A 59993-nucleotide genomic window follows, 5' to 3' on the forward strand; every position below is an offset into this window, starting at 1 on the left:
GTTTGTCTGTATATTTCTTATTAAAATTATTATTGATTTTTTTTTTTATGTGCTTTACTTTTTTTTTCTTTTTTTTTTTTCTTTTTTTTCTTTTTTTTTTTCTTTTTTTTTTAAAAAAAAAAAAAAAAGTTAACCTGTGTGTATTTCCTTCCCTTGACAATTAAATACTTTTTTATTGCAGGTAGTCAAACAGTGATCTGTCTCTATTGCACCGTAGCAGTTTTACCAATGTTCTAATGATCTTTCCAATGGACTGGAGTACTGCCCCTGCTCACTGGCACTCTCTAAAAGCTTGTGCCTGCTGTAGAATCATAGAATCACTAGAGCTGGAAAAGATCTTCAAGGTCATCTAGTCCAAAAGTCAGCCCATCCTCACCATTCTCAGTGACCACTGAGAACAGTGACACTGAGAACTGGGACACCCTCAGTGCCACATCTACATGGCTCTTGAACATCCCTAGGAAAAGAGACACCCCTCCACCTCCATCAGGCAGCCTGTTCCAATGCATCGCTGCTCTTCCAGATAATAATTTTTTCCTAATATTCAGCCTTAACCTCTCCTGACACAACTAAAAGCCATTACCCCTCATTCTATTGCTGTTACCTGGGAGAAGACACCAACCCTTACCTCAATCTCCTTTCAGCAATTATTACGAACTGCTTTGGTGTGTATATCACTGCAAGATTAGGGTCCAAGACATATTCTTATCTTTTTTGGGTTTCACAAGGAGCATAGGGTTCCTCCAGCCAGGATCGCCTTTGATGTTTGTGCTGGTACACAGCACCGCAGTCTCACTCCATCAGGGTTTGGTTCTAGAGAAGTTGCTGGTGGTGGTTGGTTCCTGGTCAGCAGTGGAAGCTGCATCTCCTTTCTGGTGAAGTCACAGCAATTCTTAATAGGAACTTGTCATCAAAACAATTTAAGAAGGAAATTCTAAAAACATTTTGTTCTTTGTAATTTGGCTGGCAGCCGTCTGCTAAGGAAAGCCACAGCAAGCTATCGGTCCCTGCCAGCAGTGAGACAGAGAGGCTGAACAGCAGCAGCCTTTGTCTTTCCTGGGCTGTCACTCAGATCTTTTTTGGAAACATCTTTTTTCCCATGCTCTTTGATATTTTGCCAGACTTCTGCAATTAAATAAAACACTTTTTTTTTTTTTTTCTTTTTCCCCCCTCATGCAATGATGAAGACTGGTGGCTCTTTTGCCGATCTATCTCTCAGCTGCTAGCCAGGCAACAAATTAAAAATTCTCCGATGTTTGTGACCACAAATTAAATCTGAATGCGCAACAGCTGCTGAAGCTTTCTGTCTGTTTCTAAACTTGTCAGATACAGCCCATCTCTGCTGCTGGAGCTTTGCAAGGTGACGGGTTAAGTGAAAAATACTTTGTGTTTTCTTTTTCCCTTGCTAATTAAGCTGCTTTGATTTTGAAGGCAATTGGGCTTACTGAGGATGCACATTTACTGACTTGAGTTACTGGCCTTATTGGGCTACCATTCTGTTCTTTTGGGCCCAAACTTGGCAGAAGGCAAAGGAGATAGAAAATCACTTTCTCAGATGCAGTTTCCTTTTAATTTTGTTGCAAAGACCAATTTCAGAAATGGTTTGTTGCCTTCTCAATAGGAAACAGTACCTCAAATGTATACCCTTTCCTAAACACGAGAAGTCATCAGCCTATCAAATGTTTTTGTTGGGTTTTGTTGCAAATACTCAGGTATAAAGTTACTGTACCATTGTTCCTTTTGTTATCGGGCTGAATTATTCAATACTATCAGCCACTGCCCTTCTTCTAAGAAGAACTCTTTCCCCATTAATTATTAAAAGATGCACCTCCATGTTGTTAATTAATGCCAGTACTTCTTACTAAGGGACACAGCTCTTACAGTACTGCCTAGTACAAGATTACTTCTTCAGATCCAAGTAGGCATCCAGCCATATCCTCTGCAGCTTGTTTTGTACCCACTTGGGGCAGTTATAAAATCTGCAGGGCATATCACATCTGGTACAGGTCATCACAGGCTTCAATTAAGTAAATAGAGCTGTGACAAATGAATGTAGCCCGAGCCTGGGTTTTTTCCTCCCTTCACCTCTCTGGTTCTGTTCACAAGTTATAGAACAAACTTGGAACAGCATGCTTAGATTTAGCATACAACTTGCTGTTCCATCACTGAGCAGTGCTAAGTGCTGTCACTTCTGGTGGTGGTCAGAAGTACATCACTACTGCTGCTCCTATTAGGCTGAAACTTTGTTCGCATTCTGGCTCTGGCCAGAACTAGACTGTCTTAATTTTTTTTAAACGGATAATTTCACATTGTTAGTTTCAAAAGGGCTCTTCTGCAGCTGGGGAAGAATCTTTCCTTTGTAGAAAACTTCTACTTGATTTTTATCTTTTTAAAGCTTAGTATTTAAACAGCTGCTCCAAATGAGAACTCCGAGTATTTGTCTCTCCAGCCTTTTTCTCTATAGGGGACAAATATTGCACTCCAATGCTACAATAATCCAGAGCTGCCTGAAACAAGCAAGAGCAGAGTTTGTCCTTTCCTGCTCTTCCCCCACGTTTCTGATGCCTATTCTCCACTTCCTTGCACTCTCTTTGTTCTCCTGCCCTTCTTTGCTGCCTTTCAATGCCACTGGCAACAGGAGGAGCAACAAGCAGTGTGAATTGGCTGTTCTTTCATGGGAAACTGCAATAGGGGATTGTGCACCACACACTTGCGATGCTGCAATCCTCACAGATGGGACAAAAAGTAGTGCTCCCGGAGAGGGGGGGGGAGGGATTCTGCAGTGCTACCAGGGCTCGATGCCAGCACACTTCTTGCAGTTCAGCAGAGCTTCAAACAGAGATGCTTTGGTAGTTCACTGTCTGTTTCTATTACAGACTGTGGTAATTTCAGGGAGGCTTCCTGCTTGGGGCCTTCTGCGGAAACTCAGTGAGAACTGAGCCCTTAGGGAAAAACCTTTTCTGTTTCTACTGCAATCCCATGTTCTTGTTACTGCTTTATTTTATTTACTATGTGCGTGAAATCTTAAGATCTGTGTCACTTCTGAGGTACACCTATGAAATGCAGAGGCACAAGAGTGTCTTAAAGTACATACCATTGACTTAAAACACGGCGACCCTTTCTCTTGCTCCCTGCTATTACGGAGCACCTAAAACATTACAAGTGAAACATTGTTTGCAGAAATTGATTTTTATTGCTTTATTTTCCCCAGGTTTACAATGAGTACTTGACAGCACTGAGTGGTTCCTTTCTTTATTTGTCTCGCAGTCATTTTTATTCCCCTGTTGTTTGTATAAAGTCTCTCATGCACATCAAAACCAGGGAGGGGAAAAGCTGGGTAAAGTGAGCCAGGTGTTTGCTGGAGTAGGAATGTCACATGTGATATCTGTACCGTAATTAGTATCAGTTAGCATTCAGTTTGACTTTCTCTTCTAAAATGTGTAAACAAAGGGCCAGCAATAGTAGGAAAAAAGCACATAGAAAACACATAGTGAGTCTAAATGATATCAGTTGTGCTGCAAGACAGTCAGGCTTGTTAAAAACCATTGCTAATTCCACTGGGATTTTTAAGGAACATGAAATACCCCTTGAGCAATTTTTTTCTTTTTTTTTTTTCCACTGTGTTTGCCAAAGTATTTCTGTTTGCTTTGTTGTGTGGTTTCTTCTTGTTTTATTTTTATTTGTTCAGCCTAACATCAGTCTTTGGGGTTCCTTTGAAGGACTACAGGATGACTGCAGCTGATAATGTTACAAACAGTAATATCACATTTGTCAACATGATGATGCAGTATCTTGAAAATTTCCCATATTCCTTTCATACACACAAAGTGGTTCCATAGGATTGTTTTTAAGGCTTTCTGCATCAGCCCTAAGAGGAAGCCAAGCATCTGCAGTCTAAGTTGTATTCCTAATATTTACTGTATGCAGCTGATATCTTAAATTGTTAGTTTTAAGGTGCACACACGATCAAGGGGATGAGCTTCCAGCTAGCTTATCATGGGATATGCAAAGGGCTTATCCTGCCTTGGCAGCTGGCCATGACAGCACGTCCCTGTGCTTGGCACATAACTGTAGTTTGTGGGTAAGTGGCGCCTGTGCTATGGTCAACAAAAGCCTGCAAAGGAAAATGATGTGTATAATCTGTGTGAGTTCAATTGTGCCTCACCATGGAAAGCAGCAGGTCCCTGTGCCTGGCCATTTCTCATCACTGTTAAAGGATATTTGAGTCATCTTGGTCACCTGAACCACCTCAATTATTCAGTCACGTCAATTAGTCACCTTGGTTTCCAGTAAAGCACCAGGAAGAATATATGGAATCAATAAAGCATGCACTTAAAATGTTGTCTGCAGCAAAACAATTCTAAAGAGCTGAATCCAGTGCCAGTGTCCGGTGTCCACATCCTAGATATTTACTGTACTGTTTTGCAAGGAATTCACTGTACCACAATAGGCATTGGCATGCAGTCCTGAGTTTCTTCCTGGAATAAAACCAGTTTCCTGGCAGAACTACAGTACTTATGCCATTCCACCCCAACCTCAAGGCAGCCCTTTCTGGCACCAGGCAGGGAAGGACCACATAGGCAAGGCTTGCATGTTGGAGGAACCTTTGCTGGGTGGGAATGCCAGGGACAGACACACAAGGTGTTGCAGAGGTGCTGGCAGTGATGGGCATTACAAGCCAGAGGCAAGGGAAGCTCAAATCTAGCATATAAAATGAAATAGCTTTTTGGAATGGAAAATTCTTCTCTGAAGATAAAAAGCTCTTTGGGACCCTTATTTATTTATTTTTAGTGAAACACTGTAGACGGAGAAAGGGAAATTAGGACAGGAAAATATGCCACTGTAGTACAGTGGTTAGAGCAACCCACAACTAGGTCAGAAATCAGCTCCTCCTAAAGCACAGAGATGTAGCAGGTACTGGGTTTAGTAATTCTGGCAAGCAGTTACAAATGACAAACAATGAAATAACAGTTCAGTCTCCTTCGACTGACAGATGCTAGGTGTATTCTTCAAGAAACTGTCTGACCAAAATCACAATGGCACAAAGCTCTTGAGTTAAGCCTGGACAGTTAAATCACTGTTAGAAGCTCCTTAGACTGGAATCTTTTTGCAAGAGAAATAGTGACAGGCAGGCATGAAGCCATTGTATGGGACTGAGCCGCTGGGTGTCCACTTGCTGTCTAAGCCTCTCTTTAAAATTCCATGATCTGCCACGCAGTGGGTGAAAATAACATTTGAGTGTAATGATAGCACGTCTGCTTGTTAATTCAGCTGATACCCATTTCTTTTGAATTGTCCCATGAATGGAGCTTTCCAGACAAAAGATGGACTTGGTGAAGTTTGTCCCTGTTATGCTTCTAGACAGGTGAGATTTGAAGGAAAGGAAAAAAGAAAGAAAGGAATAACTCCAGGACTCTGATTTTAAAGGGAACGTGTGTTTCAGAGGTCAGCCTTCTGAAAGTATTAAAAGAGGCAAATACTCATTTAATGGATTTATAAACAGTCCTTGGGATTTTCTGAAGCTCTTATCTTAATTGTAAGAATTGCCATTTTCTGCACATTTAAAATTCTTTCTGAATTAAGATGATAGAGGATTAGGATAAGGGTAGTTTGTTACTGCTAATGTATTAAAGAAACAAGTAACCAGAGGCTGAAAATAGTGGTGTAACGGCATTTGGAAGAGTAACACTTCAAAGGCATGAATAAGCTCATTCCTTCTGTCTGACGTCAGAATTCAGGGACATCCCAGAACAGGCTGATCTCAGTTCAGTGGGGAAGGAAAAAAGGCAGAATTCTACACACAGGCAGCTGAATGCTCTAATGCCTCCTGCAGCCAAATCAGAAATTTCTTATGCCCTTAAGCATAAGGTATTTGTGCACCTCTCTGCAGGTGCAGGCTTGCTGCAGAGGCTCCCTCTTGGAGACAGTGCTCTTTGCGCTCAGCACCAGCAGGAGGTGGGGGGAATCATTGGGAACAGCGTGGTGTGCTGGCACCAGATCCCTGTGACATTCTGTTCTTCAGGTTGGAGATAAAACCAGCAAACTTCGGTGATAAACATAAGACAAGACCTCCAAGGTTAATGAGACAAGTGATTGCCTAGGACTAACAGGAGGATGGAAGCAGTGGGGAGTATTAGCAGTTTTCAAATTAATCGCAGTTTTTATTGGTTTTATGTTGCGTCTGCTGCAGGTTCTCATAATCATCACATCCTAAAGATTTCCACTTTATCCGGTTCAGGTGGAAAACATCACCACTTGATTTGGTTTGAAGAGGAAAATGAGTACCATGCACTGTGTGCCTTCACAGGTGATTCCCTGGGAGCATTCCCAGAAAGCTTTAAGTAATCAAGCATCATACGCTAAGGAGCAGAAATCTAAAATGTTTTGGGGGAAATGGAAAAGCAGGAAGGCCTGAGCAAAAGGTTTTGTGCTACGTGAGCAGATGGATGGGGAGAAAAGTTTGCATCTCAAATGAAAATTCCAGCATATACACTTGATGTGAGCTGTGTAAGTGCTTGTTACTGGGTCTGTCTGTTGGCTGTGTCCCTGACCATGCTTGTTGCTGTGCCTGCCACAAAACCATGAGAAAAACCAGTTGGAAAGGACCCCATAGATCGTCACATTCAAACTGCTGCTCAAAGTAGGGATAACTCTTAAGATGAAACACTGTGACAGGCCTTCTCTAGGCCAGGGTCATAACTTAAAGGTGTAGACAATAAAAAAAACCAATTTGAAAGCTTAGTCTAAGAAATGTATGTATTTGGTTTTGGGAAAAAAAAGCAGCCATTGCACTTCAGCTTCACTTCATTCTTTCAGCTGCTCTGCGTCATGCTCCAGATAAGCAAGTTCATTCCAAAACACACCCAACTGATTTTTAATTTCTCAAGGGCACAAGCTGCCAACGAATGCTGTGTTTTTCCCGAGCACAAGGCCATTTGCTTAATAATATTCAGTGAATATATGTTTTGTTTTTCTTTATTCAGGGTCATGACAAGCTGAGAAATACTAGAAAGGGAGAAGGCAGGCAATGCACAAGAAGATGTGCAGCCCTATATACATCATGCATCCTGAAGGCAGAGCAGCCCTTTTTTTTTTTTCCCCTATGCCTTCATGTGCTGATATTTTCTTTGACTTTCTGCTCATCGCTTGTGAGAGAATGGAGTTGCTTGGCCCAAACAGCAATCACCAGATGAAAGAAATTCACAGAGAGAGTAGAAAGACTGAATGAGAAATCATAGTGTACCCGTGTTCTGTTTCCTTTGTAATTTCTGCAAGGCACAGTCAACATGCTCACCCGGCTCCATTACCTTGGCTTACTTACATTAAAGTTACTGCTCTCACACTGTGATGACGTGAGAATCTCTCAGAAACAGGAAAAAAACAGCATAGTTGTGAACAAAATCTTGAAAATATGAGCAGCAAATGGCTCAGAATTCAGAAGGTAAATTTAAAGAATCCAATTTCCTTCATAACATCAGTCTTAAGCTAGTGACATTACTCATTTAGACACTTGATGTACATTTTGAAGCAATTAGTACAGTAATAAATACTTGGTCTCTGCCCCTTGCAGTTCATCTTTCTTTAAAATACCTCCTTAATAGAGCCACTGAGCTTCTTTTCTTGCAAAGAGGAATTGCTAATAAGCTGAACACAGTACTTTTAATTATGCATAAGGAGCATATAGAAAAAAGCAACGGCTGTTTCCTCTTGTTAGCCAAACAATCTGCTGCTGCCAGCCAGTTCTGCTTAATATCCACCATCATCTGTGCGCAAGCTGGGAAGCAGTTCCATCATCTGGCCTTCTCTCTTGAAAGTACTGAATGAGTATCTGGCTCTTATAGACACACGGTAACAAGAATGCTCAGTATGGTCATCTGTTAGCACAGCTTTCAGTGGTCTTCTTGCAAGCAGATGAGGTTAATAGTGTGCTAAGTGCCTAGAAACTACCAAAGAGAAGAAAACACCTCTTACAATTTGCTACTTGGAGCATCTGCTGACACCCAGAGTTTGTGGATGAAACTGCAAGGTCTTGCACTTATTTCATACTCACTTCTTCATTGTTGAGATGCTTCTCAGTAGTGTACAATGTGTACCTCTGCACATTACAGGCTAACATAGCAGGGAAAGACAGCTGCTGAGCAGTGAGTCAGCATAATTAGAGGTTCAGTAACTTCCCCCAAACTGGAAGGAGTTTCTGCATCCTGGAGGAATACATGGTTTCCTATCATTCCCATTTCATGGGGTAGAATAAGTATCATTGAGAATTCCAGGATCTCTCTGTGTTTCTGATATTGTAAGTGATTTCTTGAGAGAGCAGCAAGCATGAATTTTATCATACAAACAAAATCACATTTAAATGTAACCTACAGTACAGTTCAGACACTCCCGCTGTTGGAGAACTTCAACTGGAAGGCTGTTCCTCTGCTGTCACTCAGTCCTTCACGTCTGTGGTGCTTCTGTGCTTTCCCTGAGTTTACTTTTAGAGAAACTGAATTTGTTCTTCACGATTCTTCCCTCGACACGGGACAAAGCTGTACTTTTTTTTCCCTCTGAGGATTAGTATTCCCAAGAAGGCCAGGCTTTTCCTCTGTGCCTTTTTCATGTTCAAAGTCAGTTGTTTTGCAGCATCAGCACCACCCTGTGTTCCTTTTCAGTCAGTAGCCTGAAAGCTGTCAGTGGATACAGATCTCTTCTGGGCTCTGTGGAAACCATCTGCATTCTGGGCTCACGAGAACCAGTTGCTGCAGCACTTCTTTATTAGAGAAATTCACACACCTTTCATTTATCCATGCTGATCTTTCTTGCTCATGTCTGATTCTTGCCTTTCCTCTGTTCTATTTAAATTTAGAAGTGCACAAAGCTGATTTTGAACCCAGGCAGAGCATAAACAAGTGCTGTTTGCTTTTCTAGGCTTTCAGGGGAGGACTGTGTTATTTAGGCTTAAATGAATCACTCAGGCTTGTGCCAGTAACATTTGATCTGTATCCTGCCCTTAGAACTCTTCAGCTAAAGGAGCACCATCAGCTGCTGTTTCAGGATGGATTCTCTAAAGAAAAAAGATTTCAGGTACAGTGACAGCCACCAAGTCATCACATAGATACAATAACACATGTTACATAAATCACTTACAAAAATAATAGAACTACCCACACAAACAAAGCTAAGGAAACATGTAAGGGAAACTGAATCTGAATATGGACAAAAGAAGTTGAAAGCTGAAACAAAAGGAAATAAACAGATAAACTTACTGTAACAGGACTCTGTGGCGTGACTATAAAAGCAGCATGTGAGTGAACCTATGTAGTGAAGAAGGGACAGCCCATGACCTCGATTTACACAGCTATTTCAAATTATTCTTCTTTCTGTGTCCTATGCTGCTCTCAGGAGTAACGCTGGGTGCTCCTCTCTCTCACTTGGCAGTGTTTCCCGGAGTTGTCTTTTCCCTTGAGAAGACACAGCCCTATTTGGGATCTCTAGAGGCTACATCCGTACAAATCTGACCACTGAGGGTATTTTTGTGTTTGACACAGATTTTCCAAGCAAGGGACAAAGTGTGCCAACAGATGTGGTCCATGTGCTCAGCTTCCCCTGGGCCCTGCCAGGGGCTGTGTGCATGCTACAGGGACACCAAGGGGAGGCCAAGGCAGTGCTCCTGCCTCAGTCCTCCCAGCAGCTGGCAGAGCCAGAATCTGGGCTGAGGGACAACATGCTCCAAGTCTTTTTGGAAATGTGGGCCAACCTGTAAGGGTGAGTTACAAGAGTTACCATAGGTGAGAAGTGATCTGACTGGGGGCAAAGGATGCTTCATATTTGATTTGTTCTTCTATGGTTGATCTTATTTTATTTTGTTTGAAGGGACAGAGGCCGTATCCTTGGATACATCAACATTACTGCTTTATAATTCTTTCTGCTAAAATGTATGGTTGTCAGCATTATGCAAATATCTCAGCAATAATTAGTAATGATATGGAGAAAATTATGTTAGCCTGTCAGAAAGCTTCATTAGGGAAAAATAAATAGAAACATCTCAGGCAGCTGATATACTGAAGGAGTGCAACACAAATGTATATTATCACTACAAAGTAGGCATGGTGTTGTCATTTACTTGTTCTGGGTTGTTTTAATTTTATTTATTTTTGCATATGCTCAAAAATCAGAGAATGTCAGAGAAATAAACCAGGTTTATTTTTCCCGCAGCAGATCCTCTGTTTGCAGTTTCTTTGCAGCCCCATAGGCTGAATTGTGCCAGGTGGTATGAAAGCAATTTCTCAAGTCCTGTAATGCCACCAATTGAAGTGCAGGTGTGGAGTGCAGGATGCAGGGGCAGTTGTTAATGTTGAACTGTTAAATGAGATACTTAGGTGGAGGTGAATGAGCTTTTGGCACCCAGAAGCCATGTGAGTGACAGATTCAAATACCAAAATGCTGCTGTGAGCCTACGGTGTGTCAGATCAGTGGCCGCAAAGCCAGCCTCTTTCTTCCTGCTGACTGGGAGATGGTGGAGGAATCTGGGGCAGACAGCAGGGCTTCTGCCTAGGTGCAGACACATCCCGTATACTGAATATGGAGTAAGCATTTTTAAGAATTGTATATTTTATTTATCTTTCAAAGTAATGTTCAAAAATAGTTCCCCATTTTCAAGTATTTCGACCAGACGATTAATGGTCAGGGCATTAATCAGAAATAAGTTACAATTCAGAGTATCTATTGACTGAACACATGCGACCCTTCACAAATATCTCCTGGATTCATAAACTGTTAAATATTAACAGTGTAGCAGGCCATTATTTCTATGTATAGCCAGTGGATTAACATGCATTACCTCAATTGCAAGCTGCACTTTTTTTTTTTTTAAACAGTACTAGCAAGGTGGGGGAGGAGCCCACTCTGTGTAAGGCTGTGGTGCAGTTACACAGAAGCAGATATACTGTATCAATGACTCCCAGATCTCTAAGAAGGGCTTTAACTGAGAAGACCACAAAACTTGACTCATTGAGTGCAGGTAGAATACATTCCCTCTCCTGAAGAGCACTTGTATGCTGGAAGATTGTTTTAAAGCACTACCAATGGCTTTTGCTTTTGTACGTCAGTATAGTCTCAGAAGAGAGGACCAGGAGAGGGGAATCACCTTCAAACTCAACAATCTCAATTTTAAAGTGCATTCTATTGCAATTTATTGCTGAGTAAAAGAGGTACTTACAATTCTGGTTCCACTGACATTTCAAAATTAAATGCTGTGTTACGTGAAACACATTTTCTATAAAGTTATTTTCATATTAACTTCAAATTTGAATAATATATTTAATGAGGACTTCTCTAGAATTACTAGACAACTTCTCCCTAGCAGAGAAATACTACCTAAGGTTTGTGTTGAAGAACTGCTTAGCACTGGGATTTTTAAAATTGAGATTTGGACTCTGTGAAGGCTCTTATATAGGGATGCTTCACCTGAGAAGTTGCAGCACCACCTCTGCCCAGATCCTGTTTCAGGCTTTTTGCAAAGCCCAATCATCACACGTATTTGTACTGAAATTCAGCCCGATGGTAGTAGTTCTGTTTGTAGTTGCACCTTCCTAGCTGACCTTCCAGCATATGTTCTAAATACAATTTAAAAATATGCAAGTCCACAGGTAAACTTATCTCAGACATTAAGTTGGGAAAACCGCTGAAAAATAGAAATACAGCCCAGAAAAATTACAGCCCAGAAACATACGCTTTGTTGGGGGTGGACAACTGAAAGGAGCTTCCAGTAGCTAAGCTTTAGGCATAGACATGAACACTGGAGATAAGGGGTGCTGAGATCCGTAAGGCTGAGAACTTGACAACTCCATCTGACACAGGCCCTTTCTGACCCCAGTGAAGTCTATGCTGACTGCTAGTGTAGTGCTGCAGATGGCTCCTCCCTCAGTCTGAAACACAGGCCTCAAAATGACCAGTGGTGCCATCCTGGAAGTACCCATTTATCTCTGACCCAATCACAAAGAGATGGAAAGAATCACATCCCACAGCTGTGATGGGTGCCTGGCTTCTACGAACAAAGCTTCAGTGAAGCACACCCTGCTGAGTGCAGTGGAGAACTTTGTCTGTGTCTGCTGTACACTGGAGGCACAGATGCATTCACAACTAGCCAAACTGCCAGAAAGCAACATTTGCTAGCAATGTTTTTCCTTTCCAGCAGATGGCTCAGGCAGCGTACAGCCAAGCACGTTGCAGCAGCCCGTAGTGACCTCACCCACAGGTGTATGTTATTGTGTCCTTTGTGCATTAGTCTAGATTGGCTCCTTTGAACTGAGCTTAAGTTTCAAATTACATGGAAATGTAATTTTACATACACCCAAGTGAATCTTCATGCTACCTCTGAAAAGAACACTTCTGAAAGCAAAACATTCCCAGCAATAGCGGCTGTCATTAACAAATCGATGCTATCACATTGCAGATGCACTGAAGAGATCATCCCAGGGCAGCAGCACCTGGCAGATTTATTTTCTGTAATAAAAAAGACTGAACTGGAAAGCATCCAGTTAATTCATCAATTCTACTTTTAATATGACTGCCCTACTGTCTGCCCAGCACTGCTGCAAGTTACTGGAAAGATCCACATAATGTATTTCCTCTTTCCCAAATCAATACCTGTACAAAAATAAATATTGTTCTAGATGGAAAGCTGGCATTCAGCAGCACTTCATTTCTGCTTGATGTATGCTGCTTCCTGTAAAACCAGATGCTTATTTAAAGCCACATGATCTGTGGCTTACTATGTGCTGACTTTTCCCATCAGAAAAATCTACACTGTTGGATATCTTATTGGTTTCTAATTACAAGACACACCATTTCATTAATTAATTATGCTTTCATGCTCTCCCCCGTAAGTACATAAACCTCCTCTTTGTAGTCCTTACAATCAATTGCTCATTTATCATAAAGGGAATGACACAGAGCATTTTAAATAACACGTTCCTCAAGAGAAGATGAAGTGGAATGCTGTGATGCAGGCAAAATTCACTGCCCCAGTCATTCTGGGCACAGCAGAGGGAGGAGCAAGGCAGAAGATGCAGAATAACTTGGCCTGTGAAAAGTGAAATGGCAGCATCTGCCATCTGGTGGACTGCTGTATGACAAAAAAAGTGCAAACCAGGAGACTGTGCTACATCACTGCTCAGCTCACATCTGTGAACTCCAGCAGCTCTGATGGAGCATCAGGTGAGCATTCCCTCAGTGTCAGATCTCAAATTCTGGGCTTGAGGCTTGCATGTGTGTACAACACTGTGCACTGGCTTTGTGTAAACATCCTAGCCAGGTCCCAGGCACTGGAGTTGTAAATTACATCACATCAAGGCGTAAGGGAATATTAAAGAAAGCAGGACGGATCTCTTGAGAAGTCTATACATTCATTTGCATATTTCAGTCAAACGTCAAACGTCTCGTAACCTGTAACATCACACAGGTATAAGTACATCTGATTTTACAGCGTCTTCTAGTCACACATTTTCAAATTAATGCTTCTAAAATCAGGTGCTTTTTCTCACAAAACTTAGCCATCATCAGTACCTGAGTGCAGTCTGTACTGAGAGCACCATATTATTCTACTTATTTGCATAACTTGTTTTTACAAGCAAAATTAGGACTGCAGAGATTTGTTTCTTTACACTGCTGCAATTAATTGCAATATCAGCAATTGCTATGGAATCTCACTCATCTGTCCATCGATGCCAATTAACTATTGATGTTGATTTTGTGAATAAGTATGAAAACCATTTCTTAACACTCTCGTGTGTAATTTTCACTTGAGGAATTGCAAAAGTTTGGTGAATTTGTAACACACACACCGACACCACAGAACTAAGATATAAAAGCCATTTATTCAAAAAAATGCGGTGGTGTCAAATCACATACACAAGCCAATATTGAGCTACAAACACAGACCAAACAGTTCTATAAACAGAAATTGGAGTGTTCATTACCATAGTACCTGAAAAAGACCGTTAATAAAAAGGAGTCCATAAGTATTTTGTTTCACTTTTCTTATATGGCTCCTTGATGAATGTCTTTGCCTAAGTTAGAGTACAATGAGCCGGAGGTAGAGTCCCAAGAAAAGCATCTAATGCCTCAGGGCTCCATTAAAAACCTTTATTCTTCTAAACAAAAGGAAAGCCTAGCCTAAAATTTTCTGTATGACACTGAAGTAAAGCCTCTTTGCTTGAACATTATGGCATTCCCAAGCGCATTTGGCATTAACCTAGATTGAGTCTGTGCTTGTTGAACCGTCTTAGTTCTCCTCCCCTTCAGATTCTGATTCTAGAAGAGAAGAAAGGTATTTCATGTGGGTTGCACAAGAACAGTGATGCAGTTCTATAAAAAAAAATAACCAAATATCCTTCCAAAATTCAAATGAAAGTTTCCATCACATCTAGTACCTCGTAGGGAAAGTTAACAGATCACAGGATAAGTCAAAGAAGAGTAAGATTCAGACAGTCAGGTTCTACACTGTTACACTCTATAGGGTAGTTCTTGATTGTTACAAGTTATCAGTTACTGCGAGTTTCATTGGTTAATGGTCATGCATTCCTTCCAATTTAGGATTCCTATTTCATGATTCTTCAATTCTAACTCATCTGAGACACAACCAATGGCTATCTGAGCAGAATTTAAAGAAGAATTAGCATAATTTTCTCACTCTTTTAATCTCTGCAATTAAACTGTACTACTACTCTTTTAACTATTTGCTCTGCTAATATCAGTCATTATCATCACACAACGTATTAGTCTACAGCAGGAGATACAGATTTCCTGCTGTACAGATTCCTTATGCTGATTTTTAACAGCATTAAAAGCAACTTATAAGTATGAACATTGTTTTTGTCACCTAAAGCTACTTTGCATCATATTGTATTTCTGTGCATTCACCTGACAGGAAAGGGCCTGTAGACACAAACATAATATGTCAGATCAGATTTCTCAAAGCAAATATGATCTACATGTTTTAAGTACAACACTTTGCTTTTAGTAGTACTGGGCTTTGCAATTAAGTACATCTGTGAGATGAGCTAGGCAAAAAAGGGTAAAAATAAAGAGGAACAGAAAGACACACAAACAGAAGGGGGAAAAATGCTTAATTTGACCAAGACTGGTAGTCCAAAGTATGAAAGGAGCTACTATTTTTGTATTTCTACACGTATATGTGAATTACTAGTCTTACCTGCCCCTTACAATTACTATGTATTCCCACTACGATTCTACTAGAATCTACATCAAATGGATGCAAATGAACACTAATAACTATATCCCCATCTACTACTCATGGATGGATTATTCCAACTGATGTAGATTTCCTTTTCAAGGCAAGATGATAGCCTATTTGTACAGTACAAAGAAAAACAGTTATGGACCAGAGAAAGCAGTTACTCTCCCCAATAACTGCTTTAAGGCAGTAAACACAGATCATATATCTTAGCCTGAGCTTTAAGATAGAAGCAATTTCAACTGCAGAGGCATGGGCAAACTTCTGTTCGTGCAGTCAGTGATAAGAGCAAGACTGGTATCGATAGAGAAGAGTGCTAGCCATAGTGACACACATCAGCACATTCCACATTTGCACAGTCATTTGGTTACGTAGATATGGCTAAATATTCTTTCCTTCCTGTAGAAGCTTTAAGAATATATCTACTGACAACCAGTGCTGATGATTTAAGGAGTTATAAGAACAACCTGAATTAACAGGCAGCAAGTGTTGTTAGGCTTCAGCATGACTGCAAACAACATGGAGGAGACATGTCTGCTGCTTTCCATTCCAAGTCTGCATACTTCATATCCTAACGCAACTCAAATCTGGAAAAAAGCTCACATTTGATTTGCCAGGAGACTACCATGTTTCTTTAGACATAGCCATACCTTCTTCAGCATTTTGCAGCCACTCAACAAACTTCTTCATCTGGTCAAGAAAGACGCTTTTGCCTTTAGCAACATGTGCTTCTTTATACCACTTGAGAATTGCTTCTTCACTCAGAACATCAGCTGAAATAGACATAAGTGTTTGTACAGTCAGTGTCTATTTTGGAGGTTAGAAGACAGTGAAAGAACGATACTGATTGTTGGTTTGAGTTTTTTTTGTTGATTTTGTTTGGTTTTGTTTTCCAAAGGCAGCACAAAAATAAGTTGGTATGATCACAATGGAACAAGCTTTGCATTAACTACATTAGGTTTCAACTACGGAGTATTTGGTGGACATTAGGGATTCCAAATGCAGCAAAATGTGTTAGACTTAAAATCAAGTACCAGATATTATGCTTCCGTAAAGGAAAATTCTGTGCTCATCTGCTTTAAGTGCACAACAGAAGACAGTTGATTAGAAATGCCAGAAATCAGCCTGCACATATTAGAAGTCACCACAAGAATACAATCTTTTTTCTTGCTGTTGGATCACAGAATTGTGCACAGTTTTAGAAATCTGAAGTAACAGACACCACTTGGTTGCAAAATTTCTAATAGAGATTTCTGACATCATTATCACCTAAAGCTTTATAAAACGCATTAATCAAAGAGTCAGACCACCATTCATTCAGACTGCCCATTTTAAGGAACTGCTCAGATGGACAGCACAGTTGACATTTTTGTCAAGTATCAACAACATAACTGTCAATGAGGGAACGTGAGACTGAATAAAATTCAAAACAAAGAAATCCTAACAAACAGCAAGGACACTTATTGTTTCCAACAGATGTAAATTTAGGTCTAGCAACAGACCTCTAGCCTCAAGAACAAAGCTTCTGTGATCCAGCCAAGCAGCCAAATATCTCAGTAATTTATGGCTGTGGAGACAAAATCTGGGATCCACAATGGCATTTTGGCAGTTACATAATGCAGGGGGGAAAGAACAAAAAAAAAAAAAATCAAACTGTATTTGTTCTATAAAAAGACTAAAGACAGCTTTCTGCATCTCATTAAAATTTCCATTCTTCTTGTCTTTGAAGAAAATTACCCTTCCTTGCTCTGCAAAATCAATACATTTATTTTGAATACTTTCCTGCTTCCTCAAACTCTTTGGTATCATCCCACCAATGTGGCATTCATTTGCTTAAACGTGGACCCTGACCACCAACTTCTTCTGTAACCTACAGGTTACAACAGATGTTGCAGTGAAGATAATGTGGGAAACTGAAATAAATGACACCAAAACTCCAAAGCATCTGACTGAATTGGACTGAGAGTAGTAGTATTCAATAGCACATATGCTGTTGAATAACAAACAGATGGAAGCAACCTGGGATGCATTTGAATTTCATCAAAACTACCCTAAGACATCCCACAATAACTGAATACAAAACACCTCCCTGAAAATCTGGATTTCAGTCAGTGCATGGAACTCTAAGTTACCTCATCTCTCAGACACTTCTCCAAAATAAAATCTCTTCTGCAGTTTGCTGTAATTGACTGTAAGCTGAAAATACAGGGAAAGCAAGACTGCACCAGCTGTGTGTTGTTTTTCACTACATCAACAGTGCACTTAGAGAACTCTACCAGTGACACAAAGCTGTATCTTTCTGAAATCCCAACATGCCACAATGAAGTTTTCCTCAACATTAAAAGAAACACTGGAATTAAGAAAGGTTTTTACTTCACATCGAATACTTTCCAGCCATCTTTAACAGCATCTCAAAAGCATTATGGCATTTAAGAAAGCCAGATTTTCACTGAACAAGCTTAGAATGCATTTCACAAGGATGCCTGTGAAGCTGGAACTTAATCCCTCTATGTAAATCCTTTTCTTGATTTACAGCCTATGAACTTTAAGGGTATGTTGCCAAAGAGGAAGAGGAAAACTTACCTCTTCCCCCTGCTCAAACCCAATCTGATAATAGCAGCATACAACCTCCCAATGTGCCTTGAGGATTAAAACAATCTCAGTCATGTGGATGAAGAATTTGCCTGTATATAACAACTCCATAGCAATGAGCCTCCTACACTAACAGAGGAGAAAGCTTTCAATTACAAAAAGGGCAAATGCAATTCTCCTTTCATTACTGAGCAGTATTACCTGAACTACATTCATGCCTCCAGTGCTCAAATAGATGGTATTTTCCCGTCAGCACTAAGATGCTCAACTAAACAATCAAGCAACAAGGTGAATTAATCATACCTCTAGGTTGCTATGAAGCAATAGGAACACAGAGGGGGATGGAAGGTGGAAGGGACTGATTTTATATTTTTTATTTCTTACTAAACTTGAATATAGATAGATTTTTAACAGCTGAACCTGAACTCCTGTGGTTTGTGGGCATGTGCACATCAGTTTCACTGCAGTCCTAGGTGATATCAGCTCCAAAGAACTTGTTCTCCTGCACATGCAGCCAACTGCCACATCCATTGCCAAAGCCTTCAGGCACAGCCATCTTGAAAGGCACAGTTGCAGAGCAGAGACTCAAGAGAGCCCAGAAGTAAAGTGGAACGTTACTTGAAGTTTAGGTCATGACTTTGGACTAAATCACCCAATGTGAATGCACTTCTGTTTTTAACTATATAGCTGCATGCTTTCAGCTGCCAATACAATTCACAAATTTCAGCTCAACTCTACTGCAGATAACTCAGCTGGCAGGACAGTCTTAAAGCAAGAGCTCTTTCAGTACAAGAAATGTCACCCGCTGTACAGTTATGGTCTTTTTTTTTTCCCCCTGGGAAAATTTTGTACTTGGCATTAAAAAATGATATTTGAATAATGAAGATTAAAGATAATTTTATTCAAAAAACAAAAACAAAAACAAACCTACCAAAGCCTGCCTGTCAAGTGGAACTTGAATATTCATTTCTTTTGAGTGCAAGATTCCTACTACTCAAGATGACAGTCCACGTATTTTATGATGGAAAATTGGAAGGATTGAAATGGAAGATGTTGAATGCACTCTTAAGAATAGTCACAGAACTAAATTTGTCAAAGCGTGGGTGGCATTTAGTGCCTAACATCACTGATGATCATCTTTATGCCCAGGAAACACTCACTCGTGATGAGAAATAGGCAATAAACTGTCCACATGCTTGCTGGTAAATAGCTGCATTTCTGCTATCCATCCACAGATTCTCCAGATGACTCCATTTGTCACTAGAAAAAAGTCACAAGGTACTCTGAAACCTCTCCAGATCCTACAGAAGTCACCGTTGAAGTAGAACAGGAAGGGCAACACAAGCATCTGCTGTTCCCTCACTGCCAACATAACTATTAATAGTCAAGGAAGCCCCTAAAAGCTAACATGAAACACAAGATATGCTATCATCAGCAAAGAATCTATGGTAAAGCATGTGTCTCTAAAGGATCTGGATGGCTTGTTTCTAGTAGGTAGGTTGGATCTGGAAGAAGGAAAGGGTGAGAATCACCAGCATCAGAATGAAGCAGCGGCAGGCTTCAGTCCCCATTTCTGACTGATATCTTCCTTACAGCTCTCAACAAACCAATCACGAGCAGCTAAAGCATGATAAATGGGGAGAAATAAGAATGGGATGACTAGTGTTCCCAGAATCTTTCCTGGTTAATTCAGAAGTACGTCCTGACCTAAAGGACACAGCTTACTTGATTCTAAAGTTGCCCTAAAACAGATAGAGCTGATGACTTTCTTACTCTATCCAGGCTCAGAGAGATCCCACTGCTATTGGCTGTAACATCAAGCTTGCAATTGCTAGTAGGCAACAGTATATCTGCCAATCAGCAGATAAAACAGCCTTGAAAAAACTTACAAGACAATTCTGAAAGGAGTGCTATACGAAATTATTTGTTTCAACCATCACTCACTGTTCAAATGCACAGCTGCTGCAGTGCTCATTTGCCAAGCACAAAGTAAATTCTCTTTTCCAAAGAGAGCTCAATATTAAGTACTTGCAGCAAGTTGTACTCGATCGCTGAGGCCACAGGATATTGACGTAAGGATTGAAATAAACCTCTCATTCACTTGCTACACCTTCTGAAGCCATCAAATTATTTTAACAGTCTGAACTTGTTTGCCTTGAATGTGTACTGGAACAACAGAGTGAACTAAGATCAATACTGGGCTGCTACTCTTGCTGATTTTTCTCCTTCAACTATTTATAGCAAGAATGTCAGAACAGACTGTTCAGCACTCACCCATTATACACAGTACAAGATCATTAGACTCTGACAACCTGATCTGAATAGACTTGCTAAAAAAGTCAATTTCACAATTAAAAGAAATAAATCCCTCGCTATGATGCCTGCAAGAAGAAAATGGAAAAAAGTAAAAGCATAAGGAAAGCTATATTCTGGCAGAGGGAGTAAAAAAATCTGAAAGATCTTCCTGCAAAGAGGATTTTACTCCTCCTAAATTTCTTAAAACCAAGCTTCAATATTTTTATGCCTTATTTTATTTTATTATTAGTTTTACAGCTGCCAGAAATTGAATTTTTTTCATAGTCCTAGTTTTCTATTAGGACAAAAGCCCACTCAGACTGCAGACACCGCTGAGATCCTGCTCACGCTACTTGGCTGCAAGAAAAATGCAATAGAGAAAGAAAGGCTTGATTTGACTTCTGCTGCCACAGGCACCTTTAAACTAAGAAAGCCTACAGTATTTCAGAGTTCAATATAACCATTGAGCATGCAGTTACCTACAGAATACCATTTCCTTTTACATCACAGGTGAGCAGCATAAAGAGCAACTATGCCATTGGATAATAACTTATGAGTTCAAAATTAAGATCTACCTACAAAGGAGATACTCAAGGGATATCTGACCAACTGCTTCTAACAGTTCAGTCCTGCCTGTAATGCATGCCTACAGTGTGCTTAATAACTTAGTTCAATGTGGTCAAGTCAGTGCCAGGTCCAATGTCCATGCAACGTACATACCAGCAGATATATACTTTTACCTTTATAAAAGAGTACCACTATCTTCTGAAAGGCTTTCATGAAGTGGATGTTGTCATAACAGTACTCCTGCACTTTCTGGAGAAGGATTAACTCCGACTGGCCTTGAGTGCTGAAGACAGCAAGCAGGGGGGCATATTGCTGAAAGGAGGACAAGGTAAGACAAAATGCATGTTATGTTTAAGGCAACATGAAAATCATTTTTCAGAATTGAAGGGAAGATAAATTACCTTTGATCTTCAGATCCACTGACCAAATATATGTTAACAGTACTATTTAAAGTGCTCTTACACTGATCAGATTAGTCCTTCTTTGTTTTCAGAAGGAAAGTTGGGCATTTTTCAGCTGGATTTGCAATGGCTTGATATAATGGGACAGACCTGTGATACTAGGGCTCCCAACAGATGTGACTACAACATAGCTAACACAACAGATTGAGTTCTTCCATTTCAGGCAGGTATATGCACGTTTTCAGAAACAATTTAATATTTTGGAAAAAACATGATGAAATTCTTGGAGGCTTTGGGCAACACTCTTCCTTTTCCCCTTTTGGCTCTTTACTCATCCAGCTGTTAGTTGATCAACTTGTAGGGAGGCAGGGCAACACACACTGCAGTTTATGTCCATTTAGTAGCAGCAGCAGAGCCCAATTCCACCCACAGATCTGTGATCTGCAACTGCCTGTAACTGTTAAGAAGTGTATTTAAAAAAAACTCCTAACTTTCCAGTTTAGAAAGAAGAACTCTTCATATTGCCACATTTGATTGACTTGCTTCACATTCCTTTCTAACTCAATAACTGGTATAGATGTGCAATTGAAAGTCTCAGTAGCGCCCAAATAACTAAAGTAAAAATAAATAAAATTATCTTCCAATAATGAGAGGAATATAATGCAGCTTTCCTTGAGGCAAATGGCTAAGTTATGTTGCAATGGGTCAGCAGCTTCAGTGTCACAATGCTGAGACCACAATTGTGTCTGTAGTCTGAAACTGTCTAGAGAACTCTCCCATCCACGAGAACGTCTTTTCTCCAAATCAGAAGTGCCCTAGGGGTTAACAATATATATACAAGGCCAGCAATGTTTCTCCTCCCAGTATTCAAATATTCCAGTGACATTTGTAATTTGCCCTACAGTACTAGATAGCAATCAATAGATACCTTCCTACAGCTCAAGATCCATCATTACATCAAAAGAACAAAAGAATATCTCCCTTCTGCAAACTCTTATTCTTTCTACTATTACTTGAGTCACTGTAGCTGGAAAAGACTACAAGGCATTCAATTTTACCATTAAAGACTACACAAGATCTCAAGTGACTACATTTCTAGCATGACTGTTGCTCTTGAAAAACCAGACTCATATGAAAGGACATGAAGTGCAGGGGCCAAACCAACATGGGAACATGGTTCAGATGTAGAAATCCATCAGTACAAAGAGGAGGAATTCTGTCAAGTTTAAGATCCATGCTGCCATAAAAATAAAGGTACTGATTGCTCTGATTGTTTCTGTCTTTGGGCAAACATTTGCAGTTCTGGATATGAAGGAGCGTTCTTTCGGTCATAGCTTAACAGCTTAAATGGACTAAATCTGCTGAATATCTTCTCTTCCCTTGTTCTGATTTCAAAGTCTCTTGCACTGCACAATTCTTTCAGATTTGACTGAAGAACCATGGATACAGAGTAATCAGTCACTGCTGTAGTTCCACACCCACCTCCCTTGGGAATAAGAGCTTTTATATCAATAAATAACTGATATTGCAATCTGTTATCTGGCTTTCTGTGCATTCAGTTCTCCTATCCAGAGTGCCTCACTTAAAGAATAACCATACTATACAGTGCAGAAACTCTCAGGTCAGTTCCTGTCTTATTAGTTTAGAAGTAGCTACCCAGCTCCCAGGATCAACACCAGCAAGACACATTTCATAGGTTCTGAACTCAGCAGCCCTGCATGGATCTAACCAGCTTTGTGCAAAGACAGGTGTCTCTTCACCATGCTCCCAAAATATCTTTCCTTCCGGCAAAGACATTGCAAAGATAATTCCAGTAGGCATACTAATCAGGTCAGTGCAGCTCGGAGTCTCAGCAACTGTTTAGAACCAAGCCCTAGGCAAAAAGCCTCAGCACACTGAGAACACAATGCAGAGGCACTCGAGCTACAACCACCTCAGTTTGCCCTGGTTCCCTACACTTAGGAGACAGAGTACAGCAACTCATAATTTGAACCACCTCATTTTTGCATTACTGTGACTGAAGAAGGGACATGACACTCCCTTGTGTGGTATCAGTTAGCCCTGAGGACCAAATTTCCTGGATTTAAACAGTTAAAACTTGGCAGCTATAGAATGTATTCTGTTATTTCTCAGCAAGCCTTTCCCCTCTTCATTCATGCACGCACCTTTAGATGTTTGAGGGCTTGCTCTGCAACCAGCTCTTCTTTCTTGTTCCATTCCACAGCATTCATTACACAGGTCCACAGGAGACCAATCACTGCTGGCTCAGGCAGCTCATTTCTTTTCATTTCTTCTTTTACATAAAGCACCATCTGAAGCATAAAATACAGTTTAGCAACATTTCCAGTCAACCAGTAGAAACTCTGCCTTATTAAGTACTTGCAGCCATTTACAGACAGCATATTGGTATAGAAATAACAAGAATCAAATTTAGAACAAGAATAAAAATGAAGCACTTAGAATGCCTATGTTTAGCAACATTCCTATGGAGTATAAGTTTTCTCCTTCCTGCCCAAGCTGACAGTTAAGAGTTACATGAACTACTTTATCAAGCAGAACTAAACATAAAAACATAGCTAACTGCATTTGTAAACCCACGGGTGTTTTCTTGCCTTTGTCTGCTGAAACCACTGACTGAGTTTATCAATAAATTTGATATTTATCAAATAAATATCAAAAACGAAAAATAGAAGTAGACTTTGAGGTATCCACGTCTGTTCCTCTCTACTTACTATTTTCATCTTGGACTATGTTTATATGAATAGAAGTTGTAAAACACTCTTTACCTCCTTAATTGGGCATTCCTGAGAGAGACGTTCTTGTAGCTCTTTTTGAAGTTCTTTACGAGTCCCCAGTGACTGCTGAACTCTAAGAAAATCTGAGAGCTCTTTTAGACCTGCTTCAGTGAAATACTTGGCAAAATGATCCACATTCTGCCGGTTGGCAGGAAATAGTTCCTAGAAGTACAGGAATACTCTGTGTTAAATAAACCACGAATGAGGGCTCTTGACAAAATGGAAGGAACGATTTCAAAGAGTGAACACTGTATCACCAGTTACTGTTCTATTAGCAGTAGAAAAGTCAACGCTCCATTCACATGATTGTATCGTTATAGCAGAGGAAAGAAATTATGGTCAGTTATGCAAAAAAAAAAAAAAAAAAAACCAACAAAAAAACAACAGAACACAACAACCCAATACCTGTTCTACATTAAGGGCACCTACTTACAAAGAGCCATCAGCTTAAGATATTGAGCATTTTCCAAACTCTGTGAGTCTTGGGAAGCACAAATGAATAATGAAAAAGCCATTATATGCTGATCACATTTACTGTGTCCTCCCAGGGATTACACACGCTCACTCTCAGAAATACTTAACTGGCCCAGGCATGCTAGCTTAAACATTGCTATTCTGCTGAGCAATGATTACCATTAATGCATCACTATCTCTGTTAGGTACACTGCTAACATTACCTCATCTACACATTTCTGGCTCAAAGAAACTGCGTATGTATGATTTGTTAAGTCCAGCTACTTTGAAAAATTAAAATGCTGCTTAAAAACTGCTAGAGCATGCCCCTATCTTGACAAGGATTCAAACGTATTTGCTTACATTGTAACTCTTGTGGAATGAACACTAGTCCATTTTTCTCCCCCTGCAGGGGACTAGAGACCCTGTATCTATTTGTTTACTGAAAAGCAGATTAAGAGGAAACTTCCTCAAGGCATCTATGCTAGGCAACAGCAACTGACACTTGACAGTTCTTTAATACAGCAATGTAATGAGAGCCAACAGCTGAATGCTTTACTCAGTAAATTTCAAAATAGAAATAAGACAATTGGCTTTTCTCCTTCCTCTCTAATAAATGGTGTAATTTAGCTCATTTTCCAGCTTCGCTGCAATTTATTTACCATTTAGACTGAAAATTAGATACAAACTGAAGAGAGGAAGGGGTGTGGGAGGCTGCTTTGCTTTTGAAAGATTCTTACTTAATCATACAGTACTGCCATAGAAGCAGGAAATAGTGCTGAAATTCTCTAGACAGTGCTACACAGGATACAGCACGTCTGACTGGATTATCACAGCAACCTTTTTGAAGATTAAAACTACTGATCTTCAGAAACACACTAGCAGGGAAAGGCACATGACATTGCTCCATATTACACTCTAAACACCGCAGGCTGCTGCTACAAGCCCAGAATGCAGGTTTTGAGACAGAAGGCTGGAAAGCTTTCCCTGTGCTGCTTCCACTAGTTCTGCTGTCAGCACTGCAGGACCATTTATGCTAGCCAGAGGGCTGCTGCTGTGCAAGACTGGCTTACTCTGCTGCCTTTATACTATTCAAACACCGTCACCTTAGAAAGCTATATATGAATCATTTTTTGGTTAAACAAGCTTCTTACATATTGTTTCCTATTTACAATGGTGGAAAAAAACATTACAAAAAGAAAAGAAAAAACCTTTATGCAGTTGCTGGCGGTGTTGTCAGCAGTGGTTAGAAAGAAACAACTCCCAAGCCCCCCACAGTCAGCCTTTCAGAAGGCATTTAACTACAGGAAAAACAGACAAAAGGTGGATATGCAGTATTTAATGCTCCGAAGGTGTTTCAGTGCAACACAGCCATAACAACATTGCCGCGATTCAAAACACTTTGAAAATGCGAAGGAAGTCTAAGGGGAGTAAACATGCTTATTGCAAACTATCACCTGCATTTTATTTCCCTCCCTTCCTCATAGGAGAAAAAGATGAATGAAAAGATATTATACTTACTAGCAATCTCTTATCAAGGTTGGCTTTTCTTAAAGCAGAGGTAACAGAATTGGCATCTTTCTCTGCCATCCACGCTTTAAAAAGTTTCACAGCAAAAGAAGCTGCAATCCCTGTTTGAGAAAGTACAAAACATGTTTCAGCAACTTTCAACACAAATGAGAAATTGTTACAGCAATCCATTATGGGATGAAAATACACTTCTGACAACAGGACTAAACATGTGGAACTGAAGTGCACTTTTTCTTTAATGCAGTACTAATTTTCTGAGTATGCTGCACTGCCTTAAAAGCTTTTTTTTTTTTTTTTACCTATTCACATTTAACTGTGGAAAGACTTTGCCTGCAATTAATTTCTCTACCTCTGCATCTTACAAACCATGTCTAAAAAAAACCAGAAAATTTTCTGTATTAAATCAGCTAGGAAATGAAGGCATGTAATAATAAAGGACAGGCAGGAGTAAGAAACAACTTCACAACTTCAAGGCAGCTGATTGTACCTGTACATCTTCCCACACAGTATTTAATAGCTGGTCGGACCAGGTAACAAATACTATTTTAAAGAAGAAAAATCCCTTCCTCAAGGCACAACTTAACATTTTCTGTATGAAGTCAGAAGAAAACTGCCTCATCTTCATTTCCACAACCTATAGTTTCCCCAGAGGAACCTAAGCTAAGCACCAGCCCTACACCTCTTGCCTCTTTTCAACGTGCATTTCTCATGCATCTCCACAGCTCTGCTCCAGCTTTTCAGCCAGTTGAAAGGGAGCTGCAGTGCTGGGAGCTGGAGACACAGTTCTCTCTTAATGATGTAGTCTCCTGCAGGCCAGTTATGCTTCTCCATACTACATTCACATCAACACTTAGAGTACTACTGAGAGCAGCCCAGATCATTTTTTGTTTTGCCTCCAAAAAGTCCTGAAATTCTATGAGCTGCACAGCTCCTCCTGATGCAAAGTAGCTTAGTCACTCTTACCCACTTAACTGATAACCATTCTTTTTATTCTTAGGATACACTGACTAAATGAGTCGCCAAACAAAAATGGAATTGATTAATCCCCAGGCAGCACTAACTTCGTTAACATTCATTACAGATCTTGACTGTTATGACAATTTTGCCAACCTTATTTCAAGAGCTCAGTAGTGAGGCACGATCCTTGGAGAAGTAGTAATGCAACTCTGACGTGCGATGACATTAAAGAACAGCTGAAAATGCCACTTTGGCTCATTCACATATTGTGCAGAAGGTTCTAAATGAAATGAGCATGACTGCAAAAGCTATGAGCAACTAGTAAAGACTGACAAAGCCTGTTTGACTACGAGGGAACCTAAGAATAATGTTCACCTGTAGTTCTAACCTGCAAACACCATTCAGCCTATCTGAAATGAGCATCTGCATTCCACAGCTGTGGGCAAACTTGATGAAGACAAAGGCATTTGTAGCTAGAAATCATTATCCACAGCCTATATGTACTACACAGTACTTGTACAGCTGTGATTATATAACCTATTCATATCAGAGGGCAGATAATGCAAACAAAATGCCCCCACAGCAGCACCTCTCAGCAAGCAGTGCCTGGTAGCACACATATTGAACTTCGGCTTGAAACACTTATTAGATGTCAGTAATATCCACACTACAGCTTTTCAGGTCACATGCTACTTTCTTATGAAAGGATGCACGGAACAGCAAAGGAGTCCAACCAGCTGCGGAAGAACACGCAAGTAACAGAAAAGCACTCATTCTCAGACCACTGGGATGGCGACCAAACCAAATGGAGCTGTCTTTGCCACCAAATACCTGCGCCTTCTGTCCTTTTCCAAGTCATTCTCTAACTATTCACATGTTGCCACTACCTTTTCCTTTAAAATGGCTGTACTGTTTTTCCAGGGCTTTTTTTTTTTTTTTTTTTTTTTAAATCCATCATCTATCCTGCTGATAGAAAGCAACTTTATCCATTCATTTTATTGTTTATCCCCAGTGTTTTTTACTTTTGCATTAGTGTGAATGTACACTTAGATACATAGACAAAGACGACTAAATACTGACAAATGTTTAGAGCTCTCCCAAAATACCATTTCACGATATGAGTGCAGTTTTTCTAGCATTTTTGCATGAAATATTAGGTATAAAATACAACCAGTTACTTGAGCATTAAAAATTTGAGTTTCCAGATGCATTGCGTTGCCGTATCTATAAACAGAATTTGATCTAAAAACATGGCACTCCCATAACACTAAGATGTGATTAGTACTTTTACTTGAATTTTTCTCCTACTTTAATTCTGCTCCCAAAAGCTGTGGGCGATGACAGAGCAAAACAGCAGCTGTGGCTTTTCTTTCTGTAGCATTTAGAAAACAAATGCATACTGCATGCAAGAATGGGAAGTTAGAATCTTTTTTAGATTAGATTTAACTAATAAGTAACTTTCAAAAAAGATTCCATGAAAATTGTGCAACGTTGACAGTGCATCTGTAATTATTCCAAGCAGTCAGGAATTGACTTCTTATTTTTCAAATTTTTTATTATTTTTCAAATGTTTGTCTGATAGAGACTCCAAAGTAGAAGAGTATGGATGAATAACAGAAACCTTCTGAAGCAAGGAAACACCATCCATCCCCTTATTCAAAAAAGCCTGCAATGAAACAACTCACCCAGTCCCCAACCCCCCTTGCTCTCAACACCAAAAAAAAAATAAAACTTGTTGCAAAAAGGCATTAGTATCCTAAGATTGGAAGATTTGTTACTCATCACATAGTAAAGATAAGTCCATGCGAGAAGCTATCAAGAAACCATTACTTAGCATGACTGAGGGCTTGAACTCTTCCTTTCTGCAATGTCCATTTGGGCTTTATGTGCTCTCTGTTCCATTTCACACTCACAGAACATCAGCAGCATTTGTAAACAAAAACAAACAAACAAACCAGCAGTAGCCTATGTAAGGAACAGAGGTTAATTTCATTCTTGTATTTGTGTTGGTTTTGCTTTTTGTTGTCATCCTACTTTTCACTGCCCTAGTTAGATCTCAGCAAGTACACTGGCCCTTGCTCTCCGTATGTGCTTCTGCTTTATTGAACAGCAACAGGCTTCCAACATACAAAATATGGCACAACAGAATACATCTCCAATTAAAACTACTATGAGATAAAAGGTCATTTAGAAAATTACCTTCTTTGACTATGTTGTCAGTGAAGAGGCTTGTTAAAATGGTAGCAGGAAGAGTCCCATTGGCTAAAAGGATCCCAGAAAGCATCGCCAATTTCGTCTGTTCTGTTTCAGAGAAGGCTTTGAGGAACAGCAGGAGCTGTGGGTTAGATAAGATTAAACAGACACACTTGAGCCATTGGCAACAGTAACAGGCAGAGATGAATATTCATGCCCAGTTAATTTTTTTGTTTCTTAACAAGTCCCAATGTAACTTCAAGTAATCATAGAATCATAGAATCATAGAATCACTAACGTTGGAAAAGACCTAGAAGATCACCCAGTCCAACCGTTCACCTATTCCCAATAGCTCCTACTAAACCATGTCCCTCAACGCAACATCCAGTCTTTCCTTGAACACCCCCAGGGTCGGTGATTCCACCACCTCCCTGGGCAGTCCATTCCAGTGCCTGACCACCCTTTCTGAAAAGTAATACTTCCTCATGTCCAGCCTGAATTTCCCCTGGCGTAGCTTGAAACCATTCCCCCTGGTCCTATCACTAATGACACGAGAGAAGAGGCCGACCCCCAGCTCACTACAACCTCCCTTCAGGAAGTTATAGAGAGCAATAAGGTCTCCCCTGAGCCTCCTCTTCTCCAGGCTGAACATTCCCAGCTCCTTCAGCCTCTCCTCATATGGCCTGTGCTCCAGACCCCTCACCAGCTTCGTTGCCCTTCTTTGAACACGCTCCAGGGCCTCAATATCTTTCTTGCAGTGAGGGGCCCAAAACTGGACACAGTACTCGAGGTGCGGCCTGACGAGTGCTGAATATAGGGGAACAATCACCTCTCTGCTCCTGCTTGCATATCATCTTGCATATGCTTGCATATCATCTTGCAATCATATCAACATCTGTTCTGAAGCATTACAGTGCCATTCCACTGACTAATTAGATTTTCCATAAGGATACAAGCACGTGGAATACTGCCTTACTCAATGACACAAGGTCTGTCTTCAGCAAGTAAGCGTTACATACGTGGTTAAATAAAAATGCTTGCTAAAGGCTTAATGCTCACTGAAATTAAAAGGACCTATTCAGAAACACAGGCTTGCTGATTTCAACAGGCTGACAGGAGCCTGCCCATTCACATCATTAGATTTTGGAACAGAAGGAACTACATTATTGCTCATGCAAATAACACCACGAGAAAGTTCCACATTCTTCCTTCAGAGAAGAGAACACAGCACATTTCTGGGCTTGAAGCTGAATTTACTCTGCTAATTCCATTTGTCACCACACCTTTTTTCCTTATCCAGAAGGCAAGATGCAATCAAAGCACAGGAGCTGATTTTGATGGGAAAATTGCACCCAATTCCCACGTTAATTGTACTTAATTAGTAATATCTATGGATACAAGAGACAGAATATCAGATATGTCCCTGTACTTGTATGTTACTACAGACAATGACAGCTCTTCTCCAAGTTATCCAAAGAGTCCATCATTAACTGTAAAGATTTGAGTGCAATATTTTAAAAGATCCATGTAACTAATGAAGTGAGTTCTAAAAAGACACACGATGTTGTATGAACAACTCTGCTCTGCATCAGCAAACAAAACAGAAAAGCTCTTACTCATGTGGCAGTGCTTACATCAGTTTTAAATTATAGCTTACACGAGGCTGAATGATTCAGTCACAGACGTGTCAGTTGGCTTTTTAAGTGGGATGCAGCCAAATGATTGCAATAGGGTTTCAGTCCAAAAGAAGAAATATAAAAAGATAAAATCTTAAAGTGCAATTTTATTTCAACAAACTATAACTCAACCAAAAGAAGGGATGCAGACAAATGGAATTGTTATTTCTAAATACAAAGATGAGAAACAAGTGTTATGCTGTATTTTCAAATGTAGAAATCAACTCCCATGTACAATAACGGAGCTACTCTGAATGGGGGGGGGAAAAAAAAATAAAATAAAAAAAAAAATCAACATGATCTCCACTGAAATTCAAAGTAAACCTAACAAAAAAAAAAAAGATGACTGGAAGCTCAGGAACTCAAGTTTTCTTTACACAAGCTTTAATCAGCAGCACCGTACCAAAAAGATGACTTCATGAGAAAAAAAGTGTTTAATTAGACCTTCTGATCTTTACTGTAAGCACTGATAACAACACTGACTGAAGAGGGAACAACTTTGCTGTTTAGTATAGCCCACTTAACTCTTACTCCTTCTGCTCCCATACAAGCAACAGATAAGGATTTGGATTAGTGGTCATACGAACTACTTTAATGCCACAAATCAGGTCCTGATTAATTCCTGCTGCATAACCAACATTGGGCAGTGTCAGTAACAAGCAGACCACGAACGGAGTTGTACCGATCTATGTCAGATTATGAAAGCAGCAGCACCAGTAAATCCAACTGCAAAGTGAGATACGCCACGCAAGGTACAAGAATATCCCAACAGAAGAACAATTTATCCACTCCAGTTTTGAGAAATCTGTAACTGTTCAAATGATCTGGAAGATATGAAATCTTACATTTATTTACAATTTCACATTTATTTATTTACAAGTTATTCACATTTACTTATTTACAAATTCACAGCCTCCACTTCTCTTTTCACTGAATTGTGCTTCTAGCAAGTTTCTTAAAATGAATTTAAATTATGATGTTCTTTGAACTCTACCCAGTGGCAATATCTTCTGAGCAGGAACAAGGCCTTCCATAGGTCCCTCAATGCTCTAAGTACTGTTGGTGCTAGCAACATAATTGGTTTCACTATTTTTGAAAAGCAGCTCTACTAAACTAATACATGCCATTTTCTGCTGTTCAAGGATATTATTCCATACTCTCAAGTAATTCAGGAGAAAACCGAGTTATGAGACAAATCAAAGCCTTTAACTGACCCCCTCAGAAATCATCTCAAAAAAATAGAACACTTAACTCAATGCAGTTGTTACAGTTTTTCATTACTGATTAAGAGCTCTTCTTTTACCATCTCTATTAAAACCTGCGCAGGAAAGTCACAGAGCATTCAAGTTACCTCAGAACAGTAGCAAGCCACCCACAAGATGTTCCAGGCTGATACTTCCCTGCTATTACACAAGTGCTGGTATTACTGCTTTTGTTACACTGATTCTAAGCATGAAATGTGCAATTCTGACCCACAGTTCTATAATTTCTAATAGTTATAAGAACTCCTGCCTATTTTAGTGGGAGTTTAGAATACCTAATAAGCACAAGACTAGACCTAATATGCTGCTGTGTTGTTTTTTCTTTTACAGAGAAGTCTATTAGTCACAAATTCTAAGCATAAAAATTACACACAAGCACACAAGTAAAGGTACACATATAACAAAAAAATGGCGTTCCTACTCTTCTCTTGCAATATTAAAATCTTAATAGTGAAAATTAAGGAATTCTAGACACAGCAAACAAGATAGCTTTTTATATTATCATTATCTGAAGTGGTCTGTTGCTTTTGTGTTTGACAGTTTGTTGCAGCTGTAGACAGTCTTGACAGCAACTGTCAGCAATGGGAAGGCATCTAACATCATAGTACATACCTGATGATTGACTTTTTGCTGGCTAGAAGCCTCTATATTTACTCCACATTTGGTGTCAAAATGTTATCTTCCTTTTCCAAATCAATTCATGCTTATTTTCATTAGGAAAACAGGAACACAAAGAATGAAGCTCATCTCTCCCAGTTCTTTGGATATCCCAATGTGACTCAAATAGTACAAGGGCTGCTGCAAGAGTAACGCCTCTTATTTTATTATGTCGGCCTACAATATCAGAGGCTGATGTAGGTAGTGTGGCAGTAGAGGTTCAGCCTTCCTGCCAATATCCCATTGCATTTTCTTGCTGTGTGACAGATGGCAGCAGAGGAACAGTCTGACAGAATGGCACCTGCCATGGAAGCGTGTATGAAGCAAAGGTGTGGAATTGAAATCCTCCATGTGAGCACAATTGCACCCACTGACATTCATTGATGCCTGCTGAACACTTTCTGGAGAGCAACCAGTGGATGACAGAGTAGCAAGGCAGCGAGCGGGTGGTGAAACACTAGAACAGGTCACCTTCACTAGTGCAGATTCATAGGAGCATGGCATTCAAGCTCTTGTTCATCGCTATTGCCAATGGCGCTGCCTGTGTTAAAAAGAGCATTTTGTAACCAGGAATTTGTTCCATCAAGCAGTGTAACTGTGCTCTTTGGATCTGTTGTAGTTTTCATGGAAATAAACAGGAGGCATTACTTTCAGAGCAGCCTACGTATTTACCAGTACTAAGACCAAAAAATACTTACCTGTACCTTTACCACAATTTTCATAAAAGCAAGAACTACACCGAATGCTTCTTGAAAATGCCTAAATAGACAGCTAATAATACTGCAGACTTCATCTACTCATCTGAACAGAAATTTGGAACTGACAATTTTACTTAAGTTACAGTAAAACACTGTCAGAGGTCTAAGCAGGAACAGAGACTGGACAGAACTCATATGAACTCAAGATGGCTACATTAAAAAATAGCAGGTGAGCAACACTTAAACATCACCTCCTTCTGTTGAAATTGCTTAATTTCAATAATTAAGTAATTATGAAATAAACATTTGGATATACAGTTTGCTCATGTCATTAGAAGAAGGAACAACATACAGTTGTGAGGGAAGAGAATTCAGAAAAAAAAACCTGAAAGCTAGAAGCAGGCACAAAAGGTACTGGGAAATAATGCTGCCCTAAAGATAAAATTATGAACTAAAGGATATATAGTAAATACTGCCATCTAAGACAATCCCTCCTAAAAGAAGTCCCACTGATACCACCTGCTTCAGACTGAAACTGCTGGTATGGCCTTGTTTTGAGCACAACTTTTTCTGTGAGAAGAGCTCATTTCCCCCCAAATGCTCTACCTGCCTAATGAATCTGCCAGAAAAAACAAGTCATTGCTGGGACAGTGACCATGGGAACAACATCCAGTAGTCACTTTCGCTTTTCTAAGAGCTGTGAAGGTGCAGTAGCTTCTGAAGGTGTAGAAATCCCTTCCAGAAGTATTAATACATCTACATCTATGAGCATATAACCCTCTTTATGGGCAGCTACTCATGCACATTAGTCCATATGTTGATTAAAGCGCTAACGAGGTAAAAATCCAGTACCATCATCAGGAGATGGACACTTTAAGTATGGGTTCACAAAAACAGAGGGAGGAAGAAAATAAGAAGGCAGCTACAAATAACATCTATGAGTTTTAAGTCAATGACAGTGAAGGGGTATTACACAAGCCCAAAACTACACTATAACCTTCCCAGTTTTTAATTCTGCAACATGGAGTATTAAGGGACACTTCCCCCCTCCATCCTCAGCAACAGCAGCTAAACAGTACCGTGTCCAAAGTCGAAGAGCTCAGAAGCCAAGCTGAGATTTGCGCAAGAGCACAGAGCTAAGGATGGCAACTGAGAGACAGGCAGGAAAATTCAGCCCATTATAATAGGGCCAGTGTGCAAACCCACTCATGTGGTCTACTGCACAAGATGTAATCTGATGCTCAAAATCATATACGAAGTGCGTATATAACACTGAAGTTTGCAGCCTGTAAGCTGAACAAGCCCTCTCTGAGCCCCACACTGTCAGGGCCAGGATCCTTCCATCAGCTTTACATCAGATTTCAGGACTCCAGCCAAATTGTACCTCAAATTACTGCTTTGCCTTAAAACTAGCATATAGTTAATCTTTAGATTATTGACATTTATTCCTCAGTTGAAGAGTTGAATTATTATACATTGAGCGTGGTTTCCTCTTGTCAGTACTGTGCAAAGTGAATTCTCAGCAACTCAAAGGATTCAAAAATCTGGTTGCAGGAGAGCGAGGAGGCGGCCTGAATTGACATGACATTTGTTTAATATGCAGAACACTCTGAAACTTGAATGCTGTGAGTCAGCGTTTCTCATGTCAATGATTATAGTAATTAAGAACAAGAACATCAGATTTGTGTGGGAATGGAGGTAAATTTAGGTCTTCAGAATGATGTATTGAGTAACCAGAATCAGTTAAAAGGCATGCTGGTCACAAGTGCAAAAATAATTTCCTGCATGAGCAAGAATGTATAAATAACAGCCAAATTCATTCAGCCACAGGAGGTGGTGGTGAGGCATCACACTCCACACTTATCCTCACTTGACCCCTGCAGCGATCCTACTGATGTTCAGATTGTAGAAAAATATACTTTTAACAGGGCACTTCACTCAGAAGACAGGTTCTGGCAATACCAGTGGGCTCGTTAACTTACAACACAGCACAGTTTATCATTTACTCAGGCCAAATTAAAAATAGAATAAAGAAAGCATTTACCTCTGTTACCAGGAATTTAAAGCACTCTAGATACATATTTCTTTTTTCAAATATTTCTACATGTTTCTCCTGTTTCCTTACAATTCAATACAACACAGAATCCACACCCACTACATCCACTCGACCATAACAGGCAAATCCCGAGAACTCTACCAGTGCAGTGATGACTTCTCTTGTACACATCTGTGGCCTCAAATACTGAAACTAGTGGTTAGGACACATTCCGTAACATAGAAGCAATTCAATATTCATACATCAAGTGCCATTTTGCACAGCACATCTGCATTTATTCTATAGGGGAAAAAAAAAACAACCAATACAGACACATTATCTATTAGCAGGATAGTAATACTTTCTCTTATTAAGAACTATATCCAAATCCTGCTTAGAAAAGCCTAGAATAAACTAAATTTAGTCAAAGCAACCAAAGGAAGCATTAATTCAAAACTACCCTAGATCAAACACCACCAGCAGCATTCCCACGAAGCTAAAGTTGCAGATTAAAGCTGCCACCCCTGCCAACTGTAGATTCCACTCTCTTTTCCAGCAGAGCTAAATAAAATACACAACAGAGCAGAACTTACATACACAATTATATTAGAGTAAAAACAAAACAAAACACAAACAGTAACTCAAAAAAAACCTGTCACCAACATTACCTTTTTGATTTCATCTTCAAATGCTTTCTCCAGATATTTGTATCTCCTGATAAGCTTGTTGAAGACCTAAAGGAAAAACATGAGATAATTAAAATGTAAAAAAAAGAAAAAAAAAAAAGAAAAAGAAACTTAGCCCAAAAAAGCAAAAAGAAACAAGTCTGCCACTGCTGAATCCAAGAAAAATGCATGGCCAAACCATGACAAGACTTCTTCTCATTTTTATGTCTCCACAACAGGAGAGGAGAAAGTAACGCAGGCGTCTTACATTATAATGTTCCTTTAGACATTAATAAAGACTTTGTTTCTAGGAAATAAGCAGCCAGCAGTGTATTTCTGCCATCATCTACCTCACTATATAACCCATGACTTACCACCAAACATTCTCAAGAGTGGAAAATACGAATTCTGCAATTCTGATATACAGAAAAATGCCTGAATCACAGAATTTACTACAGCTTGAAAAACTTCTCTTCTTCTTACTTCTCAAAATATTATTGCCACTTTCCTTTATGCCCTTATCCATAGATCAGAAACAGAAGAAAGTGGGAGGAGGACGAGGTTAACACACAAAATTTGTACTTTGTCCCCTTCTGATAATGCAGCTCTCTGAGGAAGCTGTCACACGTATATCAATGGAGTGAGGCGGTAATGCTGGTTATCTTCATTGCAGACAGGATCTCTATTAAATCCACCAACATGAAGACTTAGAATAAAACTCACTACTGCCAGGGAAGAAGGAAGAAGCTTCCACAAAGCTTTTACAACTACTGTGTTCTTGGAAATACTTGTTCTCCAGTTTTCACCACTTGTTCCTCATCTTGTGACCACAGATTATGAAAGCAGAAGCAGCACAGGTGCAGGATGGAAGAAGTGAGAGATAAGAAACTAAATAAACAAGTAACTGCTCTCACTACTGTACAAAGGGCACAAAAATATGACTCACTGTCATATGTAAAAAGATTTGTATGAGGAAAAATATGACATATCATCAAACTGGATGGGGGAAGTAAAAGGGGAAATGAAGTTTTCAGTCATTTTTCAGAGAATGTAAAATACACTCAGACATTCTAAAAGGTACTGTTTTGGCTCTGAACAAGGAAAAGTGAAATATCAAGTCGCAGCCATAGTAAGAGGTAAAGACAAACAGAAGTCTAATAAAATAAGATGGAAAAGACAAAAATGTAAGCCAGGATTTTGGTCATATTTTCCAGTAACACGTATTTTGGTAAGTCCTTCTAAAATGACATAAGTACATGTTATAAGCAAATAATCTGCTAATGCATCATCACTATCCCTTGCTTTTCTCTTAAAGAGTTTTCTATCTTTGTTTCCACAGCTAGAAACACAAGCAGCAGCCACTCTACTAGCTCATAGGAAGACAGATTGAGAAAGTAAGAAGCTCTGAACAGCATTTTAACCTAACTTCACTTTTTCATAACACAATACAAGCTCTATTTCCAATATGCATGAAAACTGGCAAGGTATATAGAAAGAAACATCCTTTCAGGCATTAATTACAACATACTGACCTTTGGTTCAAAATACAGAAAACACATTCAAAATTCTAGGGCTTCAGATCCTGAAACTTCTGTTTGCCAACAGTCAATATTTTAATATTAAGTTTGTCCCTAGAGACCTTGTACTGCCAATTTTTATTATCAAGTAGTTAAAGCACTAGAACAGAATTAATGCTTTTATTAATAACAGACTTTCCTAGAGCAGAATACCTTATTTTTAAGAGATGATAAAGGTAATACAATGAACATAATGATTTCCTTCCCAGAAGTTTGCATAGTTCACTTCTCCAGACTATCAAGGATGTATTTTTAAAGGAACTTTGTTGTTTAGCAAGTCTTCGTTGCTGATGGAGATTCTGATCCTAGCATCCTTTAGAACAACCATGCAGCCGTTCAGCCACTTGTCACTCTCAATACCTTTACAGGGATAGCAGCCTTTATGCTTTTGCTTACTATCTTCAACACCCCAATAGCAATTTATTATTTAAAAAGAATGTACTTCTGATATCAGATTTTCAATGGTAAAAAATCTTTTTCTTTTTGCAATCCTACCTGTATTCAGAACTGCATATTGGCTTAAAACTTTCAATTCTTACTGTATTTTCTCATGTACATCTCCTAATGTAACACAACATTAATTTCCCTTCAATAATGCTTTAGAATACATTATCTATGCTAATTTCATATGCATCAATTTCTGCAGGCCATGTTTTAACTTGAAAAATCTGTACAGCATGTATGTAGGAGAAATTAAAGTTCTCAGTATTTTTTCCAACATTTGCCCAACTCCTAACTAGCCGTACAACTACACGATGGAGGCTTGAGATGTGCATTTTTGCCATTCGCACTTCATGTGTTTCTAAAAATATGTTTCTGCAAATCCTTAAGGCTGTATGTAGAAAAGGCCAACAAAACTAGTAAGAATGGTGTCTAAAATAATATGAACCCAAGCGTGAACTGAAAAAACAACTGTTTTATGTAGAAGAGCGAGCTCACAGGTATGATCAGAAAATCTCAGGCATCTTATTCTGTTACTAAATAGTTATGGCAGGGCAGACTACTGGTTAACTGAACTTGCAATTATCCTGAAACCAGCCAAGTGCAGTCTAGGCAGTCTGCAGATGTTCCACTATAATCTCTCTTGGTTCATAAACAGAAAACAGTAATCAACCAGCCCTTTCTTATCCTGACCTGAGCATAGTTTCGGATGGCATCGTGATCTTCTTCTGCAAAAAACACACAGTGACGGGTCATCTTGGTCTTGTCATTGTCATCTATGCGTGTGCCTCCAGGAGCTAAAAGAAAGCAAAGGCAAAAAAGTATCAGTACAATTGAGCTAAAAGGAATGAGTGAGGGAGAAACCTATACAAGTGTTGTGGAGCTGTAACGCCACCTGACAGAAAGGACAGCTGACTGATGCTGCAACTGAGATCACAGACCTTGAAGGACTGAGAAATTCAGGTCACACTAAAGAATCTCAGCTGCTTTTGAGAGCAATGAGTAGGATCAAGAAAGTGTAGGTTAAAGCATAATTCTTGCATTTACTTTAAGTGCTACTTTAAACACCATAATAATGTAAATAACTTCCAAAGATAAAAGAATTAATTCTGTTACTAAGTTAAGAACTTAGAACATTTTCCTAACTCCATGAAAACATTCAAACAGTGCCACAAAAGCCTCCTCCTGGGTTATTTTGTTTGGAGCTTTTTTTTTTTTTTAATAGAACTTCCATTGGCTTTTGTTTTCCTGCGTTATCTTAAAACTTTCAAAAATATCTTTCCTTCTAACAAAACAAAGAGCAGGAAGCAGTAATCAAACCAGTGCAACCGGTAAAAAGAGCCAAGTTATCCAAACTCAGGGGAAGGCACAAGTTAGGGAATTTTCCCATGCTGCCACTGATGCCTGGGGAAAATTCCCTATAAACATCCACAAAGCACTACTCATCCTTCAGTTCCTTTAGCAACCTTGTGTTCCTAGGTCTACAAAGCAAACTTCGCAGCAGCTAATCACCTAGAGTGCTGTACGACACTCCCGTTTCCCACAGTCAACGTCTCTCATTTTGTTTGCTGTTGCTTTTATGTGCTCTTTCAGCTCAGCCTGAAGGCTTCACAGACCACTACACATTTTTTGTTATATAGGCAGGATGCCTCCTGACATTGTCAAGTCCCCAGGTATTTTGGTGACTAACAATAGAATAGTCTATGACATTATATCCAAAAAGTATTTAGACAAGTACCACTCTAACACAGTTTATAATTTCCACTTCCTAAAGGAAAAAAGCATCTTCAAAGAAACAGGGCTAATCCTCAAAATTCTGCATCAGGTACACTGCAACTTACCAAGCATGCTGCCAGCTACCAAAATATCAAAGAGAGTGTCAGCATAGCGGCGATAATCAAGCCGTGAGCCTGCTGAATCCAGGAACTTGGCTATGGCCTCCAGGTCACTCCCAGCTTCATTGAGACCTTGGACAATAGTATCCCTGAAGACTGTGGGTTCAAATTTCTCTTTTTCATCTAGAACAGGAAGGAGAATGAAAAGGAGAGATAGTTTTAAAATTCTTTATCAGCCAGTGACTCAAAATAACCACAGCACCTGAATGTGTTCTTCCTATTCTGGTCAGCGCAGTACACAAAGGAGTGTTCAGTTGGCTTCTATTGCCTTTGGAAGTCTTGCTGTGTTTACCCTCACTTTCCTCTCTCATTCATAGCCTCAAAATACAAAAACATATGTGGGGGACAAGGAAATACTGAAATTGCTTTCCAATTTTGTACTCTCACTGGAGATATTACTAAACATGTGTGCCACTATATGTTGTTAAATCTGGTATCAGAATAAATTATATGTCAGCTTTGTGTAAGTAGCATAACTATAGTGATATTATTTAATTGCTCATGTTTTCCTTTAAATAATTACAGTTACACATTTCAAAGGGACAACCTTTGGAGAAAGACAACAAGCTATTCATGAAAACAGCTCTTCTGTAAATATTTAGTATTCTACCACATGGTTTAACCAAGAATTTATCTTTTATTCATCGACCTGAGCTCTAAGGAAACAAATGCAGTGCTAACACCACACTTTCTACAGTCATTCCTGGTTGAACTCAGTTAAGGAACATTCTGAAACCCCAGACAGCATTCCTAATGCCAAAGCCACCACTCCCAACAGATGCAACCACAACTCCCAAGTAAAGCTAGATGTTACAGATGTTACACATCTCCTGATACTATTCCTTGCAGACCAATAATAATTACAACATACACCCAAAGTTTCTAAGTAAAACAGGTCCTGACTTTACACAAGGGCACACACGAAACATTCATTACCATTAAAAGAAATTTCAGCTTCAAAAACACAACCAGAAATTCCTCCATAACACTCGAAAATACTATAAAGAACACACTCCGTTACCACTTGCTAATAAGCATGGATTAAAAACTTTAAAAACCTACACTTAATGTATCCTGAAACAAATACAAATATAGAGATTTTAGTTACTAAGACAACTAGGCAAAGTTTCTGCCCAAATATGTCCTAATGAAATCAGAAATAGCTGAGATTCTCTTAACTCCATGGATACTCAAACCTACGGTGGTTACCTGTTCCCAACCCCAGCTTGTCATGTAGCAATGGACACCATCACAGTACCATCCTAGCCTCTCTCCTACCATACTGTCATCATTACCACACTGTAAACCTCTCCACTGGACTGAAAGTGGCTTTTACTTCCCCCCAGACTTTGAGATCTTCAGAGTATTTCGTTGTGTTGCCTCATTTTCTAGCTGTGATGAAGTCTGCCATAGTCACATAACTGTAGTGCTGGTTCTGCCCATTGCAGATAAACCACAGAGGAAGGGAAACTGAAGGACATGTCTTTGCTCTGGGAAACTGTCCATAGGTAAACACTCCCAGGAATCCAATTGGAGCTATCGGAACAGTCACCAAATACTTGCAGCTCTCTTCTAATGTGAAATACTAAAACAACTTACCAGCCACCCACAAACAAGCTTTTTATTTAAGTGTAAGTACTTCAGCATGTGTACCTCAGGCAGTTTTATCTGCACACTAGAAACACAGCTCCACCTATAAATATGTATCTGAAAATAATTCTTTTACGGGCTACCACATATGCAGTATTTATATAGTTAAAAAGCTTGATGACTCTTAAGATAGATGACAATTTTGTCTTAAGAGTTAAGTTAAATAATTGCTATATTTTGTCAAAATATTTAAGATGCTTATGTTTAAACTGAAATGTTGTGTGTTTTGCACCATGGGTACACAGTCCTCAGTAAAAACAAACATTGTGATTAATATTTCTTGCTACTTAAAAAGAACCCTCTGCTGCCCCAGAAACACTCCTCTCATTTGGTGCACCCTTCTATTTTCTTGTCTATCATAATCTAAAAATTTACACAGGAAGAGGAGGTGAATTCGCTGCATGAAAAATGGTTTATAATTTTACTGAAGCATTTTTCTACCAAACTAATGCACTGAAGAATATGCTGACGTAGTACAACAGAATGAGTAAGAAGCCATCATCAAGAAGTGGTGACAGTATGCTGAGCTGTCAAGTACATAATCACTGAACAAGCACAGTTTCAATCAGTGCTAGCAAAGGCAGGTGTAGCTTGCAGATGCACTGCATACAATATTCAAGGCAGCAGTGCTATACATAGCTTTTCATTTTCACCAGGTCCCAGATCCTTATTTCCTTGTAAGGAAATCACAAAGTACATCTGTACCTCCCTCCTTAAGAATCTGTTCCAGCTCCTCAAGAGAAAGCCCACAGCTCTTTTTTCTAAGGAAGATAAATGAGCTGCCCTATTTAGCCCCTTTTCTGACTTCACCGTAATACTGACTTTACTCAATAATTCTCCTTCACAAAAGAAACTAAAATGCACAGCTTAGCTCAGCTTCTTCTTATGCTACCATTTATGTTTTTGCACAGTTCTTCAGCTGTTAATAGCTCTGCGATATCTATACCATGGGGACAAACATGGCTGCCAGGTAACGTCTATCAGCTTACTACGAACAATACTCACTGGTTGTTTCCATTAACATTTAATGACATTTTTTGTCCTTAGGTATTTGTCAACTGCCTGGATACATACATCTTCCTCACTAACCACTGCCACTTTTGTTACTCCTATTTCCTCCTTTTCTACATCAGGCTACACAAACAAGATGTAATGAATTTGCATGCATGCAAGTACAGTGTGGTCAATACATTTCCCATGTACCTTCACATCAAGCACAAACTGCGGCCAGACGACAACTACTGCTGACCCTCATCAAAAGTCTTGTAACTGACAGGTATACAGATTATTCCTGGAACTAAGCATACTACCATCTTCATCCGGATTGACAGAAACCCAATAAGGATCTGCCTCACAGGTTTTTTCCTTCACAACATTAGTTTTCTTCTTTCATATCTTGGAAAGTGACTTCAATATGTGCCACTGTATACACTTCAGAAAAGCTCTATATTATATGTATTATATATATTTATAATATATATAATATATATTCTATGATTCTGTAACTCTTATTAGTTCAACTGATAGAAATGGAAGGAGGGGGATTTAAAAGTTGCTATCTCAGGCTGCTCTCTTTTAAAAACATTTTAGTCTCTAAACACCTTTTCAAAATTTAAAGGAAAAAACAAACAAACATTGTCGTCTTCCTTTATTGCCTTCTGAAAGCTCAGAAATCATTCACATCTGTAGACTAGTTGCAGCTAGCTGAGCAGCAATGGACTTCATAGTGACAAGTATTTTTTATTAAATGTCTGACCACCATGTCACAGCTCACTTTCTACTCAGACAGCAGCATTCTTGGGAGCTGCAGAAGGAGAAAAGTGCATCCTCTGAAAATCAACTGGCAAGAAGCATTATCCATAATTCAACCAGTTTCCTTCAGCATTTGCATATTTCAGACCCTCTTAACGGTCTGCCTGTCGCATACACCAGAAAGTCTCCAATGACTGAAATGCCAGAGTCGAACCATACTCTATGTGCTCAGTCACATCAGAGTAAAACTTAATGAGTCTCTGATATGTTGGAAGTCAGAACAGAAACAATTAGGATTTAGATTAGAAGATGCTCTAAGTGCCTGCATATTAAGAGTTCAATATTCCAAATTCCATATAAGTAATCTCCTAAAGCAAACACCTCCCTCAGTCTTCCAATCACTGCTCCAAGTCTTTTCCTTCCATACAGTTAAGAAAAAAATTACTTATAATTATTAGTGGTAGCATAATAAGAGTCAGAGTACCAAATCAGTGTCAGGACCTCACTGTGCTACATACAATGCCAAACAAGGACTGAAAAGAATGTCCTATCAAAAAAGAGAATGTTCTGAGACAATTTTAGTAAGTAAAATAACTACCAGAACTGATTGAATTAGACTAAACAATACGTATAATCAATCCAACGATACACATACCTGGTTGATTTGACAGCATTACTCTTTAGGAACTGTTAATTCCATTGCTCCAATTACACCTCTGCTGTTGCTAGCTAATGCTGTTTTGGACCATACTGACAGAAAAGTTAATCTCACTAATTACTGGAGCACTATGACATTTATTTACAAACACCAAAGGTTTCTTTTTCAAATTAGTTATACCTGTAGACATTGTATGTGCATAAATAAAAAGGATATTTTCATCTGAAGAGGTTCTGCTTACTTGTATGAACTGTGCCAGCTAAGACAACGGAGGAAGCAGTGTGTGCAAGGGAGGAGAGTTGAAAAACCTGGAACTGCTCTTTAACAGAATTGCAAAAAAAGCTATTTCACAATTCTCACCCAAGCTTCATGACTTTCCTAGATTTTAATACATTCACTCAACTCCTCAGATTCATGGTAGAATTAGCAGCTTTCTGAGGAAGGCTACAAACTCTTTTTGTTTCTTCCATCCACAGTGAGAAAATGCTCTTATTCACATTATCTGTCACAACAAACTCAGATCAGGTGACAGCTTTTAATGGGAAACAGGAAAGTCAAGATGGAAAAAGTCTGTTATGTGACAGATAGGAACTCCATCTGTGCATACCAAAATAATCAGCTACTGCAACGGCAAAACACTGAAATCTTCATTTCACAAACCAGACATTATCTTCTGAAAAAGATTATTTTATTATCAATATTTTGAGTGTGTGTGTGTGTGTGTGTGTATATATATATGTTTTTTTTGCTCTCATCAAAGTGTCAGGCATTCATTTGTCTCAGGCACTCAACCACAGAAAATGAACTCCAAGATCTGAACAAGCATGTTAGAAGGACCTGAGCACCTTTCTGGACAAAAGATTGGCCAGGAGCCAGCAGTGTGCCCTTAAGCCCCAGAAGGCCAATGGTTACCTTGGGGTGCATTAAATAGACTGTAGCCAGCAGGCCAAGGGAGGTTACCCTCCCCCCCAGCACTGCGCCCTGGTGAGACCATACCTGGAAAACTGCGTGCAGTCCTGGGCTCCCGAGATGAAGACAGACTTTTAGAGAGAGCCCAGTGGGGAGCCACAACGATGTTTAGGGGCTGAAGCATCTCCCTTTTGAGGAAAGGCTGAGAGACCTGGGACTGCTCAGCCCAGAGAAGAGAAAAATGAGAGGGCATCTTATCAACGGTAATAAATAAGAAAAGAGTGGAAGGTTAAGAGGATGGGGCCACTCTTTTCAACAGTGCCCAGCAACAGGACAACGGCTGCAAACTGAAACAAAGGAAATTCCACAGAAACATGAGAAAAACCTCCTTTAAGCGTGACAGAGCACTGGAACAAGTTGTCCAGAAAGATGGTGGAGTCATCCTCTCTGGAGATGTTCAAAACCCACCTGCACATTTTTCTGTGTAACCTACTCTAGGGACCTTGCTTTAGAGGAAGGAGTATGGGGGTGGGAAAAGATATTCCATTTCCAGAAGTCCCTTCCAACCCTTACAATTCAGTGATTCTTGCTATATAGGATACTTGCATGATCAGTACAATCAGCGCTATCTGTCTCCTTTAAAAATTGAATATATATAGATTGCTAGCCATTTTTGAAGAAAAATCAGTATCAATTACAAAAATGGGGTTCACGTCATGGCAATTAAGTGTTTTAACAATAAGAATCAAACTATACTAACAGAGTAGAAAAACATTTGGTTTTTTGTTTGCTTTTGTTCTCTGTTGTCTTTGAAAAGAGCTTTCTGTTAAAGCAAATGGGTCCAATGAGATTATTTGATGTTATAATGGAACAGAATTTCCTTTTCAGAAGTGAAGGATTCATTTACAGAGATGGCGTAAGTTTGAATCAAAGAAATATGCATAAAAACAAGAACACGCAATTTATGTAATCTTCAAATAAAAGCTCACAGTTTGTTTTCTTAATCAAAAGGGACACGTTCAGAAACAGCTAAGACAAACAGTAAGTTTTCTTCATAATACATAAGCCTACTGTAAACTCAAAACCTAATTCTTAAACAATCTCTGCAAGATTTAACAGCAAAGAAATCCAAACTTAAAAGTATCAATGAAGTCCTGAAACATAAACAAAATATCCAAAACCTTACAAATAAGTTACAAATAACATCTATATTCTTAACATAGCAAGGGGAAGAGGAGAAAAATCTTAATCCTATTAAATATCAGACATTGTATCTATTGTTTTTATTCATTTCCACATGTAGGAAAGTAACAAAATGCAACATAACATACCCCTCTTCCTAGTTTTGAACCGCTGGCCTGTTAGCACCGGCTTCTGATTCTTATTCATAAAATTTCTGGAGAAAAAAAAAAAATATATTTTTACAATGATATTTACAGACAACAGTTTACCTAAAGGCAAAAACAAAAAAAACAAAAAAAAAAAACAACAAAAAAAACCCAACAACCCAACCAAACATTCAATGTTATAAAATCCTGGTATGTGAAAGAGAAAACAAGTTCTTAATATATAAAGAATAATTAGTATTATTCAAAAGATTATTAAAGATACTACTGCACCTGTTCCTCTGCCTCTACCTCCTGTCTTAAAAAAAAAAAAAAAAAAAAAAAAAAAAAAAAAAAAAGCGCCAAACAAGAAAACAAGAGAGATGGTCAGCAAATCCATCTCTCCCCACATGAGAAACAGTTCAAACCCAAGCAGGAACAGGAAGGAAGCAGCCTCTGCCTTTTGTGCAGGCACCTTGCCAGCCCAGAGCACCAGGACAGAGCTGGTCCCATCACTGCAGTCACAACTGGTGCAAGGAGCCACCAAACTGACAGCCAAACAGAAAGAAATACTGCAAAGCCCTACGGTGTGTCCCAATGGTCCTGGCCCTGTATCATTGCTACGCTCTGCCAGTCACTGCTGCACACCCTGCAGGTCTTCAGGTCGCTGGCATAGACAGTTTGCTCATCCAGAGCTGAGCTTTACCATACAAGAAGCTTCATCCTTCGGATGTGTTCTCTTAAGAAATTTGGTTTTACATAAATCCGTATTTCTGTTTCTCCATCAAGGACTCTCTAGTACAAATTTCAACATGGAATCTAGGTGAACTGGGCTGCAGGCCCATTCAAAAGTACGTCCCTTTGCAAGCACTTGCTACCATGTAAAAAGTGAAACTCGCTGGCTAGAAAGATGCCATCAACCACACATAATTACCTAAGCAATGGTCTCCCCTCCTCAAAAGCTTACACAGCAGTTAGCAGTGCTCTAAGAAACACTGTTCCCATTCACCACTCTCTCCTAGTTGCAGTGTCACCAACAAGCCACTTCAGTAGTGCTTCAGATGTGTAGTTTGGCAAACCATTGCTCTCTAGGGTAGCCCTGTGATTTATCAGCAGTCAGAAAACACCAGCATGCACTGGAATGTGCCAAGTCCACAGTCAAGACTGGTTTTGCTTTCCTGCAAGTCATATGAAAAATAGCAACCAAGCCAGTTATACTGAGAGGCTGACATTCATAACCGTGATTTAAAGCTACTGTCTTAACAGAGAGTATTTCAGAACAACCAGCACACTACACTGCCTTCTGGAAAACACTCCCACACATCTGCAAGGAGAGAAAGAACATCATACCGCAATACCACAGGATCTTCTGAAGTGCTGTCAAATCCCAGTCCCTCTTCACAAGGGAGCTCAGACACCTCTTTCCCCCCACGCAGCTGTCTCAGAGGCTGAGAAGAAGTAGGAGGTGTGCTCAGGAAATACACCATAGCCCTGAGCAACAGGCCAGACTTCAGCCATGGACCAACCAGATGTGACACTTACCTGCTGTGACCATTATTCATAGAAGATGGAAGTACAAAATAAACCCAGTGAGAAACACCTGGGAGAGTGTTTTGTCCCCCAACACCTCAACCCTTGCCCGTGAGCTTTAGACAGTTTTAAGCAAGTTCTTGCAGCCACTGGACTGGTATCAGCACTGTCTACTTCCTTAGTGAAAAAAATTGCTGCTTTGAGAGCAAAGAACGGAACAAAGGCATCTGACCTCAGCCTAGGAATACTTATTATAAAAGACAGAAATGCATATGCTAAGTTTCTACTGTTAGAGTTCCTCTATAAAATTGCTAAGACCGGAAGGATCCATCAAGTCCAACCACTGACCCTTCATCACCACACAGCTAAGTCACACCCCTCAGTGCCACATCCACATTTCTTCAACACCTCCAGGGACAGCGACTCCACCACCCCTTTGGGCAGCCTGCTCCAATGCATTACCACACTTTCAAAGAAGAAATTTTTCCCTAATATCAAACCCAGATCTTCCCTTGTGCAACTAAAGGCCATTCCCTTTCATCCCATCATTACTTACACAGGAGAAGAGCCCAACCCCCACCTCACTACAGACTCCTTTCAGGTAGTTGTAGAGAGATGCAAGGTCTCCCTAAGCCTCCTCTTTTCCAGACTAAACAATCCTAGCACCCTCAGCACCTTCTCATAAGATCTGTGTTCCAGACCACTCACCAGCATCATTCACCTGCTCTGAACATGCTTCAGGATCTCAGTGTCTTACTTGCAGTGAGGGCCCAAACCTGAATGCAGTACTCAACGTGTAGCCTCACCAGGGTTGAGTACAGGAGGATGGATCACCTCCCTGTTCCTGCTGGCAACACTATTCCTGAGACAAGCCGGGACACCACTGGTCTTCTTGACCACTTCTGATGTAGAGTATTTTTAAACTGCTTGAAGAATAGTACACAGCTTAAGGTAGGCTATCAGATTTTAAAACTGTTCATAATTAAAATGATAAAAAATTACGACCTTTAGGACATTCGGGAACAAGAGAGAAAAAGGAAAAAGCAGTTAATGTAAGAGTTGCCACTTGCGGCAGACTAAATGACTAGAGGTCAGCGCAATAGAAGAGACTCTTGAACAGTTAATTACTAGGAATGAGAGCTCTGCCTTCTATATTTAGCTTTAAATACACTGTGCTTTAATCTGTTTGAGTGAGGGTCAGGCTTTATAAGGCACTCCCTAAGGCACTGGCCCAGCAAGAGCAAAGGCACAGTCACCAAGAGGCAGCAGGAACATGAGCCTGAGCAAAATGAACCCAGTGATCTCTACAAGCCCAGAACCAATCTCCAGTGCAAATGACACCAGGTATTGCGAGCAACTTCTGAAGAGCTGCTGCCACCACAACAGGTGCCTGGAATGATCATTTAAAATTTGAAGTGAATGCAATGAAAAAAAAAAAAAACAACAACAAATAACCAAGGATACACTGATAACCAACTCTGAAGTGATGGCTGAAAGCTGTAAGTTCAGCATGGTAGCGTAAAATCTGCACAGAGCATTGCATTTGATAGTACCACATTAAGCATGTCTATCTGATGTCATATAGTTCTCAAACCTTGCAATCAGAAACTTTGAAATTCTACATGTTTTACTTTTTGAAAGATACAGGATAGCTCAAAGCAAATGCAAGTTTTGAAATGCCAGCTAGGTAAGTCAGAATGGTTTCTGAGGCATAGATTCAATAAGGATGGATAAGGGTAGGATGGAAACACTGCCAAAAAGAAAACCTCCAAACACTCATCCTGCTGTCCTGAAGTCAAACATTCTCTATGATTTGTATCAGTTGTTAGCAGGAAATAGAGCAACAGATGTGGAAATGACAGCTCCGTACCCTACTTCTTACAGACTCCACTCTGCTACAGCAGATGGGAGAAGCTCTGCAAAAGCCATTTCACTGTTCATTCTCTTTTGTATCCAGAAAATCTCCAGCATAAAATTCATGTTCAAACTGCACATCCAGCTTCCCAGTGTTTAAGAAGCAGGACACAGATAGCACTGCTATCAGACAGCCTGGTACCAGTCAGAATGGGTCTGAGACTTGCAGCTATAAAAGTCAATCAAAAATTAAAAATGATTTGACTTTAAACAGTTTCTCAAACTGCACTCCCACTTTCCTTGAGTGCCTCCTACAAAACAGATTCATACTTAAGAAACACTCAAGTTGCAAGAGTTGGTGATACAGAAGTTTTTATAACTGAACAACCCTTGCAACAGAATTATGCACGCCACAGGGAAATTCTTATGATGATTAACTCCTCAATTATTTAAAGCCTCAATAGGGCTGATGTTTCTGCCAATCTGTAATACTGAAAACATTTGGTCTTGGAAATACATACCTCAAACTGAACGTATAAATACTGCAAATTTTTATCCAACTAAATCTGTTTTTCTAAGCACCATTTCACACCTGAACAAAAATTTCAGAATCACTTGAGATTCTTCAAATGTGAACACATTCATGATGAATTCAAAATCAGTTGCTTCATAGCAGTGAAACTTCCCCAACAGACATCATGCCACACATCAGCAAAAAAAACACCACATAAAGGTAATATTTTTGTTTTTAAAAAAAAAAATTAAGGTCAAGCCTTTCCATACGGGACATCAAGAGGTTTTACTGGGTCTTCTTCATCCAGGAAAGCAATTACGCATTTTCACCTTCTCATCATTAAGTCTTAGGCTTAGATTTTTATTTATTTATTTATTTTTTTCTTTCAGCAACAAGACTACAGATACATTAAAAGCCAATTAAATACCTCACTCCAGCAACGGGGAAGAAGGGCTGACACTCGTGCCCAAACAAGCAGCTCCCTTCACTGCTGGGAAGGCAGCAGGGGTTAGCTAACAGAACCTGAAGGTAGAAAGCCCTTAAATCATCAGCAGTGCAGAGGAACAAAGCATGTAAGGGGACATTAGGACAGAAGGAAACAACGCAGCCTCAAAGTCTTGCCAAATCCTTGTCAGGCTTCCCACTTTCCACTGCGATGCTCAGCCCCTGATGAGATCTCTCTGCGAGTGTTTCACAGCAGTTGCAGGTGGCAGAGGAGGGTGGGAGCACATAACACCAACCCCACAACCCACGCGCTCACCTCACGACCACAGCGCCTTCACTGCTCTAACATGGTTGTCACCCTTGTGAGAAATTCACCTTGGGAGCCCACGTATCCTGGATGTGGTCAGCATGAAGAAGCACTGAGCTTACACCTGAGCCCGGATGGCAGCTTGCCAGGAACACAGCAGCAGCAATACTCTTCTGAAATTCACACTGACACAGTAAGGAAATAAAAGGCTCTGCCTGCTGTTTCCAAGGTCCCAACTGCAGAGGATGTGAAAGAAGATGGGCTACAGAAACATCTCAGCCTCTTTTCCCTTGTTAATCACAACTGTGTCTCAGCCCTAAGGGAGGGGCACTTGCTGCCTTTCCACAAGTTCTCTTGATTTGGGCTGACTTGTACTGCTTCATCATCATTTTCCTACTCTTGCCTCCACTCCTACAACATAATTCTCTTTTTCAAAAGGACTAAATACCTGAAGGGCTGTAACTTCAACCACAAGGTGAAAGAGCCAAGGTGGGAGCTGCAGGCTTTATCTTGATACTTTGCCTGCAAAGACCACCACTAAAGTTACAGCATTGAGGAAGCCTTTATCCCAAGGACCTCACTCATTACAAAGAACCAGGAAAGCAGGAGCCAGGCCCCGGCCAGTTCAAAACTCCCCCACAGCTTTACTCCAAGTATGATCTTAATGGCTACAGGCTGGGATTAATAATTAACTTACAGTTGTGTGACTGCTTACCCACCTCTTGTTTCAGTATTTATTTGTAAAACAACACTGTTAATCCACATGTTTATTGCAGGAAAATACATCTTCTGTTACGGATTATTTTCGCTTATGATATTACAGTGGTTGAAGCAACCAGATTCTGACCTTTAATCTCATACTTGGAAGCATGCCATAGTTAACAGCAGATATCATGTTTGGCATTCTTAATATAGTGTTGTAGCAGGTATTCTACAAGAGCACTGAGTGCACTCTGCCTTTCCCAAAAGAGCCTTCCAGAAGCTCTGAAGACTTGCCTTGGTTTTTTCATTTTAAATCACAGGACAGAGTTTTTCCACACCAGAGTAAGCACCCACTGCCATAAAAGCACTTGTTTCTTCTTTGTTTCTTCTTTGTTTCCTCTCTTCCATTAGACTTAACAAAGAGCAACTGGAACTTGTTTCATTCTGTAGCAAGTACTCAACTAGTAGAAAACAAGTATCAGAACAGAATGAAATCACATTAAAAAGAAAAAAAATAAAGAATTGCACTCATGCAAAAAATAGTCAAGAATTCTGTGTGATCTGTGATTAGTTACCCAGCTGACAACTATAGAAGTGCAGGCAAAAAAAAAAAAAAAAAAAAGAGAAGACAAAGCTCACTGGAATTTGCATAAATCACATCACCTAACTGCTAAACTGGGATACACAGAGATATGCTTCTCAGAGCAAAAACCCAAGGAGCCCCACAGCTGCTAATTAACTCACAATCACAGACTGAATTAAATACACAACACAATGCATGTATCCAGTGCATGTATTGCAGGCTTTTATTTGGTCACTAACCAAGAATGTCTAAAGAAGCTGCTCAGTTGAATAAAGAAGGGAAAACAAAGTAGAAACCTCCCACAGTGAAGCACCCCCAAAGTACTCCACAAAGTCAGAGAATTGCAAATTGAACCACTAAGGAAATGGTTTGTGTCACATCAGCAGCCACATGTAATATGCACAAGTCATGGCACAGTCAAAAAGAACAGAAAAAGATTCTTAATCACTGACAGGTAAAAATACAAGTCAAGCAAATGAAATCATACACTTGGGTTGACACACACGCAAAAAGTTATCTTTTAGTAACAAGGCTTCTTTCAGCAGCTAGGAGTCAAATACAGTTCTGAGTAAGGTATTATGGGAGCTTTTGAGTTGAGAGCTCCCTCCCACTGCTGTGCTTGTAACTCAAGTACTCCCAGCAGAGATGATGTATTGCTACAGATCACTTTGGATCTGAATATCAATTTTAAGGTGACGGTATTCATCCAACTCAAAGCTTGCCAGCAGAAAAATATAGGATAAAAAAGGATTGGCAGAGATTAGAATCAGGTTAACATAGAAAATGAGCAGAACGTAATACTTCTCCAAAGTTAACCAGTATTTTGTTTGTTTGTTTTAACGCAAGATTCCATTTTCAGTGGACTGAGTAGATGTTAAAACAGGACTGATCAATTCACAGAAGCACTGGCCGTGCTATTTGTCTTGGAGAAATAGAACCATCTCAATAGACACTGTAATGACTTTGCTGAAGGAAAGATAGCCCAGTTGAAGTTCGGCAAAAACATAGCTACAAAGGCACTGCTGCCTCTGTTGTTGTTCACAATACACTGAGAAACAACCATTCACTGGAGCCACACTATTTCATTCCTTTGCACCAACAGTCTGATTTGCAACAAACCAAAATCTACAAGTATACTGCAGAAATCACATTGAAAAGTTATCAGAGAAGCTTCATTGCTAGCATGAGGCTCGTCAGACACAAGACAATGTAAGAACAGGTTGGTAATGAAGGCAAGTCCAAGAAGAGCAAATTTGTCACATGCAGAGCCAGTCCTCCACTCAAGTCCACCCTGTTTCTCTTTTTTAGTGCATGGTGGCAGCTGAATTTTCTATGTCAACCCTACTCATACAGCTCAACAATCACAACGGTCAAATCAGAGATGTGGTGGTTCTCTCTCTCTTGCTGTCTTACAGTTTTGAGCAGCAGTGAGAGCCCAGGAGCCCATCAGCACCTGCAACATACAGCACTGCAGGATTTGAAAACTCCAAAGCTGTTGTCAACACAATAAGGGCTGGAATTAAATACATAAATAAATGCCAAGTGTCAATTCTGCAGAAAGCCATGCCTCCCAGCTGCTAACAGTATAGTATTTCATGGACTAATACAGTAATCGGAGGAAGGATGTATTAATAGTCGGCACCTCTTACAGACTTGCAAGTGGTAAAGGCCTCAGCTTCAGCGACAACTGAAGTTTTAATATATAATTCCCTAATTATTTCTTCAAAGTTTTTAGAAGAAAAATAGTTCACCAAGTTAACACAAGACTTTGGGTAGCGAATGAGCTTTCAGATACATGAATTCAGGCATTTCTTGCTAAAAAGAGGTGGCACCAAGAGCCAGCAGGAGAAACGCACAACGCTTTGCACCATGTCAGCTATTCCAAACACAGCAACTAATGCTGTTAGCAGCATTCACTTGGACAGCAAATAAGCCTGTAATGGACTTGTATCACTGCATCCCCAAAGCCTCCTGCTCCCTGGGGTACTTCCTCCTCCCAGCTGACTGACCCCACAGCACACAGTTACTGCAGGGATCACTGAACTCCTAAATGGGTGACACAAGCACTAAACATCCAGCCACCTTCCATATGGAAACAGATAACTGGCTTTCAGGCAGATTGATACAATCCTTGCAGTCTTAGCTAAGCTAATTCTATGGCAACATCACCCAGCAACGTGTGCTACAGAGCGCCTACATAACCCTGTTACCCTTGGCAGGTCAGAAAAATGACAGAAGAAACTGAAGTAGAGAGGGTCACAGCAGGTGCTATCCTACAAAAGTTGGCAGCCAACTGAGAGCTCTCAATCTTACTTCAGAACGTAATTTCTTCTCTGTGTGCAGAAACTCTAAAGCTCTTAAGATGAATTCATGGAAGAGGCCATTCAAGAGATAGGCAATCAAGCACAAGGATGATACAACCTCCTACACTGAAATTTGCTGCGTGACAAATGTTTTAACTGAAAACAAGCAGCACTCCTATCCGTTTATTTCTATACACAATATATATTAAAAACAACAGAAAACAACAAAACAACTCACCCTATCCACCTACCACGGGCCATTTTCAGGGACCAGACTCAGGAACAAAGGCCAACTTGTCTCATTTTGTAAATCAAGCATTGTCAGGAAAGTTACAGGGATAATCTATCCCACATAGCTTCATAACATTACTCCAAGAAAGGCTGTCCCTTAAATCCATAAAGGCATAGGGCAAGAGTTAAACCACCACTGCAGAATAATCCGCTTGGGAATACTACACTTCAGAAGCACAGTGAGCTAGGTGAAAAACCAATAAGGCCAGAGAGAGAGGAAAACAACAAAAATTACAAGCAAATCATAAAATCATTTGAGTTGGAAGGGTTCTTTAAAAGTGATCTAGTCCAACTCCCCTGCAAAGAACAGGAACACCTACAACTAGATCAGGTTGCTCAGAGCTTGACTGTCTCCAGAGATGGGACATGCACCACCAAGCTGGACAACATGCTCCAGTGCTGAGAACTGACATGAGTCAGCATGTTGTATTACTAATTTTGTAAGAGGATATAAACTTGTTTCTTTTAAGAAGGAACACATTTAAATTGATAGTTTTCATTATGAAAAGACCAGAAGCACACCAATGTTAAATACATACTTGCAGGCAGCTTTACTCTAGTTCCTCTTTCTCCTACTGTTCCATGTGATGTCAGTCTTAGCATTGTGACATCTCAATTTTCAGAATTGATGTCAGCGTCACAAGAATATATAAAGATTAAAGAGCAAAAACAAACTCACAAAATAAAAATATGCCAAACCAACCTAAAGGAAAACCAAATTCAAGCAACCTCTCAAGCTTTCAAAATAGAGAGAAAGGCAGAGTACACACAGAGATGGATAGGCTTCCTACTCATGCTTCAGAATTTTTTTTTCTCCCTCCAGAAGGCTTCTGGTATTGGGCATTCAAATGATGAAGATCTATGACAAGAGCCCTTTTTAAAGAAGAAAACAACACAATGAGAAGTCAGAGCAATTCAGTTATGTTTCTACCTTCATTAAAAACACAAATCTACACACCTACACCAACTGCTCACACATCAGAACAGATGGAGGTCTGTCTTGGCACCTCATCTTCTCTCATTTCAAGAGTTCAGATTCTCCTTTCAAATTTTTTTCCCACACTGTATCTGGACATAAATGTCACTATGCATTACAGTGACAACTATGAATGCTATGTGTATTGATAGTTTTGCTCCTCAAAAAGAATCGTTCATGAGACATTCCGTAATTACAATCCGGTGATTCAAAGCTGCAGGCAGTGTCTTAAAGTTACTTCAGAGCAACTTTAGAATTAAGCACAGTCACAAAGCAGTGGCTGCTGTACATAGTATGAATTGAGAGTTCTGACTGTGGAACAGCTCCCCAAACTGCACCTGAAGTGTTGGGAAGAAATAATCAATTTTGCTCTATCAAATGGAACTCTACAAATCAATCCTACTCCACTCATCCTGGCTTCACACAAATACCACACTGAGCCAGCTAGGGATTTCCACCCACGAATCAGCATGCTGTCAGATATAAAACCCCATTCCACCATATAGACAGAAAATCCCAGCTGAGGACAGGAACAATGACACTGCAGCTGCTCCTGAAGCTGCTTTACATCCACACACCACAGCTGCCAGCTCTGCTTGGAGCAAAACACAAGGAAACCAATGCCATTACGTGTGAGGACCAGCACCTACTTCACTGTTGATCACCTCACCAGGCAGTCAGCTGCACCAAATCCATACCCACTTTCCTGACTGAGCAGCCAACAGTAAGACCTCAAAAGTAAAAAAATAACCAAGAATGAACATCTAAGTGCGACCTTGCAACTCTTGGCTCTTTTCACTATCAGTAGAAAAAAGTAAACATTCCTAGAAAACAGTTTGTCTAAAATATTTTGCTTGTCAACCTTTGGGTAAGATCTAATGCAGTCCTCCATAAATAGGCTTCAGCTTTTTGAACTGGATCAAAGGGACTGGGCCATAAGTTTCCAGCTTCTTTCATCCGCCTCTACAGAAGTTCACATCTGCCCGTTTACAGTCCACAAGAAAATCCATAGGTCAGTGACAGGTAAAAGAATCTCAGCTGGAGTTTCAGTATACAGTCAAGGCTAACAACAGTGCAGTTGCTAATAGCATACTCTCACTTCTATAGGTAAATCAGTAAACTTCATTGCATGTATTTCTCAAGTGATTCACAGAATTTCCACTGTGTGCTAAGAAGTTTCACAACCACTTCACCACAAACATTCCCAGTGAATGGGCTCAGTGTGAGACCACAAGCACCCACCCACACCTACCTCACTTTCCTGCCACCAACAGCTAGCACAAGAGTTACTCATTTCTAACCCCTGCATCACAATCACAGGAACAGGTTTAATAACTTTTTGAATGAGCAAAAACCATGCTAGCCAGCACTGCTTCCTCCAGCAGCAGCATGCATCCGGTCTGCAGTTGTTTGACCTGTATCAGTGTCAGTTCAGCACAATGGTACTTGACACTATTAATAGGGAAATCTATTTTATTGTTTGGAGCATCATCCTTTATGTGGTAGAAAGACCAACATCGGCAACCTACTTCTGCAGGTGGCATAATGAATATTCCACTGGGTGTATATCTGTAGGCATATACATGAAAATGAATCATAGGATGGCCTGGGTTGAAAAGGACCACAATGACATCTAGTTTCAATGCCCCACTATGTGCAGTGTCACCAACCACCAGACCAGGCTGCCCAGAGCCACATCCAGCCTTGAATGCCTCCAGGGATGGAGCATCCACAACCTCCTTGGGCAACCTGTCCCAGTGTGTCACCATCCTCCGTGTGAAAAAATTCCTCCTCATATCTAACCTAAACCTCCCCGTCTCAATTTAAAACCATTCCCCCTTGTCCTATCAGTACCCACCCTCATAAACAGCCATCCACCCTCCTGTTTACGTGCTCCCTTCAAGTACTGGAAGGCCACAATGAGGTCTCCCCAGAGCCTTCTCTTCTTCAAGCTAAACAATCCCAGTTCCCTCAACCTTTCTTCATAGGAGAGGTGCTCCAGCCCTCTGAAACGCACATGGAAGTGAATGTGAATAAAAGTTACACTAGATTTGTACAGCTGATTTCCTACAGGAATGCATGACGCTTAGAATTTAGAAGGTTTCTTAATGAGATAGCTAAAGGATTTCTTGCCTTGAATTGAAAAAAGATGATGAAAGGCTTGGTTTGTTTCTCTGAGGACTTCATAAAGACAGACCAATTAACCCAGGGCTCCTCAACATGGATTTCAGACATCTAGAAAAGTTTCTATGAATTACATTAACTTTCAATGAAAAACAAGCACACAGCACATTTCAGTGCTACACCTCATGACTTAATGAAAGAAACAGAAGCTTCTCCAAAACAAACCAAACAGTTAAAAGCCACTGCACCAATCACACTACGAGGGAGAGGAAAAAAAGTCAAAGGAGACTTTTCTAATTTTAAAAAGTGATCTGCTGCTACAATCCCCGAAGTGTAGATCTGTTCAGTCATGGAGACAGTCTCCTCACGCCACAACACCACCTTTGTACCCCTGACAAATACCAAATCAGAATGCAAACCTACTTTGATCAAAGAACTTGTCAGCAGCTGTTTAACACAAAACAGGGAGATGGGGAAAGGAGCAGCACCCAGGAGGTAGAGGTAACCCATGGAGGGCATTAAACTCCCAAGCTGATCTTCTGACCAAACTAATTTTATCTGTGTTGGCTAACACAGAAAAGGCTGCAGACCGAGCAGCATCTCGTAATCTCCACTTCTTTTCTAAAGAGCTCTTCTCAACTATTTAAAACAACAAATATATTTTGTTTATCTAACTTTAAAGGCAAACGAATAGCCCTCTGCCTACCACTGCTCAATAACATGCTGCTAAGATTTCACATCCTATGCATTATCAGAAGAATAACTTCAGTGGACCATTTCTAGAGAAGCAGAGGACTTTATTCACAGAAAGAAAAGCTAAAAGGAAGGGACCATTTAAGCCTGCAAATTACAAACTGTTGAGGTGCTTAAACCTCTTTTTCTGCATGAAAACATACCTCAAAAAGAACAAAATCCACCAAAGCACATGAAACAGTGGTTATTACAAGAAACTGCAACCCCAAAGCTGTATTTAATTGTTTCATCTGGAGTAGCTGAAGGAGTTGCAGAAGGGTGTAGCTCACTGCGATTTGAGACATCAGAGGTTTCCTGCTTCTTCCCCCAACTGACCTTTCTGTTCCAGACTGTACTGAGCATTTTTCCTTGCACGTCCTGTCTGTCCTCAATTCTAATGCTCACCAGAGATAATCCATCCTTCTTACAGCTGGCTGAAAGCAATAATCTTGTCAGCTACTATGAGTCTGCAATAACTGCAAACAATTGCTGTACAAAATGTCTGCAACTGACATTAGGAGTAACTCAACACAGAGCAAATGCTTCTACAAGACTCCAAAACACGCCTACATATGAAATAATCAATTTAAAATACTGTATAGAACAACCTCAATGCAAACACTGCTCCTAAACCACATTTCTAATTTAGAAGCTCTAAGAAGCATAGAAACAAACAGCTGTTACAGAGTCACTGTTATGGTAGGAATTACTACTACTAAGATATTTCTTGGAAATGTTTTCCTGCTTTCCAGGAATTTGAAAAACAAAACATTACTTTAAAAAAAAAAAAAAGATATAATGTATTTTATACAGAGGACGCTTTTTGGTTATGTTAAAACATTCTTGGTGATAAAGGCATTCCTAGAGACTGAGTGGGAGTAAGACAACAGGAACAAAGCTGCTACCTACCATATAAACCAGCCCTTACCAACATTCCAGCTTCCATGCCTGCTCATGCCCCACTCACCTCCCAACTGCTTCCCTCAGCCTAGGAGGTGCACCAGGGATTCCCTGCCTTATCCACCCTATGGCAAAACTGTGACCCGATAGATTCTTCTGCTACCTACAAGCAGGACTGCCCCGTTTTTGCAGCATACAGCCACACTTCACAGACCATCAGAGCTGTTACACCAGTCAATGTTAATACTTCTTCCTCGAAATCTGAGTATTTCACTCTGCTCTCAACTTTATGGCATACAGGAGACTTCACATACATTACGCTGCTTTAAGTACAAGCACCACACCACTGCACTTATTCTCTGGTCACTTGACTCTTGCTTTACTTTAGACTAGCTTTGACCTCTGCAGCCTTCTACAAGATCTATGCTTTGATTTAAGCATGGCACAGTGAGGCCAAAAGGCTTTTCAGGCACCACGCTCCACACACTGCTTTCTATAGGGAAAAGCAATAG

At 39.9% G+C, this 59993-nt stretch overlaps 1 protein-coding gene across 1 annotated transcript; it reads right to left on the minus strand.

Annotated features, from left to right (window-relative positions):
- Positions 1-14266: 14266 nt before the first annotated feature.
- Positions 14267-46288, minus strand: BZW2 (basic leucine zipper and W2 domains 2; the record flags this gene model as incomplete). Its single annotated transcript, XM_079538414.1, has 11 exons — positions 46228-46288; positions 39874-40050; positions 38726-38829; positions 36018-36083; positions 29028-29163; positions 25863-25972; positions 23880-24050; positions 23259-23405; positions 20866-21004; positions 15889-16011; positions 14267-14295 (listed from the first exon to the last, which is right to left on the minus strand). Exons 1-11 carry the CDS (start codon positions 46283-46285, stop codon positions 14267-14269), a joined length of 1260 nt encoding a protein of 419 aa, XP_079394540.1. The 5' UTR covers positions 46286-46288.
- Between the last annotated feature and the right edge of the window lie 13705 nt (positions 46289-59993).

This window comes from Tetrao urogallus, assembly GCF_951394365.1.
Source record: "Tetrao urogallus genome assembly, chromosome: 7".
In the NCBI taxonomy this organism is placed as follows: Eukaryota; Metazoa; Chordata; class Aves; order Galliformes; family Phasianidae; genus Tetrao; species Tetrao urogallus.